We start from the raw sequence: 72,089 nt of genomic DNA on the forward strand, positions 1-72,089 counted from the left end.
TATCATACCATTCTGTTTTTAAATAATGTCTTCCTGTTAATTAATATGGTTCTATTATTCCACAAGGTGGAGCTATGCGGTGTGAAGTTGTGAGTGAACATCATTTTCCAGTAGAGAAGTATTTGTTTATGGAAGTCGGACAGTTTGATTGGTAGTTTAGTTATTTCAAAGTCACACCTTAACAAAAATTCTAATCCACCAACATTTTGGAAAATACATTTTGGTATGTGGAACCATATGGAATTTGGTTGTGTCAAATAAGCTTTAACCCAGTTCATCTTTAATACACCTATCATGGATTCAAAGTCAGCAGCTTTCAGCCCACCATGTTTATAGTCTTTAACCATCACAGATTTTTTAAGGTAGTGTGTCTTATTTTTCCATATGAAATTAAAAATGATTGAATTGACCTTTTTAATCATTTGGGGGGGACATAAAGAGATTGACAAGGATATATTAATTTTGATAAACCTTCTGCTTTTGTTAATAAGATCCTGCCAAGAATAGAGAGGTCTCTCATGAGCCAATGATTGAGAGATTTTTTCATACTCTCTATTTTCTCTTCAATGTTTAGTTGTTCCCTCTTATCTCTATCTTTAGACATTATTAATCCTAGGTATTTTAGTTCAGTTTTGACAGGTATGGAGTCTATATTTGTCTCAGCACATGGATGAAGACATAGTATTTCACATTTTTTCAAGTTTAGACATAAACCTGAAGCTTTGGAAAAAACTGATATTATATCTAGGGCTTTTCGAATTAAAGATTTATCTTTCAAAAAGATTACTGTGTCATCTGCAAATTGACTTATTCGATATTCGTAATTGAAAATGGTGATTCCTTTAATTTGAAGGTGATTTACGATTAGATATGCTAGCATTTGTGTACATAAAATAAATAGTTTTGGTGAGATAGGACAACCTTGTCTAATACCACGCGAAATCTTGATTTTTGGTGTCATTCCAGGGTTGAGGGAGATGTAACTATAAATATCATTGTAAAACATTTTTATGATTTTGCAGAACTCTTCTCCAAATCCGAATTTTTGAGCACCGTAAACATGAAATCATGTTCCACAGTGTCGAAAGCTTTGAAGAAATCTATGAATAAAACAAGACTATCTGATTGAATGAATGATTGGTAGTCAATCATATCTAGAATCAGTCGAATATGATTGTGAATATATCTTCCTTTTATAAAAGCTGATTGATACTCTTCGATAAGTTTTCCAATTACATGCTTTAAGCGATTTGCATAAACTAAAGCAAGAAGTTTATAATCGCTGCATAATAAGGTTATTGGTCTCCAGTTGTCCAGCATCAACAAATCTTTTTGAGGTTTTGGTAATAAGGTTATCAATCCTGTCTTCATAGTAGGGGACAAACATCCTTCCTTAATGCATTCTAAAAAAGCTTTACATAGTAACTTTTTGATATCTGTCCAAAAATGCTTTAGGAATTCAGATGTTAACCCATCTATTCCGGGGATTTACCGTTTTTCATTTTTTTTTTAATGCAGTTTCAATTTCTATTATAGTTAATTCTTCTTCAAGCATGTGTTTGTCTTCTACATCCAGTTTTTTAATGTTTTCCTCAATTTTTTCAAATAAAAATTCACAGTCTAATTTGTTAAATTTTGATTTATATATGTTACCATAAAAGAGACTAATTTCATCTTGGACTAATTTCTGATCTTCAATTGTTATACCATTTATCATAAGTTTACTTATTTTTTTTTTACTTTGTCTTTGTTTTTCAAGTCCGAAGAAATAAGTTGAACTTTTTTTCACCCTTTTCAATCCATCTAGCTCTTGATCGAACATAAGCTCCATTTGCCTTTGTTGTGTACATGTCATCTAATTGGGACTGCAATAACTTTAATTCAGTAATGTTGTCTAAGGATAAGTGTACATTACTTGTTAGTTGATTGATTTTGTCAATTAGATTCTTTTGCTTCTGTTTCCTTATACATGACAGTTTTTTACCTGTGTCAACTGCTATTTGTCTTGTTTTGAACTTAAACCATTCCCATTTACTGATATCACTCATGTCTAGCTTTTCAACCTCCGGGACAAGAGACTTCACCTGTTCACAAAATTCAGCATTTTGTAAGAAATCATTATTAAACTTCCAGATATTTGGAGAATTCAATTGTTGTTTGACGTTAATAAGTTTAGACTAATCATGCAATGGTCTGTAAGCGGAGAGGCTGATATTTTACAATCTGAAATATCACTACATAACTCACATGAAATCAGCCAGTAGTCTAATCTTGAACATTGACCGTTTCCTGCAGAGTTATACCATGTAAACTGAACTGATGTTGGATTTAATGCTCTCCAATAATCAATTAAATGCGTTGTTGTACATAAAGACAGTATAGTGTCGCTATATACATGTTGAGAGTTCCTATGAGGTAATCGGTCTAGCCATGAATCAGGGGCTATATTATGATCTCCTCCCAATATCACTTTATCTGAATCATATGTTGTTTTCCATTCCATTATAAGTTGGCTTAATTTTGCATACAACTTCACATTGATTGCTTGGTTGTTAAAGCCATACACGCATATCAAAATATAACGTTTGTCATTTGTTTCCACAACCACCATTAACCAGTGACCTTCAGTATCTTTTTTATGATCCATTATGTTACCTGGAAATCTATTAAACAGTATCATGACTCCTGCTGAGTGTGATGTTCCATGTGCAAAGAAGGCGTAATCCCCCATTGAATTTTCCAAAATTTTTCATTATCCATAACAGAATGAGTCTCCTGTAAAAAGATGCATTGCGATTTCTGATCCTTACAAAACAAAAAAATGGCTTTACGCTTAGTAATGTTATTTAATCCCCTAACATTCAATGATATAAAAGAAAGTATGGTTGTTCTAAATGCGCTAAACTGTTTTTTTTTTTTTTTTTTTTTTTTTTTTTTTTTTTTTTTTTTTTTTTTTTTTTTTTTTTTTTTTGCAGGAATGAACATGTTGTCCTGAGTAACATATCAAAAATATAGCAAAAAAAACCAATCAATTAAACTTTCACCTGGTAAGATTCATACTAACAGAATATGTTTAAATAAAATACCTGAGAGTTTGTTTCTGTAAACTTAAATACACCTTACCATGTTACTGACTTTTTGCTCTGAATAAGCAGAAAGTGCCTGAGCATTCGCTTACTACACAACAATTAGGGGTCAACTCTGCGTCCATCAATGAGAGCATATCCTTCTCTTAGGGAGGCCTTTTTTCCGTTTCTTCTGGCTTCTTGCACCTTAGGCCAAAGCTTAGCACGAGCCTCACGATCTTCTTTTGAGAAGTCCTCCTTGAACTGAATGTTCATCTCTCTGCACACTCTTGCCTCTCTTGATCTCCTCCATACTTCATCACGGACAGTTCGCAAGGCAAACTGGATGATTATAGGTCTGGGCATCCTGTTGGTAGCTGCATCGTTCTTCTTTCCCAAGCGGTGCACTGTGTCGACTGACTCACGGAGTTTCTCCACTGACACCGGGATCACTCTTGTAAGGATGCCGATCACAGTCTCTCTTGTATCCTCTTTGTCTTTTCAGGAAGGCCCATCAGTCTAAGATCCCACCTTCTCTTATATCTGGCTTGCTCCAAACAGATCTGCTTCAGTGATGCATTTTCTTTTTTCAACATTAACATTTCTTCCTTCACTTTGCTTATTTCTTCCTTATTTTCTCTCACTGCTTGTGTGTTAGCTTCCATTCGACTTTCAAAAGCTTTCAGTCTGTCATCTTGTTCATCAAATCTCTTTATCAAAGTTTGAATAGCATCTAAGATGGTTTCATTTGTTATCTCACCCGGCTGTTTTCCCACATCTTGATTCTTTGATTTCATTTTCTTGGGATTTGGACTAGGCAAAGGTGTGTGGTTATGAGACATTTTCCGATTTTCTTCCTCCATTTCCTCTATTTCTTCTTCCTCACATGCCTCACGTAGGGCCGTCAGGTTATAGTCGTGGTCTGTTAGTAGTTGAGCTTTAGCCGCTTTGCTAACGTTAGCCATCTCGTTTCACGTTGCAGAAAAGAAAAAGAAAAATCGAGTAAAGGTGGTCAGCTTCGAAAAAACAAAACTCTCTGGGGCTGAGATGTTGTTCGTGCAGTTCTTATGTGAAGTTGCTGGGGGTTTTTTCTGTCTGAGATTAAATGTTTAGGACGATTTCAAGACTTTAATAACGAGCCTGCAAAAAACGCTACCGCTCACTCCGCCATCATAACTCCTCCCTTCATCATTATTTCACCTGTCGGCTACAGGAACAGCCCGTTATGCTGATATTACAAACTGGTAATTCCTATCATATCACTTTAACTTACTGTCATAATCATAACGCAAATAATTCTAGTGTTTACAGCAACTTATGTTGTTATTCAGAATCAAAATCATAAACTAACGTTACAGAGAGATTTTTAAAAGACATTAATGTGTGAACATATACAGTGCAGTAAAACAATTAATGACATTAAGATATTAATCACAACTTTGTAATTTGATGCATTTAATCATCAGAGGAATTTAAATATTCTGAACATTTTAATCCAGAATATCTCAGTAAGTGTTTAAAAAAAAGCACAAACACGTATTCCATGATTAAACACTTTCCAAAAATAAATAAATACAATCGTTATCTAATATTAATGTCATTCACACATGTAAGTGACCAAATACCGTTAGTGGTGTGTATTTCCTGAGGCACGGGAGCGCGCAGCGCGCGTTCATGTGTGGAGGGGCATCAGCTCTGGCTGAGTGTGTGTGTGTGTGAGTGTGTGTGAGTGTGAGTGTGTGTTTGATCGGACTCATGTGTGTTGAACGGGCTCATCTAATGCTGCTGCTCGCCGCCTCAGGTCAGTGTGTTCATCATCATCATCATCATCTTAATTATGATCAACATTTACACACATTCAGAATACAGACGTCTGTAGTTTTAGGTTTCGTTGATCGTAAGGGGAGCGTTCTAGCGGCGTTAACTCTCTCTCTCTCTCTCTCTCTCTCTCTCTCTCTCTCTCTCTCGCTTTAATGTTTTGTCCGCGTCTATTGTTTCATGTTTGGATGACTGTTTCATATGTTTCCTGTTTTTGATTTATGGATGAATTCTCTTTCCTGTGTTCTTGAGGCGGGTTAATGATCCCAGCAGATCCTCCAGATATAATCCGCTTCTCTGCTGTGATTGTGACTGACACCTGTCAATCATCACGGGTTTACCTGTGCACGCGCGCGGTCATTCACTCACCTGCACAGGTGATTTCACTGCGTAGACGACAGTCATTTCAGATATCACAGACAGAAAAACTTGATTCAACAAGTTGTTCTTGTTTATCGGAGCTCTGAACATTTATCAAATATACAACATGAATGAAATGTTTTCCAGCTAACAACGACTTTCCAAAACGTTCTGAATGTTCTGTCAAAGTTATGAACAAATGTTCTTCCAGTAACATTCACAGAACGTTCACTCAGAGTTATCTGCTCTTTAATAACACTCTCAAAACATGAACATACAAAAGTTATTTCCACATAATTTATGGAATGTTTCTCTGAAATATTTTAGTTTTAGTTGAATCACTGAAGAAGTATTACCATGATGTTTACACAATTACTAATGTGTGTGTGTGTGTGTACTTGTTTTTGCTACATTGTGGGGACCAAATGTCCCCACAAGGATAGTAAAACCTGAAATTTTTGACATTGTGGGGACCGGCCTGCGGTCTACTAACTATTAAAAATAGTAAATGATGTTTATCTGAAAGTGTAACGATGCAAACATGTTTTCTGTGAGGGCTAGGTTTAGGGTTAGGGTTGGGTTAGGGGACAGACAATATCGTTTGGTCAGTATAAAAACTATAGAAGTCTATGGAAAGTCCCCACAATTCACAAAAACAAACGTGTGTGTGTGTGTGGGTTTGTGTGTGTTTAGAGATGTGTGCTCCATTGTTTTCTCCAGTGGTTTTGCTGCAGGAAGTTCGTGTGAACAGACCAAACTCCACCTTCTTCTGCTGTGTGATTCTACAGTCTTAATGACATCCGCTGTTTATCTCCAGGAATAATGCGCTCAAGCGAGTCATTTCTGCAGTTTAGTCGTAATAAATGCACTTTGGGACTCAGGATTAGTTTTCGAGCTTTCACCGCGTGTGTTTGTATAGTTGAACTCATAGATCATCAAAAGAAAATGTTTTTTTTCAAGAAAACACGTTTGTTTAACTGTATCAGTGAGGTTTTCTCAGAAACTCCCACTGTTTTTTTCATGGTATTTTCTATCTCCTAACCCAGGGGCCCAAACTTGGTCCCGGAGGGCCGGTGTCCTGCAGAGTTTAGCTCCAACTTGCCTCAACAACACGTCGACTGGGAAATTTCTAGTATGCCGATTAAGAGCTTGATTAGCAGGTTCAGGCGTGTCTAATTGAGTTTAACCCGACCTTTGACCCCTAAACCAACACTCACAGAAACCTGTGCAAACACTAGATTGAAATAGAAACATAATTTGGCTTATTTATACACCTTAACCATAAAGCCTAAATTGCCCCTCTTTAGTACAACAGCTGATTTAAACTGAATCTTTTTTAGTTTTATTTTCAAGGTGCTTTACTGGCATCACGTGCACTTAGTATTGTATTTAGTATGTAGTATTGCTGCAAAACAGTGTAAAGCAGAGAAAACAACTAATGCAACTGACAGAGAAATATCAAATGAATTGACGGGTGATTAAAGGTAATGATGTGAATGTGTGTCTGCAGGCTGGTGGTGTGTGTCCGGTATCCGTGTGTTCACGGCAGGGGATGTGAAGGCCGTTAACGGGACGGACGTGCGTCTCAAATGCACCTTTCAGAGCTCAAATGCGGTCCAAGTGTCGAGCGTCACGGTGTCCTGGAGCTTCAAACCGCTCGGTGGGGGACAGCAGGAGACGGTGAGACGTGCTCGGCTGCGCGCACAGGTGTGTTTTCCTGCGGCTCGTTCTGACCGTCTCTCTCTCTCTCTCTGATCAGGTGTTTTATTATCAGGAGAAGCCGTTTCCTCCTACAGAGGGCCGCTTCAGGAGGAAGGTGGATTGGGCCGGAGACATCAGCGGCCGCGACGCGTCTGTAGTGCTGCGCAAAGTGCCGTTTACTTTCAACGGGACGTTCAGCTGTCAGGTGAAGAACCCGCCGGATGTGCACGGTAACGTCGGTGAGGTGCGGCTGCAGGTCGTCAGCACAGGTGAGCGTCAGTGGTCCTTCTGTTTCAGAACGGCTTGACATTTTTAATGATTTGACGCTGGGAGGTGTTGATCTCTGTAAAAACCCATTAACTAGTGTCCGTATGCTTTACCTGATTTCAGATTAATTTTATAGGTTTAGACATTTTTATTGAAACTTTTAATTCACCATTCCACAAATCAAGGCCTACAAAGGTCTTAAATTATTGCAAAAAGTCTTAAACTCATAAAGCATCATGGGCGTAGTTTGTGTCACCCACTTTTAAGAAAACATAAATTCATCCCCCACACTTTTTCAGGCAAGTGTGTTCACAAAGAGGGACCTGTGTGAATAAATCAAAATTTAAATTCAAAGAAAAGAAAAGATATTCTGTGCATGACCTGACATTTTATTTGTATCCAAAATAAAGAAATGTGAACATTACAGAGCACTAAACACTCAGTGTACGTTTCATTCGTACTTGAAGCCAAAGGTCGCTTACATGAGAAAGTCCAAACCGGACTCATAGAAGTAGTAAATTATGATGGTCCAGGAAATCACTTTGTGGACATGTGAGTTTATGTATATATATAATATATGATGTATTGCTTTCTGAGTTTAAGTGAGTTTATGCTTAAAACAAGATCAAATACCTGTCAATGGGGAATGAAAACTTGTTTTTCTATAAATTAAGTTGATGTTTCTGATCCCACTGACAGATGTTTGTTCTTGTTTCAGTCATAAACTCACGTCATTTTGATCAGTTTCTCATAAAACAAGACTTCTTATTTTCTGTCATTTTGCTTCTCCAGTACATGTATCTTGTTTAATAATCTTTAGACATTTGCACTGGAAAACAAGACACAACATGATTGAGAGGTGCAGTCGTTCACATGATCTCCGTGTCCTTCCAGCCTCCCTGTCTGAGCTAGTGATTCTCTGTGTGGCCATTGGAGGCGCCGTTCTGCTGATTCTCCTGCTGGTGATGATCGTGGTGTCTGTGCGCCGCTGTCGCAGACGGAGGAACCCGCAACCAAACCACACCATCCTCCGACAGGAGCAGAAGGACCTGACGGGCTGGTGATGAGACTGACGGAGAACCTGGAACAACTGCGTTTGCAGTGGAGATCAAACACACACACACACACGTTTTATGGGGACATTCCATAGACATAATAGTTTTTATACTGTACAAACTGTATTTTCTATCGCCCTACACCGAAACCTAGCCCTCACAGGAGACTGTGGACACTTTTACTTTTTCAAAAAAACTCATTCTGCATGATTTATAAGCCTGTTTCCTCATGGGGACCTAAAAAATGTCCCCACAAGGATAGTAATAAAAATGTTGACCTTGTAGGGACATTTGGTCCCCATAATGTGATAAATACCAGGTACACACACACTCCAGCAAATCCAAAAAGACGGTCAGCAAACGCACCAGCAGCTACTAATCAAACAGGTTTCTGTGATTTTCAGACCTTTTTTGGAGTTGATGTGCCTTCGTCTGTCAGTCAGACTCATTAGTCCTGCTGTTGATCAAGCCGACTCGCTGAGTTTTAGGATGACGAATCCTCATCACGACTCCTGCACAGAAACCTGACCTTACATTCTCTTCAGAACATGGACAGATCTTGTAGTTTTGCGTGTGTAATGAAGACGTCTGAATGTTTCAGGAACGGTGTGTGTTTCTCTCTTCAGGCTCTACCTGGTAACCGGCAGACCTTGGTTGCTATGGTTATTAGGGTCTCTATTCGCCGTCCTGTAGCTCTCTTCACCTCATTTTACACTGCTATTGCACATGATGATGATGATGATGAAGAACAGATATGACTGAAGAAAGGCACTGCAGTCGTTAATCTGATGATTTTGCCCATTTTAAGATGATCAGCATCAGCCAATAAGTGTCGAATGATTAACAGTGATATTACCTTCATACATCAGCACTATAAACGACTGACAGGTTTGATTGACGTGTGAAAACACATTTACATCACATTTCATCTGAAAGAAACTATATGTATATTGCATTAAATATCAGTATATTTTCATGACAATTAAGCACATTCACATTCTAAACTATTTACTGTAATGCATCTTCCCTTTAAAACTAATTTCTTTCAAGAGTGATTTTTTAAACTTATTTTTAGTACATACAATTTATAAAAATATATCGATTGGTGAGATGTGTATTGAATTTTGTGAGCTGCAATAGTTCAGCACGGGACATTCAACACTTTCTGGTTCAGCATTACTAAAAATAAAACATGCAGCTTAGATATTCTTTTACTTTAACTGAAAACAGAAAACATTGTTCTGTTTAGGAAGATGAAATTTAACATGACCATGTGAATGTGAAAGCACACGAGGTTTTATTGTGTAACTTCATGTTATTTGCGATTCTTTTAAACCGCTACATTTACAGAGTGTGACTGAAATAAACTTAAAAATACACCGCAATTACAACATTTACCACGTTTCATTTCTCTGACTCAAATGTGAAGCGCTGCAGACTGATGTGGTTTGTTCAGTCTGTCAGTGCTGGAGTCACTGCAGCGCATCGGCGCCCTCTAGTGTTCAGAGCGCGCCTGCTGTCACGTGCTGCTGTCACATGATCGACCATAAATATGTACATATGTATCGACTCTTGTTTTTACAATGAACAGATGTTCATCTGATTTCAGTCTTCTTCATAAAACGCATTTCTCCCTAGCAGGAAACGATCTAAACCAACCTTCATCTCAGAATAAACAGAATCACAACAACTCATAACTCAGAATATGTGATACTTTCAGAAAACCTTTCTGAAATACTTTGATTTGAGTCATCTGAGATCAAACAGCTGCATTCAGTTGATTTAATGAACACTGATGGATTATCAATATAATCTGACAAACGCTGAGTTTATATCACATTTAACTGATTATAAAAAAGCGACACATTCTTTGCACACACGGCTTAAAGTGTTTAACAGTGAGTTTTGAGGGATTCATGACGCTTTCAGACAGTCATAGTGTTTCTTTTTAGTCATAGTGATTTTGGGCAGTATTTGAGGTCTGTGGCGTAACTTCCTGTCCCACCTGTTTCGCAGGTATCAAAGACTCAAAGATGGAGGACAAATACAAACCAGCGACATAAACGCGACTAATATTTGCTCAAATACCTGCTCATATTCACTCCTAATAAGTCGTATGTGATCTTATATGTTTTGTATTTGTCATGGATGTGAACAGAAGGTCGTTTAAAGGACTTTTATCGTGTGTTTACGTCGGTTTCGGTGAGTTCTGTGTGTCTTTATCCGGTCAGTTTGAAACGGAATAAACAGTGTGAACAATTTTGATAAAAGGTTGATTTTGAGGGGGTTTGTTGCTTGTGAAAGACTATAAACGAGTAAGTTAATGTCATTTGAGAGCCGCTGAGTTAGTTGTGCTTTCTGTTTGGGTGAAAAGACGCGAGCTGTCAATCATCTGCCGTGTGGAAATGTTCATGTAACACTGTAACAACATTCCGCCGAACTCCCGCCTTAACGGAATAACGAGCGGCATAAAACTGAACATTCACTTCATTTGACTGTTTTTACAACAGGGTTAAAGCCTCTGCTCTCTTTATGTTTAAGCAATTAATATTAAATGAAAAAATAGTTTGTGTGGACTTCACGTTTCAGTCAGATGAATCAGGAATATGCTTCCTTTCGTTTAGTTGCACTAGTTATTGATTCAATATGAATCGAAAGACTCTTACACACACGCATTCCAGCGGAGATGAGACACGAGCAGGTGTGTGACGTCACGGTGAGATCATCAGCGATCTGAAGCTCTGACACAAACTGAAGCTGTTTTATTGACTGGATGTTCGTTCATCAGTGTTTCTGCTTCTGCGCATTGTTCTTCCAGATGCATAAAGATTAGCTTTAGAAGCTCGTAATGCATTTGTTCTGTAAGAGTAGTAACTTTTTAGTGAATGACACAAAAATGTAGATTGGTCAAATTTGAATCCAAAAAGTATGACTAATTATTCCTTGACTAGTGGATGTGTTTATGCAGCTGACCCCTGTTACATAACTGAGTCTAGTCAGACTAGTGAACTGAGACTTAACTGTTCACTCATTAACACCTCTAGTGCTTGATATGCTATCAGAGTTGAATTTGCAGTGTATGATTTTTATGGTTCAGAGGAACTGAGCATCAGATATGACAGATATATCCGCTTCATCTGCTGCACCATTTACAACGTAACAATGTACACTAATGAGCAACACTGAGAAGCAGTGTTTTAACAAAACGCACACCTTACAACCGCACGTGCGCAATGAGCGTAATTAGTGTGCGAACACCGAGTGTGTGCAGTGTGTGACAGAGGTGTAAATGTAATTATTTACTGTACTTGAGTATCTTTTTGCATACTTTGTAGTTTTACTGAGTATCAAAGATATTAGAAAGTTTTACACACTCTACATTTTTGAATGAGTGTGTGTGTTCTTTACTCCACTACATTTTGCGTGGCACCTGGCTTTTTCTGCAGCAGTTTATTTCTGCCACAAAAGATGTGATACTGCGTACTACAGGCAGAAGTACTACATCTTTTTTGCCCTTACTCAACCAAACTAGTCAACAAGACTACTTTATGTGAATGTGAGGTCTTTAGCAGATAGTTGTGAATCGCAGGTGTTTTATATTTGAGATGAGGACGTGACCGCAGTCGGCAATGAGACCGAAACCAGCGCGTCCTGTGCGAGAAGGCTTTGACTTTTAATTTTGCTAATTTTTTTTATTTTAATTTTATTTATACTGAAGAGACCTTTTTAAAGGATATTGTTTGTTTTGTGTTTGTTTGTTTGTTTTTTGCAATTTTGTGGTGCTCAGTTTTATTTTGGGTTTAAAAAATTAACGTGGTTGCTCTCCTCACTTTCTTGTTTTTCTTACATGTTCTCTGTGCCTTGTCTCGGACTTTTATTTCACTTCCTGTCTCCTGTGGTGTTTGTAGTCTGTTTGTTCTTTGGTTCCCTTTGATTTGTCTCCCCAGATGTGTCTTGTTAAGCCTGTTACCCCTTCTGTGTATATATAGCCCTAGTGTTTCTTTAGTTCTTTCTGAGTTGTTGAGTGTCGTGGTTGTGTGTTTGCCATCGTGCTGTTCTTTATTCCCTGTGGTTTTTGGTTTATTGTTTTTTCTAGTTTTTCCATGAAACACCTGCACATCGATCCTCGCTTCTGTCGGTTTTTCCCCAGGATCTTCACAATGTTGCAGGTTTTTTTTCGATGGCGTGTAGAATAAGTAAAATACTTAAGTACTGTTGAAATCAGATCCTCTAAGGCTTGTACTCCAGTTGTTTTGGAGCTGGTGACTTGTGACGTGTAGTGCAGTAATTTTCACTGTAGGGTATCTGTACTTTTACTCAAGTATGGTTTTCAGATACTCTTTTATGCCTCTGGTGTGCAAACACCATGTGAGCTCAGTAAGTGTGTGTAAACAAGGGTGTGCGAAGTGAGTGTCCTAATATTGAGTGTTAAACCCATCGAACCCATCTTTACTGATGTCTCTGTGTGTGTCAGTGCTGTTGAGGAGCACGTGTTGTATCTCGGTAAAGGCTCCGGCAGACATCAGCGTGATCAAAGGAGCCACCGTCACCCTGTCCTGCTCCTTCACCTCCTCCAGTTCCATCACCAGCCTCATGTCTATTGACTGGACCTTCAGACCCGAGAGCGGCGGTCCTGCCAAACTGGTGAGTAGATCTTTAGCCTCGGAGTTCGTGATGAATCACTGGTCAGTTTGAGGGGTCAGGGGTCACTCGGGCCACAGGAAGTCACATGAGCGGGATGTGTGTTCTGTGGTGAGGCCGCAGCATCCGTCAGGAGTGAGTTGATGAAGCTGCGAATGATGCGGCAGACGGTGATGTGAATGAACACTCGTGCGGTGAAACGACTGATGTATTTCGGCAGTGTAACATCAGCTCAGCTGTTCTCAGGAGAGTTTGCTTTTTCCAATGGACTCCTCGTGTAAATGGAGCATTGTGTTGTAAACGCCACTTTACAGACGATCGAACGGAGGCGAATAGTTCTGTCAGAATCAGTTCATTCATATGATTTCATTCAGTGATCCTTTCACTGAGTTTATCTCATTTGTATTCCAGTGTTTAGTATTTAGTAGGTGTTTAGAGAGAAAATGCATCACCGTCTGTGATTTGCTGGTTCTGACACACATCAGTCCAGTGAATCGTCTGTCTCTCATCAGCACCGCATGTTCATTACAGTTTGTCTGCAGAATATGAAAGAAAAACTGATGTTTTTGAGTCCATGTTCTGTTTCTCTGCAGTTCTTTCACTACTCGTCTAAAGCGTACCTGCCGGAGGAGGATTATTTCAAGGGTCGTGTGAAGTGGGTCGGCAGCCCGTCGCGGGGCGACGCGTCGCTCCAGCTGCTGAACGCCTCGCTCACCGATAACGGCACGTACACGTGCGCCATACGCAACCCTCCTGATGTCCACGGAAACCCGGCCCAGACCGTCCTCACGGTCACACCGAAGAGTGAGCAGACACTCATGAGCTCATGAACACGTGCAGGTCGTGTTTCACCCCTGAATCTGCCTGTTTGGATTCAGACTTTTAGCATTGTGACACTATTTTAGAATTAAGCACATGTGAACTAAATTAAAACTAAACTGAATTAAGCTCTAACAATTTTCCTGTTTATAAAAGTGAAGCCGCTCTAACTTAATAGTTTCAAAGCTACGAAAATGAAACGTTATTCACCCTCAGGCCTTCCAAGATGTAGATGGGGTTCTTTATCAGATTTGTAGAAATGTGTCATTTCATCAGTGTCTCTCCAACAGATCCTCTGCAGTGAATGGGTGCCGTCAGAATGGGAGTCCAAACAGCTGATAAAAACATCACAATAATCCACAAGTAATCCACACCACTCCAGTCCATCAGTTCACATCTCAAAAAGACAAAAGATGAAACAAATCCATCATCAAGACGTGTTTAATTAAAATACATTGAGTCCATGATCCATAATAACGCTTCCTCCAGTGAAAAAGTGGTCTGGTCTGAATCAGGAGAGAAATCTGCACAGACCAAACACCGTTTACAAGCCAAAACAGCTCTGAACAAATATGTGGCTGGATTTTGATGTGAGAGACAACAGGAGATGGACTTTTTCACCGCATGAAGCGTTATTGTGGACTTTATTTTTCAAACAGCTTTTGGCTTCACAAGTGATGTAATATTAATCTATCTACAATAAAAAGTTTTTTTTTTTATTTGTAACGGGGTGAAGCATGACCTGCAGTCATTCCTCATGAGATTCAGAATAATCCTAGCGTTCCTGGTTCAGTTTTCACGTGTTGAGCGTGTGCCGTCTGTGTTTCCTTCAGGACTGTCGTTGACGTTCACGGATGTCGGCGTGTTGCTGGTGTTCGTTCTGGTCCCGTCGGGAATCGTCACGCTGCTGCTGCTGGGACGAATGCTGTGTCCGTGTTGGTCCGAGTCAGAGAAGAGCTCCGCCGCGGCCCATCACTCTCCCATCGAGGTGGTCGCTTGGTAAGAAACCGACGCTCCGGAAACTAGCGATTCAGAGCGTTGATTCATGTGAGTGATGATTGTGCGTCTGTTCACAGTGATGATGAGTACTTCTGCGCCCAGAAGCAGCAGAAACACACGCTGTGCTGCTGTTACTTTAAGGTAAACGTCCGTCTGTGGTGTGGGTGAGAGATTTAGATGATGAACATGTTGGTTTATAGTGTGTGTTGGGAGAATTTATTTGGGCTTAAAACTGAATTGAACTTTGCAACACTGATTCTGTTATTGAACTGACTTGATTCAACATTTAGCACGTTTGTTTTTTTAAAGCATGCTTTGCTGCAGCTCTTTGAGTGGTGGACGTTTTCAGTACAGCATCATGGGAGATTTAGTTTCTCACCATGAATTCTGCTATTAAACGATTATTTTAAAAATAAGTTATATTAATGCAAACAGATGGGTTCAGCAGATGTGTAGACAACTGATGAACAGCCTTGAACAGGTCTGTTTGTAAAGATCTGTGATTGTTAAAAAACAGTTTCTCTGTAGAGAAAAAGTTGTGTTCTGTAGAGCTGCGTTCCAGGCTCATACACGCATTATGATGTCCGTGGTTAACGCTGATTTAATGTGGTGCAGGTGTGCGCCAATCCATGTGGCACTGAGGAAGAGCTTTGTCTCAAACGTTTTGCACCTTTGCACATTTATTGCACTTTTTGCATGTATTTTTATGACCTCTGATCCAGCATTTAATAAGTTTTTTGAAGAGGTATAAGTCTGGTATACAACCGTTGTTTGCTTGCTCCATGTTTATTTGGATCTACACACCGGACCAACTTGGGTTTTATATTTTGGACATTTGGCGCTGCTCCTTTTCTATGACTCTGCATTACCATTGAAACTCAATTCATTTCATAATTGCTGAATTTTGCAATGTTACCACTGTTATTTTCCGCTTTATTTCTATGAAGCTGCTTTAAAACGATCTGTATGAAGCATTCTAGAAATAAATGTGACTGTGCTTTGTTTCAGGACATTGAATATGAGGATGACTACATACATGAGAAATCACATGAAAACACCTACGCTGAGTCACAGTGTTAGACGAACAGCTCCTGTGTGTGTGTGTGTGTGTGTGTGTGTGTGTTTTGCATGCATAAAGTTTGCTAAACCCCAGATGCAATTGTATTTGAGTGAGTAATTTTTTATATTTATGACAGAAAATGATGGACTGTTACTGTAATCTATGAATTAAATGACTATTAAAGCGGAGCGGCAACCAGATAGAAGACGATCTGATTGGACATCAGTGAATCTACAGACAGTCACAGACGGTCACATGATCACTCTCTGGAGAGATTCTGAGCCCTCTGATTGGCTGAGATCCTGCGTATGTCTGTGGTTGTTACTCTGAAGATCTTTGTAGAAATCCTGTATTTTTTTAGATAAATATGAAATGTAAATTTACCATTATGAACTTACGAACATTATCTTTGTGTCTGTCATGTAACTGTTATAGAGCAGCGTTAGCATCTGAAAGTCTGTCTCCATTAGCCTCCTCTGGCATTTTCTCCATTCCCGTCGGAGGCTTTATTACAGACGGTGACGCTGCTGATTTCAGCTGTTTAATTAACGAGAAAGCTTTCAGTTAATGCTGAAAAATGATCGACGTGTTCATTAATTTCCATGTGCTGTACAGCAGCTTGATTGTCTATAACGGCTCTGACCGCAGCTCGTTTAAGGTGTTTGTAACTCGCCAAACAGGGTTTAGCTGTTTTCACGCTTTCATGTTTAATGTTTAAGGTCATTCTTATTACTGTAGTATTAAAAAAAATGAACAAAACTAATAAATGGAATTTAAGTTAAACACACAGGTGTGATCTTAGTTTTTGTGTAGAGGGAAAGTGAGTCAGTTATCCTGACATGTTTTGCATCTGTTTTGAGATGCCTCTTATAGTCATCATGTTACTCACATCTTTTATTGGTGCTTTTTTTGCTTGTTTCATTCACATGACTTATGATGAAATATGAGGATGATCAAATGAATGCTGCTAATGGTTTTATTTGTATTGGCTGGTGTCCATTATGGATGTGATGGGTTCATTATTGGTTATGATTCTTCTTGAGCTGTTTTCCTGACTAACATTATGATCCTCCAGGATCTTCAGTGCATGTGAAACCATTTTGAGGAGGTTTTTTGATGCTTTGACAAACATCTTACAGCCCAGTGTGAGTCGCACCTCTCTGATCATCCACACGAGTGTGTGTGTGTGTGTGTGTTAGTCATCCGCTCTGGATGTCGCTCTGGCCTGTTGCCATGGAGACGGAGCATCAGCGGCGTCCGTGGGGTCCTGTGAACACACACACACACACACATTAGGAGGGAGAGATGGATGGAGTTTCACCGTCAGCTGGAGTCAGAGGATGCCGTTTCCGTGTGGTTGCCTTGGCAACAGTTGCCGGCCTGATCGGGGGTGGAGGTGCAGTTCGTTTAGGGTGTCTGATGCAGACTGAAGGTATCCGCTCTCACACACACACACACACACAAGATCCGAATCAGCAAAATGCAAATGCACCACACTCTCAGAGGAAAGAATCTTTCACGATCCGTCGCACTGATTATAGAGACACTGTTACACCTGTAGCACAAATACCATCAAACACCCGAATCACCCGACAGTGCAGAGATCTTCAGGAAGATCATCATCACGTGTCAAAGAGAGGATGTTTGGAATCTGCACATGCTGCTCATGAATATTCATGAGGACACACTATTGTGTGGTTTACGTTTAACACTTTCCGGATGTTCATTTCACAATCACTTTTCTTTGTGAAGTCATTCGAGCTGCTGCCTGTATAATCAGCTCTGCGTAAATGTCATTTCTCACTGTTATAAAAATCATTTGTTTTCGCTGTGGTTTATTAGCAAAGGCATTTTTTGTGATTTGTGACTGATACGTGAGCTTTTCCTCTCCTAAACGAATCCGTGCTCTTCTCTCATGTAGGAACCACAGGAAACTGAGGAGATTCGTCCCGTTCGGATGTGGATTGAAGCTCCTGTGTCTCGCATCTGAAAGGAACAAATCTCTTCAGTTTGATTCTGCTGCCGTTGGTAAGAGATTGAAACCCTAAATCTCGGTCTGTGCTCTTCCCTGATGTCCAGACAGGTTTCCAGGTCGTTCTTCAGCAGTGGGTCTCAAACAGGGAACGAGTGTTGGACCGTGAAGTGGATGTTGAGTAGTTTGTCTGTGAATCATGGCGTAGAGCGACTGGCCGCTCGTTCTAAACGTCTCGTTATCTTTGTAGAGGAGGAGAATGATGTGAAAGAGAAGATAGGAGGCAGTATTCTAATCTGAGCTCATGTTCAGCTCTTCTCTCGTATAGGAAAGTGCAAGAGCTTCAGCTCACATCTGAACAAACAAGCACAACCTGTCCATTTTCATGAGTCTGGTGAAGTGTCCTCCTGATCAGCCTCAGCATGCAGCATGCAACCTGCTCCTCTCATGCTGTCTCCGAGCAGGAATCGAACTGGCGTTTCCAGCATGGGAAGCGGACTAATGATCATTTGATAGTCTTGGGTTCATTATGGTTTGGACTTTTGTGGTCAGTGTTTCTGACTTCCTACTGAAAGTTGTTTCTGTTCCACTGTGAGATCCATCAGTAATGATGAAGGTCTGTTAACACAGTGTTTTATTTGTCCTGTTTATTGCTGTAATATAATATTAATGTGCATATCATCATCAAGTAGATATGTTGACTTTATGGCTTCTGTTTAATTGATGAACTTGTTTGTCTTCAACAATATATCACTGTCTTGCTCCATCGTGAAGTCTGTCAGGTTAAAGTCAGCAAGAAACAAGTTATGATGCCCTTGTCTTCCATATTTTGATGGATATCTAAGCCAAACGGCTTCTTGAATGATAAAAAGGGCGGGGCTCGATTTTGTCCGATGGGAATTTATTGGATTGAAAAAAAAAAATGTCCATTTTCATTCACGGTGACTTGAAGACATGTTCATTTGTGTAGAACTTTCACAATCCACGACGAATCAAAGCAGATTTTCAGAAGATTGTGCTTTAATGACTGCTCAGTAGCTGTTTACATCGCCCTCACGTCGTTCCAAACCTGTATGACATCCTCTCTTCTGTGGAACACAAATGATATTACGAAGGACGCTGGGAACCAAACAACACTGGACCCCACTGACTATCAGTGTTTGGACAAAAAACACTAAGACTTTTCTCAGAATATCTGCTTTTGTGTTCCACAGTACAGGAAAGTCAAACAAGTTTAAATCTGTGATCGTGCCGTCAACAATCTGTATCCAAGAGGACCTTAAATTCAGGATGCTGACCTGTGACCTCTGACCTCTATCAGTTTGTGGAACAGATCCTTAAATGATCGTAACGTCTCCTAAGATGCACGTGGAGATCTCACGCAGAATTATAGCAGTGGTAACGGCATTCGAAGACGCGAATCAGACGACGTCGTCCGTGCAGCCGCGTCCAACCGTCCACATGAACGTTCCTGATTGATTTGTGCCATTGATTTCTCTGCTAATGAGAGTTTCTCTCTTCTATAATAGATGAATTTACAACACTGTTTAATACCGTGAAGCTGCTTTGAAAGCGTTTGGTATGAAGCGCTATATAAATATACGTGTGTGTTTCAGAGATGTTGTTGTGAGGGAAAGCGCAGTCGCCCAATGAATAAGTGTTTGAACATGTGGGCGGTTTGACCTTCACAGACACAGAAGAACGAGAAGAAGATGTTTTAACGTCGTGAGAATAGCGTGCGGCTCCGATGGAGGTGTTCTGCGTGGGTCAGAAAGAGTCCCGGAGGAATCGGCCGGTCAAAAATGAGCGACGGCCAGAGAGAAAGAGCCCCGAGAGGAGCGGATCCACACCCCGGGCGATCACATGGGCATCGATTCAGAGCCGTTACCATGTGAACGGCACTCTGAAAGTACTAGGCAACCTGATGTGGCCCGTTCCTGCATTACAATGGCACACACAAAGCTCGGTTAACCCTTGAGCAGCAGCAGCAGGACCACCGCCCAGATCCACAGCGGGCCGGTCCAGAGCCGGACCCTCAGCGGACAGATTGCCTCTATTCAATCATTCATACCGAGTGTGATCAGGGCGGGGCCGCGCGCGCGCGCGTTTGTGAGTGTATGTGTGTGTGCGCGTGTGTGCGCGCGGGGGGTGGGCGCAACGGGTTCATCTGCGCGTGTGCGCGCGTGTGAGAGTGAGGGAGGGGGTTTATAGGGTGGGATTATTCTCATTGTTGGCAGTGGCAGCGCAGACAGACAGACAGTGTGACTGAGGCTCAACTGTGATGAGTTTAAGCATCAGAATCATCAGCTGTTGATACAGCCGGTGTGTGAGAGAGAGACCGAGAGAGAGAGAGAGAGAGAGAGAGAGAGAGAGAGAGAGAAGAGAAAAGGAAGAAACAGAGCGAGACGCTGAAAGGATACGACTATGCTGTGCTGTATCAGAAGAACTAAGCCGGTAAATATCTGGATTTTTCACACTTTTGCTACTGTAACCTGTCATGGTGGAGGCTTTCGCTGTGTTTGATCCGACTTGAGAATCTGACACGCCTTGGCGATGTGGTTAGAAGCAGCAGCAGCGATGAGACTGTACCTGTCAGTCAGGTGTGTTTGAGTCGGATGCTGTTTTATAGGAGTGCGGTAGTGAAACTGGAGTGTGTGTGTGTGTGTGTGTGTGTGAGGAGTTTCAGGGTGTGGTGTGTGTGTGTGGGTGAGCGATGAGGCTCTCTGAGGAGATCAACACACTTATATTAATGTCTCACAGGAATTATAATGATTTCTCAGGAGATGACAGTTGGATGTAATGAAGCTTTGATTGCGCACAGGGCGGGTCTCCGGTGAACGCCTCCGGTGTATAACGGCTTTGCCGTCTTGTAAAGTAACGAATGGCGCTGTGAACGGGAGGTTAAAAGCAGGTTCAAACAAATGAGCCGCGCCCCGAGCCGCTTTTGAGGAATCGGCGCGTTAAACATCTTCAGCGTCTTCACTCACGTTGACCGCAGGTGAAGACGCGCGTTCCGCGTCTCTTTTGTTCTTACGCCCCACTGAGCGCGACGCGACGCGAGTAGAACGCGGGCGTTACGTTCAGCGGAGCGTCTGATCCGAGACAGAGAAGTGACACAGACGGAGGGAGAAAGACAGACAGCGGGATGGAGCTGTAGACACGAGGAAGATGAAGGGTGTGGTCCTGTCTCGCTGCGACCTCCTGCAGAAACACAGGCGCGCTCACATCTCTTCCATTCTTTATTTTCATATTGTGACAGTGAATCAGGTGCAGATCTGACGTGAGCGCGTTTTAATGGAGCCTGAATATTCATGAGTGTGCGTCAGTGCAGGTGAATTATAATCGCGACCTAAAGATTTTCAGGCGTGTCTCGTGTGTGTGTGTGTGTGTGTGTGTAAATGTGAGTGTGTGTCGTGGGTTTAGTGTGTGTGTGTGTGTGTGTGTGTGTGTGTCGTGGGGGCGGGTGGATTTAAGGTGTGGCTCCTTCCACAAATGCTGCAAGACTCTGTGCTGATATATCCTACATGAAATTTCTTCGTACTATTATTTATAGAGAGAACATGCTATTCAGTTACGTTTTATGCATTTAACATAAACGTTTCCTCATAACCAGAAGAGCTCAGATCCTCATCTGTGGTCTGATCTGAAATATTCCCTTTTTTGACTCCAGATTCTGTATGTGAACGTCTCACTCGTCTCCATACGAGAGACCAGTTGATCTGAAAACCACTCATTTCTGTGTGATTCAGTCATTGTGGTGGTTTTAGGTGCTGACGGTCACTTCAGAGCCTCCAGGCTTTTGTTTTAGCGTGACCTTTGAACCCCGCAACCAGAACCCCTTCGTGCTCCCGGCCGCCGCGGAGCTCAGATTAAACGATGTGTGACGGTCCGCCGTTCGGTCGAGGCCTCGTAAACGTGAGTTACGATCAGGCCTCGATTGAGTCCTTTGGAAAATGTCAGTCTTGCCAATCTTCTCAGCTGGACACGCCCTCTTTCCCTGACAGAAGAGATTGGTCACGGCGCCCAGCACTTAAACGGCACGAGCAACTACAACACTGCCATCAGTTCAGTTTTAAATGATTTGTGGGTTGATGTTAGGGTTAGTGTTGTGAAGCAGCACATACAATGATGGCAGAAATATAATTTATTAAGGGTGGAACGTGTTCACTCTTTCGTAAAAAATGGAATCACATCAAACACTTCTTTTCCCTTTTTATTGGCTTTTATTTTTATAGTAGACTGCAGTCTATTGTTAGTTCTGTTCTGGCGTTTATTGAGCCGTTAATGAGCTTCACCTCAGAGATCAGCTGATGATGTCATGATATGGTGTGAATGTGACTCACGAGAATGACTCACACTGAGTGACATCACACACACACACACACACACACACACACGTGCACACAATCATCACTGGGCGTTCAGTGTTTGTACCTGAGCAACAGGTCCAGAGTGAGTGTGAATGTGTGTGTGTGTGAGCAACACCTGTTGACCGTCGCAGCGCCATCAACAGGTGCAGAATGAAGCTGCGCTCACACTCACTGCACCTTCAGCTCTGTCACACACATGACTGTAACCGCACTGGACATTCATTGAGTAAAGTACACGTCAAACGCGTAGATGAAGATGAACGATGGCGCCGGGAGCCTCATCATCTGGACGGCTCAAATATCGGTGGGTCTGACAGCTGGAGATGCGTTTATTGATGGTTATTGATTTGAGTACAGTCGCATCCACAGGTTATGAGGTTAAATATCAGAACAGATGCCGTGTAAACCGCCGCTCAGACGGCCGAACCGCAATGGAATAAATATGCAAAAATGACATCATTTTCTGCAGTCCATTTGCAGATTGCGTGTATAAATGAAAAAGTGTTTCCAAATGAAATTGCCTTCATCTTGCTTTATGTCATTAATTTGGCTTCGGTTCACTAGATTTTAGTTTCGCATTTATGATTTTGAACTTTATATTTTCATCTGTTTTGAGCTACTTTTGAGTTGTTGTATGATTGTGTTTGTCATGCATTATGTCACTTTTACACATTTTTTTCATTTTATGCTTGCTTTTTTCATTAGACACATTTCAATAGTAAATTAAAAGGCCCTCGGTGGACAAAAGCCTCCCTGGACACTGATGGACAAGGTAAATATTGAGTCTTTCTCCCTGATTCTCCAGTCAGACGTCACTCTTTCTTATCCTGACAGGTGCTTTGCTTTTAGCTTTGCCGTGCTACGCTGATATTTATCACTGATAGGAGGAAGTCGAAGCGAAGTTGAATATTTGACGTCGGTCCAGAGCACGCGCGTGATCCTGAGAGACGTAACCTCGGCCTGAACTCCAGCGCTAATGGCCCTAATCACGTCTGGATGCGTCTCAGCAGGAAACGTGGAGTTTGCGCACGAAGTCCCGCAAGACACGGACCGGCGTGTGTGTCCGTCTGAGACGTGTCAAATCGTGTGATAAATGTGTGTCCAGATCCATCTGGATAATTATGGCCATGTGAAAAATGAAAATTCACCTCCTACGGATCAGGTTCTTTAGCAACTAATTAAAGACCGAGGTGGAGTGTTTTCCCACTTGTGCTCTGGTTAGTGAAGATGAGACGCTCGGATCTGTGGCTCGGCGCTGAGACGCTTGTAATCGTGGGATTGCGGCAGCCGAGCGTCCTTCTGAGCTCTAGATCCAGATTCATTAACAGCGTCTATTAAAATCACTCTCAGTCTGAAAATGCTCTAATGCTCATTCAATTAAAGCATCGTAATCGTACGTCCAGATGCCTGATGGGAAGTTACTTTTCTTCGGCCGCTCTCTGGGGGTTTGTAGCATCAGACGCATCTTCCTCCAGCGCTGAAACGCAGCACAGATATAACAGTATCTCGCTCTCCTCTGCATCTCACTCAAGCTCTTTTCCTAATCTGTCTTTCTGATAAACGTGGCGCCGTATGCTGTGAATATGTAAATAATCGCTTATGCATTTCTGTTGTTATTCACTTTGGATAAATCATGTGTAAAATGCTGAAGTTGCTCTGGATCCGTGTGTCCAGTCGGTCGCTCAGTCTGTGTTGTTTCTGCATACTCAATCTTAGCTGGAATGGTCAGTTTCTGGCGTGGAATAAAGAAAATAACAAAAGGTGCTTGCAACTTTTAATCTTACAAAGTGAATATTGCAATTCTGAGTTTATATGAGCACTTCTGAAATTATTCTCAGAATTGTGAGGTTAGAAAGCTGCAATGTCCTTGTTTTATTTTTTAGTTCTGTATCAGAAACAAGCATCCATAATAATCTCTGTTTCAGCTTCGTTCACCCAAAAATGAAAATTCTGTTGTCGTTTACTCACCTTCAAGTTGCTGGTCCCCATTGAGTTCCATAGTATGGAGAACTTGCTTTTGGAAGTCTGTGTGGACCAGAAATTGTTTGGTTGCTAATATTTGTCAAAATATCTTCTTTTGTGTTCAGCAGAAGAAAGAAACTCATAAAGGTTTGGAAGAACTTGAGGGAAATCTTCATTTTTGGGTGAACTATCCTGATGGAGCAACAGTTTGTTAGTAGTAATCTCGTTAGTGGAATTACCTGAATAATGAACAAGACATCGTTTGACGGGTGAGTGTGTCTGAGTTACTGACGGTCTTGTGTTTCTGGTCTCAGGTTGAGAAGAACGAAGAGGCCGATCAGGAGATCAAGCAGGATGGAACCAAACCGGAGGAAAACGCCCACAAGGCCGCCACCAAGATCCAGGCCAGCTTCCGTGGACACATCACCCGGAAAAAGATGAAGGACGGCGAGAAAGACGAGGAGAACGACGCCGTTCCCGACGAGTCCGCCGAGACCGAGGAGGAGGAGGAGAAGAAGGAGCGAGTCTCTCCGTCCGAGGAGAAACCGGCCGAGGTTTCCACGGAAACGGCAGAGGAGAGCAAACCGGCCGAGCAGCCCAACTCGCCCGCTGCGGAAGCCCCGCCCACCGCAGCCGCCGACTCCGCCCCCTCAGACACGCCCGCTAAAGAGGAAGCGCAGGAGCAGCAGCAGGAAGCGGAGAAGCCGAAAGAGGCCGAGAACCCCGCCGACGACGTAAACGCGCAGAAGGAGGAGGAGAAGAAGGAGAAGGAGGAGGAAGCCAAACAAGCCGACGTGCCTGACGCTGCTACCGCCGCCGAGAGCCAGGAAACAGACCAAATAGACAAAAAAGGTGCGTCAGAAAAGCAGAGTTTGCGCTCTGAAATCATCAGTGTGCGTGTGAGAGAGTAAAACACAACATCTGATATCAGACACAGGGTCGGTTCACCAGTTTCAGTTTTTCCAGTTTTAACTACAAGCTATTACAAACATTTGAGTAGATCGGACCAAACAGTATCTGAAACACGAACATGATGGCGGAACACTAAAAAAAAAAAAAAAAAAAAAGTAAGGTCCTTTAATTGCCATCTGTGAAAAACCTTTGACATCCATGAAAACTTTCCATTGCACTGAAGATTCTTTATAGTGGAGAAGAAATTCTTTAGATGATCTTCACACTGAGGGAAAAAATGAACTGATCACTCAAGGTTGTTTCTTCTATGGCATCACTGGGAAAAGTCCCTTTTGAAACATTTATTTATGGGTGTAACGTTATAGAAGAACCATTTTTGGTTCCTCGAGGAACCTTTCAGTCAGCAGTTTTCTTTTAAAACGTCTAAAGAACCATCTTCACTATAAAGAACCTTTGTGTAATGGAAAGTTTCAATGGATGAACCATCAATGCCATTAAAGAACTATTCAGCATTTCTTAAAAATACATTTTTTCTTAGTGGAACAATATTTTAATAAACGAACAAAGGTTCTTTTATATTGTAAAAGCTTCTTTACAGTATAAAAGTTTCTTGCTTTATAAAATATAAAAGAACCTTTGAAATTTCAATTGCACACCGTCATACTGATGAGAAATGTTATTTTTTTAATACATCATTGTATGAAATTTATAAGGACATGTAATGTCCACGATTGCTCAAAATATTGCTCTAAATGTTTGAAAGCTACATATTAATTTCTAACAAAACAGCATCAAAATACTGCTCTGAAAAGTTTTCAGTCAAAATAAACTTATTTTACTCTTTTCAGGTGTATTTTTGTGATCAATTTTTGTGTGTGTTGCAATGGTTGGTCAGTAGGTGTACATATTCATGTTCATCAACAAAATTCAGTCCAGAAGTGTGTGGGATTTGGGCTATAGGCTTAATATATTTTACAAAAAGCTTTTTGGCAGTAAAGTAACTGTAAAATAATTTTATTTTATTTGATTAAAATAACAGTATTTTTGACACCTCATGGTGCTCATACGTACCCATGTCAAAATGACCCGAACGCAGAATGTGCGCAAACCAAACGTTTTTCAGACACCAGATATAATTTTTTTTTTTTTTTTTTTTTTTACTAGCAGGACACTATAGTTCATTTATGTAAGTGAGGATAGCAAAATAAATTAAACTGTGACTTATCTAGACTACCAGTAAAACTGAGACCAAAAATTATTCAGGCACTTTGACCTGACCATGTTTTTTCTTTAATTGCAACCTTTTTACACCACAGACTGAACAAAATTAACTCTAAATCAAACACTTGGTAATTGGTCAACAAAGTATTGAATTTTTGGTTGATCGTAATCTATTACATATATTTGGGTCAAAGTGATCTGACATTATCAAGATGAATTTGTTCTGACACAGTGAACTCTTACCGTTTTCTAAACTATAGCGAATAAGCTGTGATAATGTGTTGAAGGTGTCTGAATAAATTTTGGTTTGACCATATAAATGTACAAAGTGGCAGAGAATGCAAGCGAGAGTTTGTGAATCCATTTGCAGCGGAGAGCTGCGGTTTGACTGAAAGCTCTCGGCTGAGCGGCGGCGTTTCTGGCACGTTCACGAGACACGAAAGCGTTTCAGTAATGGACCGAGAGCAGCATTAACTCGCGGTTCATCTGCGGTTTGTAAGTGTGTCAGGAAGTGAACGTGTTTCTTGTGGTCTTTGCAGAGGCCGTGGAAGACTCCAAACCAGCAGAGGAGGCCGTTTCGGACGCCGGCACAGAGGAGAACGTTTAACGGACGACCAGTGAAATGTAAAATCATAAGTAATCGACAGACTGCTCTTGACGACGAAGACGGTCTGTTTTTATGTTTGTCCTCTCTTTTCTGGTGTGGCAATGATTTTCTGACGTTTGGAGGGAGTTTTCCAGTGCAGATCGATCGCAGACGGACACAAACCTCCATCCGTCCGGCTCTTTTGCGCTCGCGATCCGGCTCTTCTGCGTCCGGAGCTCATCGCATGAGAATTCTTCCTCCAGAGAAGAGAACCTTCTCACACGCACCCGACTAATACATGTGGCTTCTTTTCATGTCCTTGGTGTTGTTATGAGCGTTTAATTGGAGATATTGCTGCACTGATGTTAAAAATTCAGAAAATCCAACAAAAAGAAAAAGCGCCAGCCTTTCTGTTCAAGTGAGTTTGAATCTAAGGCGTAAAATCGTGGAAAATGGTTTCATGTCTGTTTTCGAAATAAAGAAATGTGCCAATTACGTTTGCCGCACGTGTCGTTCTTTCGGCCTGATCTCCTTTATTTCTACAACACATATGGATAGTTTTAATAACAGAATGCAAACTTCCTCAAATTTGAGACAAATTCAGATTCGCTTTAAAAAACGGCAGTAGTGTTCTTATTCAGAGCGCCTCAGTTTAGTGCTGATTCAGTTCAGTTCAATATCAATTATGAAACCAATTCATTTCCGCTGGAGAAATGATGTAACATCAGATTCTGTATGAGATCATCAATATTAATCATCCCCTGTGAGACAATAGTTCAGCTGTGAATTCATCAGTCTGATGCTGCAGTGAATTAACGTGACGTGACGTCGGGTTCACATTTTATCTCATCATTGCAGTCGTTGACACCGAAATGTTCATGAAGTATCTTGTTGTCAGCGAATATGAAGACCTGCGAGATTGTAGGCAATTCTGTGTGAAAATAAAACAATAAAGCCAGATCTCTATTACTTTATTATATGCAGTGTACCATAATCTCTGTAAACAGAGATAACATTATATAAACTGTACAGAATTCACCATCAGCATCACAACACAGCTATCAACATCTGTTTTATAATACATAATCTATTAAAGGATTGGCAGTTCTCACAGTAACGCCATTTTTCTCAATAACTGATCATAAATCATTAACCTACAAATTCATATTTCACCCCTGGTATAGGGTAAACGGTTTAAAACCATATTAACTGTAATTTTATGGTTATTGTTTAGAGGTGATTTTATTCAAATCAAAAACTTCTGTTAAAGGGGTCATCGGATGCTAAGTTTACTTTTTCATGTTGTTTGAACATTAATGTCAAGTCAAGTCAAGTCACCTTTATTTATATACCGCCTTTAACAATACAGAATTGTGACAAGGCGGCTGTACAGTATTAAATAGGAAACAGTACATCAACAATGCCAAAGGCAACATTAAACACTCACATTATAGGTAAAGGTAGTTAATCAAAAACAATAAAATAAAATGCAATATTGTGTTAAGAGAAAGTGTCCCCAACTAAGCAAGCCAGAGGCGACAGCGGCAAGGAACCAAAACTCCATCGGTGACAAATGGAGAAAAAAACCTTGGGAGAAACCAGGCTCAGTCGGGGGGCCAGTTCTCCTCTGGCCAAAGTTCCCGTGGTCCTGTGCCGACAGCCGTCTAGGTGATGTGGTCTTTAATGTGGATCCGTCTCTGGGGCTCATCTAGTCGATGTGGACTCCGCTGACATTCAGGGCTGTAGAGGTCGTCTCTAGGTGCTGATCCACCGTCTGGGCTGGGTTCGGACTGGATCCGGGCGACTGCAGTGACCATCTGATCTGGATACGGACTGGATCTGGTGGTTAATGTGACCTCGGAATAAGAGAGAAACAGTGTGTGAAATGTGTGTTGTCAGTGTATGTACAAATCTACCCTATAATGATAAAAATCCATGCAGTGGTTTTTAATTAATCTGTAAAAATAATATCCCCTTTTTCAAATCGAGCCGTTCTCAGATGCCTGTCGTTGTGGCGTCACATGACAGAGGACACGCCCACAATAGTTGATTGACATGAGCGTCTTACCTCAGATCAGCTGTAACAGTCCAGTAACTTTCCATGTTCTGATGCCGGAGCAGGGATGTAAGTTAGACGAGAATATCTCAGATTGAGCGATTGAGGTGTTGTGTTGCTGGATGTAATAATGAACATAGTGGTCGTCATTTACTCCCAACATCTGATCCGCTGAAGATGCAGTGGATTATGTTTGTTTGTGAAGGGAATGTGCCTCCCGATCTACATATATCCGTCTATGTTCGCGTGAATCATTCGGGATCCAGCTTCACTTACAGCAGAAGTGAGTATAAAGGTTTTTTTTTGCGTTAGCAAGTTACACCAAGTTTAGCGGCTAAAGTAAACAGGCTCGTCACTCCACAGAGAGAAGAGAGGGGCGGGGCGAGCAGAGCTCATTAACGTTTAAAGCAGCCTCGACCAGAACAGGATGATTTTGGCAGAGCTGATTTTGGCAAGGTAAAAAAGGTGTTATTTACACTACCATTGAGAAATTTTAACCAAAGCATGTTATAGACTTCTCATTACAACCCTAAAGAATCATATCAACTTGTGGAAAATGGGCATCCGATGACCCCTTTAATCATTTTTTTTTTTTCAAAAAGTTTTTAATTTGTATGTATGGGATGTCTATGAACATAAAAAAATCACTGGATCCTTGGGTAAATAGTTAGTTGTGAATCCAAATAGTATTTTAGGTGTTTGTATGCCTTTATGTGCAGTTATGTATGAGTATGAACAGGGGTCACCAAACTTGTTCCTGGAGGGCCGGTGACCTGCAGAGTTTAGCTCCAACTTTCCTCAACACACCTATCTGGAAGTTTCAAGTATACCTAGTAAGACCTTGATTAGCTGGTTCAGGTGTGTTTGATTAAGGTTGGAGCCAAACTCTGCTGGCCACCGGCCCTCCAGGACCGGATCGGAGTATGAGTGTACGTAGACTTGGAAAGATTAAGTTTTTTTTTTTTAAATTATTATTATTACTAAATGAAATGACTTCTGAGATGTCTGAAGGTTTTCATGCCATCTCTGAAAAGTGACGTTTACACTGACCTTTGGTTTCCAACAGAGTTAAAAAAACAACAACAGCCATTTAAAGGGAGATCTAACAATCTTTATATTCCTTTATTTGCATGTTACATGATTAACGGAGTTCATAAGCCTCATTTTCTCACCAAAAAGTACAATCTCTTTTTTTTTTTCTTAAACCCACTCTCAAATACAACAAATGACTTTATTTCCATTTTAAACACTTCATGAGTTCTTTACAGAGCAGAAGGGTTTAAAAAATGACTGCGGTAATTTTAGAGTAAATAAACACAGTTAGAAAATGTTCATTGCTTTTCATGAAGATGTCAGTCGAACGACCCGGAAAATCTCTTACTGGAGACTCCTGCGTCCCGTAGCAAAAGAGGATCGACAAAAACACCGTCCAGTTTTCTTGTCATGTTACAGGAGTAAAAACACACACACACACACACACACACACACTAAACATGGTGAAATTAAAGTCAGCTGATCCTCACTGAGTGTAAGTGTTAAACGCGCGCTGCAGTGAAGCTGTACAGAGGCGTTCAGATAGAAAACACACCGTCCTGATCCGGACTTCAGGACGCTTGACTTTGGATCGGATCAAACCCAAACACTGGCGTTCAGGGCACGAGCGAGAGACTACAGGAGACGCACGACTAGCCCTTAAAATCCAGACGCCGAGCCCGCGATCACTGACGCACGAGCCACGCGCGGGTTCGTCCAATCAAGGCATCAGAGCTCACACGCTAAAAGCTTATTGGCTGAGAGAGCTGTCAATCAAAGGGCTGAAGAGCTCACTGCTGTAAGCCCAGGAGGGATTCATAATACTTCATAAAACGTCTTTAATAATGTAATGAATGCGTACACACAACCTGCTCTCGGAGAACTTGGAAATAAATAAATCTGGGACGGACGCGTCACGAATTCGACGACAAAGCAAACTACCGTGTGTGTGTGTGGACTCGGTGTGTTTGTAAATCATCTCTAAAATGGCTTGTTTTATATCGTTTTCTAGAATCGTTTGGCAGTCAGTGAATTCAGCTCATTTCTGTACAACTACTATTATAATAACTAACGAACAGAAATGATCAGTCTCTATAAATAAGAAGAGTAGTGCAGCCGCTTCAAAGGTAAATCTAGTTTTAGAACGCGATATTTAAATATTTGTATTAAAAATCTTTACGTTTAGTATCTAATTTCAGTTCGTTACAGGAAGCATCAAAGCGCCACCGCAGATAATGAACTACATACGAAGAAACCTGAACTGAAGATTCGTTTCGTTTCCACGTTGAGGACATTCGATTCAAAAGAATATTTACAGACGAACGACGCGACGGGATGAGCGGCGAATCGAAGCGAAGCATTCATTGGTGTCGTACAATTCAGAGTTCATACGATTTCACAGACACGCAGAAGACGAGGTTCGGGACATGAAGGTCACGTGTGTTTTTGGGCGAATCTCACACACACGGTAAAAATCATTCCACGGAATTCTACAGGTTTCCCACCAGAACAATCGTTTTTCACGAGAGAGAGAGAGAGAGAGTTCTCTGATGACTCGGGTTTTCACAGGAGATCACACCCGCAGATCCGCTTGATGTGGGAGGGGTTTAGTGCGTGTGGGCGGAGCTACGGGTGTGGGGGCGGGGTGTGTTCTGCCTCTGTGAAAAGATTCTCCGACCGATCGTCGCAAACGCCGACGGACGCGAGCGTCTCAAACGTCCCGTGATTGTTCTGATCTCAGAGAATCTTCGCGAACGACGCACCACCAGCAGAAAATACTGTGTTTCAGTCCCTTCTGCTAGTCATCGGTTCTGAACGACCCTACGTGATTGATTCTAGCGCTCTTTCATTAGTTTACATTAGGCAGATTTCGGAACAGGCTGCGGAGCATTATGGGAAAACACAATGAAATGAACCATTTCTCTAGGTGATTTCGCTCCGGGTTTCTGCGGCAAATCACATACATGCACTCGAACTGTCAGACAGACGAACGGACGGACGGACGGACAGACAGACAGACAGACAGACAGGCGTCACTGGAAGTCAGTGCTTGAAACCGGTTAAATGACAATATTCTTGTCTTAAAAAGAGCACCTTCTTTCTTTTCTCCATGTCATATTTTTTTCCTGATAATAAGACGGTCGTCCTGCCGGGGCGTAACGGTGAGCGTGGATGGACGGATGGAAACAGTCTGAGACGATCAGATGATCAGCGTTCAGAGCTGAACATTAACACTTCAGAAGAGCCGAGAGAACGGACAGGAGGAGGAGCCAGAATGATTGACACGCGCAGCCCGAGGCGTTGATGTCCCGCCCCGTGCCAGGTTCTGAGAGACAGAGACGGAGAGAAGGGAACCGGTTAGCTGTACTCGTTGGTAAACTGCGACATCTGCTGGTCAACATGCTCAGCTGCATCAGTGTGTGTGTGAGTGTGAGACTCACTGTAGAGGAACACGCTGGCGTTGTGGATTCCCAGTCTGTTGGTAGCCACACACGTGTAGTTTCCATAATCGTCCTCCGTGACGTTTGCCACCACCAGCAGCGTACGCGAGCCGCTGATCTGAATGTTGACGCTCTGAGAGCTGGACAGTCTGACAAACACAAACACAACACTGACAGATCATTATTACTGTAAGGGGTGAGTAAATGGTTTGTAAATTGTTGTTCTGGAAGTGGACTTCTCCTTTAAATATGATGGTTTCATTCTAACCATCTCTAAGATGAAAACCCAACATAATATATGATATTTACCATCTGAATCTAACAATGTCGTGTCAACAAATGAAAAAGTCAGCTGTCTATTAATTATCACGTTAATTATTGTGCCTTTTAGCCCCGACAGCAGGGGTGCTTTTTCCCCAAATACCATACTTTTACACAATCTTTTGTTATTTAAAAACTGTTAAACAAAACTGAAAATCATTAAGAAGACCTTTGTCTCAAGATATATTCAAAAATTTTAGTGATTCTCATTTGCTACTTTAAGGAGAAGTCCACTTCCAAAACAAAGGTTCACATATAATGTGCTCACCCCCTTGTCATCCAAGATGTTCATGTCTTTCTTTCTTCAGTCGTAAAGAAATTATGTTTTTTTGAGGAAAATATTTCAGCATTTTTCTCCATATAATGGACTGATATGGTGCCCCGATTTTGAACTTCCAAAATACAGTTTAAATGTGGCTTCAGACGATCACAAATGCGGTTGTAAACGATCTTATCTACCGAAACGATCAGTTATTTTCATAATAAAGTCTTTCTCTCCCTGAACTCTGTGTATTCTGGCTCAAGACAGTTAGTGTATGTCAAAAAACTCCAATCGTATTTTCTCCCTCAACTTCAAACATCATCCTCCATCACTGCAGAAGAACAGACACAGTGTTTACAAAGAAAACATGCAAAGATCAAACACCCTTAACAAAAAAGGTAAAACAGTGATGTAGGACGATTCTGAAGTTGAGGGAGAACATGAGATGGGAGTTTTTCCACATACACTAACTGACATGAACCGGAACAAAAACAGTCCAGACAGAGTAAGACAAGACGAGCGTTTGACATTAAAAAGTATATAAATTGTATTATTTTAATGAACCGATAACCGATCGTTTCGCTAGATAAGACCCCTCTTCCTCGGCTGGGATCGTTTACAACTGCATTTGTGATCGTTTGAAGCTGCATCTAAACTGTATTTTGGAAGTTCAAAATCGGGGCACCATATCAGTCCATTATATGGAGAAAAATCCTGAAATGTTTTCCTCAAAAACCATAATTTCTTAACGACTGAAGAAAGAAAGACATGAACATCTTGGATGACAAGGGGGTGAGCACATTATATGTGAACATTTGTTTTGGAAGTGGACTTCTCCTTTAAATCTACAACATTTTTAAAAACATCAAATTGACTTTGCTCCGCTGCCCGCGATCGCATCAAAGATCAGGCAAATTTGCACATGTATCCTGAAAAGCGGATGTTTTGGAAAGTGCTATGCCATGTGTTTTTGCCATCTAGTGGTTTAGAGGAAAATAGTATCAAAGCTGCCTTTAGCCCCATTGTACCCTATATACAACGTTGTACCCTATATATATATATATAATTTTTTCTGGCCAAAATGTTCATAGCCTACATTTAAACTTTATTCATTATTTAAAGTCAAACGTGTTGCATGTCCACACACGTTACATGTTCTTGAACTGAAATACATGGAGAGCAAAATATATATTTGTGAAATATATTTGAAAAATATTAGAAAACATTTTTTGTCATATGGGCTTGATGATTACTGTACTGTGAGAAAATGATATTGAGAACAGAGATCAGAGAAACGTTAGGAGAAATGAGAGGAATGTTCCACAAACTAAACAGAACATTCTATTTGTATCGCATGTTATCTGCTTTATCCTGCACGTTCTGGGAATAACTGTGTTCTCTGAGCGACTGACCGGCGCTCGTCTCTGTACCACTCAAACTCAGGCTGAGGAACTGCAGAAGCTTCACAGTGCAGGACTCCAGCCTGACCCACCGGCGTCTCGGAGCTCCGCACCTCCTTAATGTACGGCGGGTCTGTGGAAACACACACGGTCTGATGTCACACACAGTCTGATCTCACACACACAGGATGAGAGACACAGTCTGACGTCAAACATCTACTCACAGTTCACCACCACGTTGACGTATTTGACATCAGGAGTGGAGACGTCATTGCTCGCTTTACACTCGTAACGTCCGGCCTGAGAGCGAACGATCCCAGAGATCTCCAGATACTCGCCCACGTCCAGAGCCTCGGCTGACAAACACACACACACACGCCCATCATCATCATTATCCAGCAGAGGGCGCACGTGAGACACAGGCATCACATCACTAACTTCAGCACTAACATCATATATAGTGAAATATCATAATATTCCAGCAACATCCACAAACCAGATCTGATTGAACAGAATCACACCAATAAAACACAAAAAACTGCTGAGATTGAGCTGAAGATACAGAACATGAGCAACAGATTCAGAACATCAGACCATCAGGAGCTTCAGTGATCAGATCATGTTCATCATTAATTTAATCATCACAAACACACACAAACACATTTCCAAACTCTCTCTCTCTCATACACACACACACACACACACACACTCTGATTTGGTCAGCTTTTCATCAGGAAGTTGAAAAGCGTTTCAGAACACAAGTGAGTGGAGGGGAGCTCATCTGCATATTCATGTTTTATTTATGAGCATCATTTACCACAGTGAGGCACAATGCATTTATTTAGTGAATACTAATTTATGTAAAACCATGAAATTGGCAAAGTTCAGCAAAACTGAAAGATCACAGACACACAATAAACACACATAATGTTCACACACACACACACACACACCCCCCCTCCTGATTCTCATGCGCATTTATTCATGTCAACACACTTCCGTTGTAGTTTATTCCTCACACACACACACACACGTCTGTGTTCTTTAATGCATCTATTAATACTTGTTCTTCCTTACATGGTGTTAATGATCAGCTAATGAGCAGGATGAACATACATGAGATGATGAGGTCTGACGTCTGACACACAGGAAATCATCAAAACGTACACATACAGTAACACGCATGTGCCGTGAGCGGGTGAGTGAGTGTGTGAACAGCAGACATGAGCAGTTTGTGTTCGTGTTCATCGCTAACATGAATTCTTCAGTGTAAATGTGTGAGATCTGAGCTGTAAATCGTGCTGCTGGGGCCAATAAACTTCTGCTGAGTCTCGGACTATCCGAGAGAATAAACGTGGGCTGGACGTGTTTTCAAGGTTTTCAGTGTTTAAGAAACACAACTGAAGCGATTCGATCACAGTCACGTGATGCATGACGTCTCTGACTGAGACACTCAGCGCTGGTTTAATGTTACAGCAAACACTGATAACACTTGATTAATGTTCCAGCTGTTAAAAGGTTCTGTCTCCGACCTTTAGTGACCTTCTGTGGAAAAGAGGATCTCCAACCATTACAGCATCGATCAACACATACACACACACACACACAGAGGGTCAATACTTTAAACAGCATTCAGCTCTTTTCAGTAAATGTGGCTCCCAGCACGTCGATGAGAAAGATCTTCAGGACAACAGATACACTGTGAACATGAAACTGCTGATTAACACACACACTCACACTCACACTTCTCTCGCTGACACTCTTTCGACTTCCTGTCTGACAGAAAGAGCACATGCTGACAGAATCCAGGTCAGAGCGTTTGAAGGTTCTTCCTGTGAGTCTGAAGGACATGCGGACACCGAACCCACGATCACTTCACACCGACAGGACAGGAGGATGCTGGGGTGTTCTGGGTGTTGTGATGCGGTTGCTAGGTAGTTCTAGGGTGGTTGCTAGGGTGTTGCGCATGATGTGATGTGGTTGCAACAACACACATGACCTGAAGCACACGTAGTTTAATAAGAGATTTGCTGGCAGCTGATTGGCTGCTTCTCACCTGACGGGTTGAGCAGTCTCCAGGTGATGGAGGGATCTGGCCTCCCATTGGCCAAACACGTCAATGTCACGTTACTGCCCTCGTTCACAGTGATGTCTTCCGAAACTTTATAGATGATGGGAGGAACTGAGAGAAAAAAACAGAGCAGAATGCTGAGGAATGCTGGGAGATTTGTGTTCCTGCATACACACACACACACACACACACATCAGAATGTCGCTCAAAAACATCCGTTTGACCTTGTAACACACACACACACTCATGATAAACTCTGTTGCGTTTAATGCGAAATGTTGCAGAGCAGCAATGAAACCAAACGCGTGTGGAAATATCACACACACATCATCTGTTATGAGCCGCAGACACACTCATCCATTATTCCAACACACGTCTGATCAATGCGCACACAATCCCACATATTCATCAAAACCATACGCCATTTAATGAAGCGCTCTGTCATTTTCTTGATTTACTCCGAGATCCAGACGAACACCAACTCAGAGCTGCAGCTTCAGCAACACAAACCTGCAATAAATCAGCGGCGAGAGACAGAGATTCATCTGCAGCACATCTGCCTCCTGCAGCGCTCAAACGCATTCATCTGTGTCTGTCATCACTCGTTCAGCCGCCGTCATTCCGATCTCTGATCAGACCCCGCCCCTCACACCTGAAACCCCACCCCAGTCTCCTCCCCCGACAAACTCATCCACACCACAGCGTTCATCACATATTCATCTGTCGCTTCATTCTAATCTCTGAATAAAATCCTGTGTAATCCCAGGCCACGCCCCTTCCGCATTAAACCGCACCCCAGTCTCCTCCCCCTACACCCCAGTGTTCATCACATCTTCATCTGTGAACATTCGCTCAGCTGCGCCACGCTGATCTCTAATCACAGACCCCGCCCCTTCGGACACTAATCCCGCCCCAGTCTCCTCCCCCACACACTCAATACAACGATGACACTGAGGGAGGAGTTCAATAAAAGACTTCTGTAAATCAGGTTCAAAGACGCCTGCAAAATGAATGCTGACCGCAGTTTGCACAGAGCAGCGAAGGAGATTATTACACACGTCAAGAAGCCAGCTGAGGTCATTTACATACAGAACTTTTAAAGGCACAGTGGTAAATAACAGGAAGAGAGGGTGGAAATGATCAAAATTCATGGCAACCCAGACTAACATTATATAATATGACTGCTGGGAAAAACTAAAATGCTAAAAATATGTTGAACAGGAGGCCAGTGTGAGATCTCGGAGCTCCTCGTGAAGAGATCAAGAGCTCAGGCGTCCGTCTCTGTCTGTCTGTAGGTTTGTAAATGGACGGACGTGTTGTCAGTGTCTGATAAATGATGTTCACTAGGTGGCAGATTGACTCTGTTTCTCGCAGCAGTGCTTCCGCACTCCACTCTCTCGCTCCGTCTCTCTCTGCTTTCTCCTTAACCAATCACTGTTGCCTTTATAAAACTCTCTCTCTCTCTTTTTTCAAACACACTCTCTCTTTCCTCAGAGCGTCTCTGTCTTTCTCTCTAACATGCATGAAATTGGAATTGTAGTTGCAGCAGGACTGACAAGAAAATCTCATACAGAAATACATGTTTCTCCAGCCCGACAAGAGTAGACTCATAAACCACACACACACACGCACACACAGAGCGTCATTTCAGGGTTTTTGGCCCATAATTGCTGACCCGAGTCGCTCTCACACCTGAAAACACCTTCAACAGCTGCTCATTATGCTGTAGTTTATGAGGTTTATATTAGTTCATAAAAGCCTCATGAGTGAAAATCATCATGACCTTCACACAGAAACATCTGTCAGACCCTCCACCAAAAACACTTCACTAACACTGACACTACTCATATTACTGACATTACTAATACTGGTCAAATTACTCATGTTACTGAGCACTAGAAATTATGAATATTACTGACATTATGATGGACATTACACATATTCTAAATGACTAATGACATAACTGACATTTCTCATATGGATTATATTGACATTTCTTGATTTCCTTGACCTTTATGAGAAAAAAAACAAAAAAACATTCACAACTCAAAACTAATTTACAAGCCATTACTGAAACTAACCTACAAAAACAACTAAAGAAATCTTTCTGATTATGGCGTCCTATTGAGTAAATCTATTCAGCCACGGTGTAGTTTAGGTAATTACAACAGAAATCATTTACATAAATCCTTACAGGTACAGCAAAACATTTTTAATAATAAGTGTACCTCAGGGAAAAATGAATAATTAGAAAATGTCTATGTGACTTGAGCCTTTATAATTCTGAATTAGTGCAGAGTAAAGCTGCCCTGACCTTAAACAGAGCTAACAGACTGTGGAGCGTCCGTATCTGCGCTTATATAACACACTGAATTAGGGCCGGTACGTGATCATAGCGCTCATGAGTTATACTTCATTTAAAATAGTAAGCCAGAGGTGCCTGAAAAAACCATCTGATCTCAAAAACCAGCCGAAAGCTCAAGATCTGCACAATATTCCTCCAGAGACGAAACAGGCCAAAGAAGAATTTTAAGCTGGTAAATATCTCAGACTGCTAAAAATATTTCCATGACCCAGTATGAACACAGAAGAAAAAAGCTGCTCTCATTAGAAAACAGTCGCCTACTGTAATTGAACAGCCAGTGATTTAAAGCACAGGGTCAGAGGTCACAGGTCAGGTGAAGGGGTGTTAACACATATTGACCAGGGTTAATGTTCCTAACAATCACAATACACTAAACACACAGAAGAGCTAGTCCTAGTATAACTGTGCTCACATACACACACACTCTCTCTCTCTCACACACACACACACACACACACACACAGACTGAAGTCTCGGATCACAGGGAAGGAAATGAGGATAATTACATGTTACTGTTGTTGTTGTGCTGCAGCCGGTAATGACTGCAAGAGTCACTCTAACACATTACAAACACACACACACACACACACACACTCTCTAAAGGACTGCAGTCGCTCGCGCTCACGTGACAACATTCACCAACAATATAGAACCAACAAAGCAACGCTAGTCAAACGAATGAAAACTAGCCCGGAGATCCACTAATGCTTCACATATTAAAATCAGTTCATAACAACACTACCCATAATCCCGAAGAGAGATCCACCAATCAGAGAAAGCGCTGTTACCATGGAAACAGAAATGAGTGACGTCCAGTCATCCAGTGACGTATGAAAGACGCCTCAATCCTCAACGAGTTTAAGTTGTTGCGTTCACTCACAGATGAGGAATATTTGTTCTGCAAACACACACTGGTGAACGTCTTGAACCAAACAATGATATTCACATTCTGCCGTTATTCCCTCATCAGTACCAGCGCATCTCAGAGCAGAAGAACCTCAAACAGACAGACAGACAGACATCGTTATAATGAAGATACAGTGAGTTTATACTGAGCCACCGCTGCTGCTCGCGCTCCTTCATCAATATTTCACTTCAGCTCATTTTATATGAACATCATCACACCGCATTCACAATCAAAACCAGCTCGGAGCGCTTCAGACCCTCTCCGGTCTGCGGCCGAACAGAGCGAACGCTTCCTTTCTGTCTGAACTGCACACCAGAACAATAAACCTCCGGAGTTTGATCGATTCTGAAGATGAACGACATTTGCCTGTAATTTATTTTGTCAGGAGGCGTCTTTTATTTTGCGCTGCGCAGCAGAGCTGCTCGTATTAATCTTGAGGGAAACTTGCACAGCCAAGTGGATCTTCTCTAATTGTATAAAGATTTATGATTTTGCAAAAACAAAACTGCACCATACAACGCAAAAGACTAATGAACATGTTCCTGCATAGAAAACAAGAAGGGGCGTTTTTCTCCTCCCGTGAGGCGTCGGGCATAAATCTCGCCTGCGCTTTGCCAAAAACGCTTCAGAGCGAACGAACGCGGGCGACAGCAGAGCGGAAAACCTTCGCGTGTGACGGCAGAAGAAGCCGTAAGCGGCCTGTTCATCACTGCGGCGCCAACTCACGATGTGAAGACCAGCGCTGCATCATCATCATCGTCATCGTCTCCCAAACCGATGTGCTTCATTAGCACTGCAGTGTGAAAGCGTGAGATCGTCACACCTGAACACTTTCAGGCAGAACCACAGTGCAGAGCGTTGAGCGCGAGCGTGTCTGGAGTTCCAGTATCTCACGCGTGTGTAACGCAGCAGGTCGTCCCGCCGTCTCGCACATTTATGTTCGGTTTCCTAAATGTTCAGCAGAAACACGTTTAAATGATTCGTCTGACAGCAGGTGAGAGTGTTTCTGTCCAAACACGTTCTCATCAGCAGAGACAGAGGAGCGCGCGCGAAACGAACGCTGGGTAATTAAGGAGAGGCAAACAAACGGCCGACACTGTAACACGTCTGGATTAAATAACACGCGCTCAGTTACGGATCCTCCATCGCTGCGTCCGACCTCACGCTAATTAGCGGTCCGGTGTGGGAGACGACGAGAGACGAGAGCGCGCGACGCTCCACAGACACGCTGAGCTGACGACAGACACGTGACTCTCACTGGACCGAGAAACACCTGAAATCAGCGCCGTTACACTCGCGCTAAATCAACACGCACGCCATCTAGTGTTCAGACGCTAATCAGCAGCATATAAGATCATGAGTTAATAAAACCTATCTGCGTCACAGAGAGATCATTAGTATCATAATTCTATCAGCTGCACTTCTAGAGCTGTTTTTGGATTATCATAGTTAAACTGTTCATTATTTAGTATACATTTTTAAAAAAAATATCAGGTCAGAGCTGATAGCCTTGTGGGCAGGGTGCCGACCAGAGGTCAAATTAACCAAAAATTGTCCGTCATTGACGGAATTTTTTTTTATCAGTGCTATTTAATTTTGACAGATTACACTGAAGGTGACCTATTGTAACTTGTAACTGTAATTTCCACTCCTGTCCAGTTGGTGGCAACAGCGCTCCAGTGTGGCAGCAGAGCACCAGATCCAGAACAAAAACGAAACCGTAACGAATGTTTTGTTATGCGTTTGATCACGCACAGGCGAGTAGCCTAGCCACTTTAGCTACAGCGATCTAGCACGCCACATTAAAGAACAGCGATCGACCGATATTGATTTTTTTTATAATTGACTGAGTGAAGCAAGTCCATACTTCACTTTGGTTTTACCTCCTTTCAGTCATCTTAAAAAGTGTTGAAAATTAGCAGTCTTTCAGGTTAAATTTGAAATCTGAGATTTTGTTTCATATCAAACGTGCACTACTGTTCATTCATCAGCTGAAAACAGTATAGATCAAAAGATCTTTTGGATTTATGAATTGATATGGTTTCATAAAAATAAGATTATATTAAAATCGCTGTCACTGCGGGTGTGTTACACAGTCTCATCTGTTCTCTTCAAAATAAATGCATAAGCCTATATCGTCCTACAGGTTCATAATTAAAAAGAAAGAAAAATGAACAAAAATAAAAGCAATTAAATGTTATAATAATTAAAATATGAAAATTAAAATGACGGGTAATAATAGATTATGACGGAATTTTTACAACCCTGTCCGACAAAATGAAGGACAATGTTAAAGTCTAACGCAACCTCTGGTGCCGAAATACAGCGCCGCTGCGCAACAGGCGTCCCGAGTTCGCTTCTGACCGGAATGTTATCCGATCAGCGTGTCCTGGTCCAGAGGTAGTCGAGGACACATTGTGATCGAATCTCAGTGTAATGTAAACAATCCAGCCATCGTGTCTGCATTCACAGGTCGACGTGACACGAAACGCCCTCTTTCCCAAACTGTCAGAAGACAGAGGCCGTGGAGCACTAGTGAGACTCGTACAGTTATTTTCATTTGAAAAATTTCCTTGACTGAAAATGGTTTTCAAAAGAAAACCCACCACTTCGAGTCGACTTTGCACCAGGCCATCCTCCGCAGAATTATTGAAATATTGCGTGGGAAACAGATACGATTGGCTCTCCAGAGAAGTCAGTTGACGTCGCCAAGTGTAAACGTGCCGTGTCCTGATTGATCGATTGATCCGATCCGCTTGAGCAGATCCCGGTGATGGCATGTTAATGTCAACTGCTTCTCTTGATTTATGAAGCATAATTGCCTGCAATATTTTCCACGTTTATCCTGAAGCTGTTTCATTTTTATTTGGCATTTGTGTTATCTCGCTTTGGCTACAAGCCTCCTCAAGCTTGCGGTTGCCAGATAGCAAAAGTTTATATCCCCCAATCACATCTTTTCTCTTCAATCGATATATTCTCTGCACAGTGGTTTACCCTAAACTTCCAAACCTGGCAACTATTTGCACACGCGCTCTGTATTACTGAAGAAACGCCGACAAACGTGTAAGCTTGAGTTTAGCCGTCTCTGTTGAGATATTCTGCTCAAATAACAGCGTCTTACAGCCGGTCCGTTCTCTTTCGTGCGGTCGTTCGCGCAGTTTGCTGTGACGAAATTTGAAATTTGCAAGAGGTGCGCTTATGTGAAAGTGCACTGATTCTGACAAAATGTAAAAAAAAATCGAAAAATGACAATAATTGTGATTCATGTAGTGCAGGGGTCACCAAACCTGATCCTGGAGGGGCGGTGTCCCGCAGAGTTTGGCTCCAACTTGTCTCAACACACCTGCCTGGAAGTTTCCAGTGTACCTATTAAGACCATGATTAGCTGGTTCAGGTGTGTTCGATTAGGGTCGGAGCCTAACTCTGCAGGACACCGGCCCTCCAGGAGCGAGTGTGGTGACGCCTGATGTAGCGAATGTAAACAGTTGTGAAAACACTGCACGTGTCATATACTGGATCCGTGCATTCGGCCTTAAAGTGACAGCAGCCTAATAAACCTGCTGCCGTCTGTGTTTTTCGTGTCAGTCAAACAAGAAAACACAGAATAAATCTCTCGCTGCTCTCGACTGAATAATATAGTAAAGATTATGCAGTGTTTTATCTTTACATTTGATTATTCAATTTCTCACTTGAATGCTGCGGTTAAACAGACCTACTGTAGCTGAAAAATGAAAGCCGGTTATTTCATCTGTATCGCTCTCATATTGCTTTTGCTCTGATGTTTGCATTTGTTTCTTCTTAATTCATTAACAAGGATAAAATAATGAATAAAATAAAGTGAAATAATATATTATCACCCACCTGTGCTTTGACTGAATAGTCTGTCATTCATTTTTTTCCTTCTATGTTTTGTTCCCTTGTAGAGCTGGATGTTTTAAATAGTGAAATTATTGGCTGTGCTGCTCAGTAACTCTTAGAAAGCGATGTGAAAAAGAGTCGTGATGAGATGATTCTGCCTGAAAAAAAACGTGGTAGGATATTTTTGCCAGTTCGCCCACCCGTACGACCAGCTAATCACCACGCGCCCGATCTCTCGCCGACGGAGCGAGTGGGAGGTTTCCGCGGGAGGATTAACAGATGATGAGCTGTCATTGGTCTGACAGCCTGTCAGTCGTGCGGCGCTCACCTTGAACGATGAGATAGACCTGTGACGTCTTGGACTGCTGTTTGGTCTGGATGGAGCAGGTGTACGGCCCCTCGTCGAACACGTCCACCTTCTGTATCCTCAGACTGTACTCCAGCTGACCCTGAGTCACCAGCTCCACCCGCGGGTCCAGGGACCACTTGTCCTCGCCCGCGAAGATGATGTTCGAGCGGTTCAACCAGGCCACCTTAGACACCTTATCGTCCACATAACACCTGACAGAGAGACAGACGGCTTCAGGTTATTATCACACAGATGACAGACAGCTCCGGATACACTCACGTCATCCCTAAACTAGATTTGAGCCCGTCGTATGTGTTATGAGTGACGAGCAACCTTCAGGCGTCACTAGACTGCAGGAAAAAAAAAACTATTTGCTAATAAATTCATACAAATACATACAAAGAAACGCCAAATAACGCACAGGTGATGAAAGCACAATAATCCACAAGTGATCCACACCACTCCAGTCCATCAGTTCACATCTTGAGAAGACAAAAGATGAAACAAATCCATCATCAAGACGTTTTTAACTCAAATACAAGTCCATAATCCATAATAACGCTTCCTGACGGCACCCATTCACTGCAGAGGATCCACTGGTGAGACACATTTCTGCAAATCTGATGAAATCTGACAGCGCATGTTCATTTTTGGCAGAATTACTCCTTTAAATGTGAATTTTTTAAGTAGAAAGACTGAAATAGTACTTTCCTTTTAGATGTAGATGTTTTATTTACAGCTCTGAAAATCATTTTTTACAGTGTGTATTCACTGAAATCTTCAGAAACAGATGAGAATGGGTTTTAACGGTGAGGTTTTCGTTCATATTCCAGCGTGGATTGTAATCGTCCTCGCTCGCGGACGCCAAGCTCTACGGATGCGTTCGTTCGCGTTCACGAGAACATAATCGAAGAGAGACAGGCTGACAGAGTGTGAGCTGCACACGCAGGACTTCCTGTCCATGATGGGCCGGTTCTGGCTGATCTCCACTCGCTCACACTGAGTTTCCTCCAATTAAACCGCTGAGAGACTCTGTTAACCAGCAGCTGTCAGACAACTACACCTGTCTGTCTCTCTCCGTCTGTCTGTCTCTTCGGCAGGGACTGTCTGTAGCACAACAGCGCTGCTGTCTGTCCACCCGTCTGACGAGCAGCTCAGCGTGTGTGTGTGCTGGACAGTCGCTGTGGGCTCGCCTGAGGGAGCCGGTGTGTCAGACACTAATGAGACAGACAGGAGATTTGCTGAGGCAGTGAGAGACGGACGGACGGACAGAAAGAGCTGCAGCATGAGTTTAATCAGCTCACACACGCGCAGGCGCAGGCGTGTTCAGACGCGCGTCGTTCAGGATGTTCTGCTGCTCTCTCAGGTCTCGTGTGTCTCGGCAGACTCACACTCACAGATGAAGCTGTTTCTCTTTTAAAGGAGACTCAAGTGAGACCAGACCAGCTGCTCATGAGGCCTGCAGAGACGGCCGTCATTCCCGCTGAACTACCGACGAACAAAACCTTTATTAAGACATTAAGAGACGTGAATGACTGATTCTTGTGTGCGGTCGCTCTCGTCATCATGTTGAACAGTAAACACTAGTGGTTAGTTGATCTTGAACAGGTTAAATGTGTTTGCAGCAGAGCAGTTTATATACGTTCTATAATCGGTTTGCCAACATTATTGTTCTTTCTGAATATTCTCTCAACATTTATGCTTTTTTTTATTTTTTGCTTACGCGAAAGGCACATTCCATTGGATCAATCCGCAGACAGATTGGGAACGTTACTTTTGATTGTTGCTTTTGTTCTCTGAATGTTCTGATACAAAGATTCAGATGGACATCAGATGAGTGTTCAACTAAGAGGAGATTGTTCAGTAACACTTTACTTGAAGGGGCGTGCATAAGACTGACATAGCACCTTCGTAATCATGACATGACATGTCATGAATATGAGGGAGGTTTTATGCATGTTTATGACACATGTCATTAAGTGTCATTCGCTCAGTTATGTCATTTTAAATTCAAAGATGACATTGTTTGAGATGCCTTTGTCATGACAACTTGACATTAATAAGACAATTTTGTACTATATGACAGCTATATATGTTGGAAATATGTGATCCTGGACCACAAAACAAGTCTTAAGTAGCACAGGTATATTTTTAACAACAGCCAACAATACATTGTATGGGTCAAAATGATTGATTTTTCTTTTATGCCAAAATTCATTAGGATATTAAGTAAAGGTCATGTTCCATGAAAATATTTAGGAAATTTCCTACCGTTAATACATCCAAAAATTATTTTTGATTAGTCATATGCATTGCTAAGAACTTCATTTGGACAAATTTAAAGGCGATTTTCTCAAAATGTAGATTTTTTTGCACTATTATGGTGGTGTCTTGGTTAGACTTTTCCATGATGCAATTAACTGTTTTTGCAATGATATGGACCAAACTCTGCATGACTTAACCCACCATTGTACTGTTTTCATTTTAATTTTGGGGTGAATCGCTCCCCAAATGCAATAAAATACTATTTTATTTATTTATTTATTTATTATTATTACTATTATTATTATTGGATGATTGAATTTATTTCTCTAACACCAGTTAATCTTTTTTTTTTACAACATTTGAAATGGTCTATTATCTGACCTTCTGTTGGAGGAAACTAAAAAAACAAAACAAAAAAACACACATTATGAAATGAAAAATATTCATAATGCTGTTATAAAATAATTTGACAGAGTATTAACACTTAACGACATTTTAACGACAAATTCAACTTGTACCACTGTAGTTGAGGTCAAGAAAAATATTAATGACACTGTTATAAAATTATTTGACAGAGTATTAGCACTTAATGACATTTTAATGATCAATTAAATTTGTACAACTGAAAAAAAAAGTCGTCAGAAAAATATTAATAACACAATTATAATTGGTCCCATGACCACATGACAGTTTAATGTAATGTTAACCCATAAAGCTAAGTAGTTTATTAGGTTTCATAATAAATCTGCTATGTCATGTTTATGACAAATGTATGACAGGTTATGTTGTCTTGGTAGTGTCAAGTTATCATGACAAAGACACTGACAGGTTATGATGTATTGGTTTATGTCAAGTTGTCATGATAAAGGCATCTCAAACTATGTCATCTTTACATTAAAAATGACATAACTGAGCAAATGACACTTAATGACATCTCATAAACATGCATAAAACCTCCTTCATATTCATGACATGTGTCATGTCACAATTATAAAGGTGTCATGTCAGTCTTATGCACGCCCCTTCAAGTAAAGTGTTACCGATTGTTCTATCAGCGCTGGACATTAACATGTTTGTGCGAATGCTTTGACAAAGTTATTAAAGAGCTGTGCCTGTATTCATGAAAATTTTTAGTGCAAAGAGTTGCTACTAGTGACAAAATTATAAGAAAATTCTTAGAAAAATGGGAATTTCTCCTTCATAATAAAGAGAAAATCCTAGTAAAGGTAAAAGTTATTCACAAAACATCTTAAAGCTCTTAAGGTCAAAAAGTGTTAAGAGCAGAAAGAAGGACTTTTAAGAGGCTTAAGAGTTTCTTTAGCAGAGGAGAAAATGGCTGAAAGACAAAGACGGAGAAGAAATGTGTCGCAGACAATGAATGACAGTGAGTTAATAAGACGCTAGATTAGTTCATGCAGGGATCATGTTTGTGACCTTATTAGAGAAACACAGAACATCTCTGACACAAGGCATATGTACATACATACAAACACATATATATGCAATTATTTCCCCAATTTTCAGGAACGCTGACACTCAGAAGGAGAATTGACGCCTTTGACCGGTGGTGCTCGAGACGTATGCTACAAATGCCTCGGACATCAAAAGTTACAAGCAAGACAGAGCGTGATCTACTGACATCACTGGTGCGTAAATTACTGAGCAGCAGCTCTCACACTTCTGAGATAATTCCTCGGAAACATCTTGTGCTCGGCATAGTCAGCGGGACAAGAAGAGGATACTAAAAAACATGAGGGCTGGATGTAATTAAGGTGGATACAAACATGCCTATGAAAGTATTGAAAGAAGCAGTCAAAGATCGTGAAGCACAGAACATCACGATCCATAGACTGAATGAAAGTCGCCTGACTGAACGGTTCAATCCTATGAACCATTTTTTTCTTCTCAAATGACCAATCACAGTCTTCAAAAGAATGCGTCATACCCAGCAAGGTTTTGTCTTTTCCTCGCTCAGATTGCTCCTGAATCACTCTTCACATTCGTAGACATTTTTCAGATAAATTAGGAGCTTTTTCTTAGAAGCTTTTAGAATATGGGCCTGGACAACTTTTTGTTCATGTTAAGAATGTTTCTTCATTCACTTTGAGAGAACGTTGGCTGAAACGGAATGTTTTGCATCATAATATCCTGATCTGATCATAATAACACTGTCTTACATGATATGTTATAATCCCAAATACAGTTCTATAAAATATCACTTGTTTGAGTCATCGCTCAGTGAAGTTTAACGGAGACTGTTATGGAAATGGAAATGCTGGTGTGAATATAACAGTCTATTCTCAGAGGAAAGCGGCTCTGAAGCGCACCTGACAGATCGAGCGACATGAAACCGCTCACGAGCGTCTCTGAAGCTCTTCACAAAGTTCCCGTCCTGCTGACAGCTCGAGTTTCCCGCATCAGATCCTCTGTGACCCGCAGATCTTCGCCACTAATCCATAATGGAGTCTGCTGTGGATTATTTCCATTATCGATTAGTTTTGCATCCACAGCGTAATGCGTAAGAATTATCATGATATTTTTAATAAAGCCTGACCGTGCGTCCTCATTCATCAGCATCACGTTTACACGGGATATAAAGAAACAAACATAAATATGCATGAAATATCACAGCATCAGTGTGAGTCTCTATTATAATGTGTGTATTGTATTGGATTTACAGTTCAGTTCAGTGGTGAGTCTCTGACATCATGCATCATGAAAGTGTTTGATCACACGCTTCACAGTTCAATATTTTAAGAGTCCGCAAAATACGATTTGAGAGAGAAATCTCACAAGTTATTAATATAATTTATTCAGTCATCTGTTCAAACTATAATTTGGAAGAGGCTCGAAATGCTGCAGTTCTTCAGCAACAAGAAACAACTGCTTTATACTGAAATCACAGAGGGTTCAAGTTTAACAATCACAAAACGATGAAATCTGATCATTCAGCAGCGACCGATTCAACTCAAACCCCAATAAAATCAGCAGTGTTTAGTGAAGACGAAGGATGATGAAGGCTGGATTATGAAGAGCATCTGTTCAGCAGTGTTGAAGATGTTGATGAGTAAAAACACTCTTTCAGAGGTGCGATTCATATTAAACAGCATCGTAAGCGTTACTGACTGCATCTGCGAGATCCGCGCTGCCGTTACTACACAAACCACGCCGTCATCGGCCCAACCTCACGCCTCAGTGTCCCGACGAACAGATGAGTGTGTTTGTGTCCACAGTGTCAAACCAAACACGATCCACTCCACCGCGTCTCTGTTTCATGTGAAATGGTTTTCCAGCAGAACAGAGCGATGACGATGTTGAATTCTGTTGCTTTGTTCCTGTTCTTTGTGTTTTTGCTGATGTCGAACTGCAAGAAGGTTTGATTTTCTTCTTTTTTCTCCTGGTCTCTGGACCACCTACACTGCTTTTGTCAAGATGGTTTTCAATGCTCTTTGCTGGATTATTAGAAAATCAATCAAAACAGCATATGCTGCAGAACTGACACATAAAACACAACTTCAGTGAGATTCTGAGGACACTGAGGAGCTGCCGAACATTTATGAGAGCTACAACACACACACACACACACACCAGCTGCTCTGAAACCTTCACACATATTCAGGTTTTCACTGAGGAATGGATTATTAATCTAATTATTCATGATAAAGCAGTTTTTTGGGTGGATGGTTTGACACAGATTCAGCACTCGGAGCCGAAGCCGACAGTGACCCGCAGTTTCTCCTGTAATTATTTTCTGCAGATCCTTCACTAAACACCCGGTAGGATTTCTTCAATAACCCTGAACTCGGAGCTCGTCTGAAGCGTGCGCTGATGCCGATGTCACAGAGCTCCGCTTCATTCTGTCTCGTTTCTCTCTGAAGTTTGAGCACTTCTGCAGACACTAAATTATTAACACAGATATAGACGGACGGACGGATGGACGGATGAGAACTCAAGAGACAAACTGCAGCGCTGACAGACCTGAACCACAACCTGCTGCTAACCACCGTTATTCCTACCGAAAACTGAAACACAGAAACTATCACTAATCATCGCTGGTAACTAAAATAGAGTTGAAATGAATGAATGTATACAGTGCTGCTTGAAAGTTTGTGAACCCTTTAGAATTTTCTACATGTTTGCGTAAATTTAACACAAAACATCATCAGATTTCTGAAAATCATCAGAAGTCCTGAAAGAGAACCCAATCAAACAAATGAGATCAGAAAATTATACTTTGTCATTTATTTACTGAGAAACACAATCCAGTGTTAAATATTTGTGACTTTATCTTTGCTGTCAGTATCTGTTGTGATCCCTAAGCAATAACTGCAGGTAACATGTTTTGTAACCGTTGATCATTCCCGCACTGCAGCTTGTAGGAATTTTAACCCACTCTTCGGCACGGAAACACTTGAACCCTGTGATTTTGGTGGGTTTTCTCCTCTGAACTGCTGCTTCAGGTCCTCCCACAACATTTCAATTGGATTAAGGTCCAGACTTTGACTCGGCCGTTCCAAATCATTAACCTTGTTCTTCTTTAACCATTTCTTTGGTATAATGACTTATAATGCATGACCCACTTTCTTCTAAGATTTTAGTTCATGGACAGATGTCCTGACATTTTCCTTTAGAATTTGCTGGTATAATATAGAATTCATTGTAGGCCATTCTGACCAAGATGCAGCAAAACAGGCCCAAACCGTGATGCTACCACCACCATGTTTCAAAGATGGAATAAGGTTCTTATGCTGGAATGAAGGGTTTTTCTTTTTCCAAACATAACACTTCTCATTTAAACCCAAAAAGCTTCATTTTGGTGTCGTCCGTCCACAAAACATTTCTCCAATAGCAAAACATTTCTCTTTAGCAAACTGCAGACCGACAGCAGTGTATTTTTGTTGTTGTTGTGGCTTTCTCCTTGCAACTCTGCCATTCATACCATGGTTGTTCATTGTTCTCCTGATGATGGACTCGTGAACATTAATATTAACCAATGTGAGAAAGGCCTTTATGTGCTTAAAAGTTACCCTGAGGTCCTTCGCAACCTTGCAGACTATTACAAGTCTTGCTTTGGAGTGATCTTTGTTGGTCGACCTACAGGGAGGGTAATAGTGGTCTTGAATTTCCTCCATTTGTAAAGAATTTGTCTGACTGTGGATTTGTGAAGTCCAAACTCTTTAGAGATGGTTTTGTAACCTTTTCTAGCCAGATGAGCAACAACTGTTTTTCTGATGTCCTCAGAGATCTACTTTGTTCAGGCCATAATTCACTTCCACAAACATGATGACACTTTGATAGATTCCTGTTCTTTAATTATTAAAAACAGGGCGTACACTGGCACCTGATAGTCATCGTATTGACTGATAACACGTCTGAACAAATGACTCTAATTTCACCTTAAAATGAACTGCTAATCCTAGAGATTCACATACTTTCGCAACTCACAAACACTGGACCATTTTTCTCAATAAATAAATGACAAACTATATATTTTCATCTCATTTGTCTGTTTGGGTTCTCTTTGTCAACTTTCAGGAGTTGTGTGAAAATCTGATTAATGGTCAATATTTATGCAGAAATACAGAAAATTCTAACGGGTGCACAAACTTTTAGGCAGCACTGTAAATATAAAATGAAACAAAAATTTCAATGGTTGCCTTGCAATTCTATTGTACAGAAAATTCTTTATAGAGGAAAAAGCTCCTTTACATGACTAAAATGGTAGTGGTTTTATGAAACTCTAGGGGTTGTTAACGTAACTGATGACTTTCACAGCCTTATACCGCTTGGTTTACGTCCGCAGCCAATGAGTTTGCACCTTCACCTTTAAATGGCTGGTTTACTTGAGCCTTTGAAACCCTCCACCTTCCCCAGCTCCACCTGTATAGATCTGCTACGGGTTATTTTGTACGCGATTGTGTCTTGAATACTCACAGCAGCGTCTCGCCATATGCTTTGGCAGTAGCAAGTTCCTGTATTTGCTTGCAGCAGCAGCAGAAATAATCTACAACTACAGCAATAACCAACAGCAGCAGCGCAGCAGATCTATTCTGCCAAGACCAGTACATTAACATTGTCATATCCATTACCACGATAACATCTGCTGAGAGTTGTCATGGAAGAAATGTTCTTTACACTAAGACTAAAAATGGTTCTTTTAGGAAGTGAACACTGAAAGGTTATTTGGGGAGGCAAAATAGTGATTTCATGACATCGATGGGAAAAGGACATTTTGGAAGCTTTATTTTGAGGAGTGCTGGCACCTAAATGAAACAAATAAATAAATACTAATTAAAGTCACAAAAACTTCAACTAAAATGAAAATACAAAAATAAAAGACTATTAAAATGATTACCAAGTACTATAATAGTATATAAAATGCACAAAAGAGAAGCCGCCACAGATGCACATTGATGGAGGAACCTGAAGCACATCTACAGACCAGAAGATCACTGAGAACAAACATCCTCAAAACAGCAGCGCGTCTCACAGATAAACACCACTGGTTGTGCGAAGGTGATCTGATGTTTAAACTCATTTACATCGTTAACTTGAAGCATCCAACGACCAGCAGCATGAATCCGTTTCCTCTGAGGCTCAACACTGAGAGTAAAGGCGGTGGGAGTCGCTGAGCTCAAACGCCCTACAGACACAGAGAGAAGGTCGAAGATATCGATTACCCATCAGGCATTTGTGCGGTTCGTCCGGAGGCCCAGCGCCGCCTCCCGCGCTCTCGAGGAACCCGATTCCAGGGCTCCGCCAGAGAATCCTGCTCCTCTTTTGTTTTGCGCAGCGATTACGGCTCGACTGACGGACGAGCGTCTGAGCGTTAAATCCGGTTTGTCCGTGTCGGAGTGTGCGCGTTTGTGCCGCTGTCAGCTGCGGTGAGGGATGCCTTTCATTTCGTCCGAGGTCTCTGCACATCACTTTTCCCTGCGCCCACGAAATGCGCCGCCGCAGGTGAAATGACTTAATGTGCGGCGCTCAGATGGCGTGTGGGAGCGGCGGCGGCTGCTATAGTGGAGGTGTTATCGCCCGAATGAATGACAGACGCCCCGGAGATCTGACGCACACGCCGCGCTGGCGTTAGCATCAGCTCATGTCCGTAGATGAACGTTTCTGCTGGCCGCGAGAGGAGATGATGGAAGAAACACCACCAGACTGTGTGTGATTTCTCAAATCATTTCCTCTGCGTCTCCAGAGAATCAGTGTGTGTTCTGGGTTTTTCTCGCTTCAGGATGAGAATCGCAGCAGCTGATCTGAATATCATCACGCCTCCGATTGGGCCGCAGATGATCACATGACACATATTCACACCAGCGGCACGACTGTGAGTGTCACACTGCTTTACACAACAGTGATAGAAACACAAGTGTGTGTGTGACTGTACTGGTGAGGGCCAAATGCTCTTACTAATGCAGTGAAATATTGTGACAACTGCCTTAAAAATATGCATAAATCAACAAATCAAGTTTCCAAAAGGGCACAGATGCCATGAAATGAACAACTAAAAAGCGTATTTAAATTTATTGTTTTGCAAAGGTTGCCCTAGGGGTCAAAGGTCAGACCATGAGACAACTGCATTAACCTCAGAGAAAAACAATGTAAGTCTATGAGATGATGTGTGTGTTGTTCTGCTGATGAGGTGAAGTTTCTCAGTATCACCCGAATGAGGTTTGTGTTCATTCTGTGACGTACATGAACACACACACACACGCACGCACACACACATGCACGAGCGCTCAGTTCATCTGATCACTGTAATTAAACACAAGCCGCTGTCGGATCAGAGCAGGAAGCTCATGAGTCTCGTTGACGACAGACAAACGGTCAGATCAGTGAAGAGCCTCATTTAGCGTCGTTGATCCAGTACGGAGAGACGCAGAGGCTCTAATAACCGGCGGCACCGAACGCTGCTGCTGCACTGCATTATTCTGCACTGAATGCTCAAATCATGTTGTTGCCATGGAAACACGGCGTTCGGCGCCGATCCATACAGACGGCCGACAATGAGGCATTTTCTGGTGAACAATACGAGTGTGTAAACGCTCAATCACGTCCCAGAGCCGCTCCTGGAAGTTTCCCGTCGGCACACGATCTCTGACAACCCGGCGTAGAGCCTCAGGAAGCGTCCGGAGCGGAACGGCGCGAACGCGCTCGCGTCGGGCCAGATGTTGTACCGCGGCGAGCGTGAAGCGCGCCGATCCCTCGGAGGCCAGATGGATGTGCCGCGCGTCTCCGCGCCGTGAAGTGGAGCCTATTTCACAGGCCGCTGGCTGCGGCGAGGCTAATGGCGGAGCTTAGCGCTTTACTTTCCTCAATTATGTACTTGAGAAACGCCGGGTTCTGACTGACAATCGCGCCGGAGCAGAACACGGCGGAGCGGCACGGTTAATTGCGGAGAGATTACAGAGAGATAAGAGAAGATATACAGCTCGGCACGGGATCAGGGGTTACGATCGGAGACGCGGGCGGATCTCGCCGACAGCTGGTGGACATATTCGCCGGATAAAAGCGGGTTAGTGAAGATAATGAACGACTCGCTTAAATACGGCTGGAATCTCAAGGCTGTGCGGTTTGACTCGTGAAGCTCTTCAGATTCTAACCACAGTCTCTGAATGAATTAACATTTAGATTCATCAGCTCACGTCGGCGAGGAACGCGGCGCTAACGAGCTCGTGCGGCCAGAAATCTCGGGCGTTTGCTATACGGAGCGCTTTGTGAAAAATACGGGCCGTGAGATTGAACTGTCACTGGAAATATGCTGGTAGACGTCGCTCATAACGGATGCCATCTCCGCTTCATCTGCAGCCGTCGCTCCTGTCAAACTCACACTCGCTTCATGCTTTATTCATATCCACACGCACACGCGCAACATCCACACCGGAGAAATCAGTCCACGCAGACGATCGCATCCGCGTTTAGACACGATTAAAGGAATGAGAGACGATCTCTGGCAGGTTCACACTCGTGTCAGACTCACAGTGACGGTATCCAGTGTAACTCAGGGGTCTCCAAACACACCTGTCAGGACGTTTCTACTATGCCTAGTAAGAGCCTGATTAGCTGCTTTAATGGGGGTTGGAGCTCAGCTCTACAGGAGCAGGATGGGACACCCCTGATCTACAGTATCAAAAACACCCGCTAACAAATTTGATCTCGAAACACTGTGGAACAGTAATCTTCAATGTTTCTAAATCATTAAATGTCCAGTTTTCTTCTTGTGATTAGAACGGTTAGGTCAACATTCTCCTAACCTTTTTCTACTCACAATATCATGTTAAAGTAATAGTTCATCAAAAATGAAAATTCTGTCACCATTTACTCACCATCATGTCATTCCAAACCAAAACGAGTTTCTTCTGTTGAGCACAAAAGAAGATATTCTGAAGAATGTGAGGAATCAAACAGTTGATGGTAGACTCTTTTATTCCAAACTATGTGAGTCAACAGGGACCAGAAACTAAAATATCTTTGTTTTTTGCTCAACAGAAGAAACACGTACAGGTTTGGATTGACATGAGGCGATAAATGATGACAATTTTTTTTGTAAACTATCCCATCAATGTTAAAGGGGTCATCAGATGCCCATTTTCCACAAGTTGGTATGATTCTTTAGGGTCTTAATGCAGGGCTCAACGCTAAGGATTTTTCTACCCGGTCGGGCCAGTGGCCCTACCACAAAAAAATTAAACAGTTGCTGTGATCATGTTATCTTTTATTTGAATAAATAAGGCTTTATGACACCAAAATTTTACATACCAAATAAAATTGTACAATTCTCGATTCCAATTTCGATACCACACTTAACCCTATTAGCCTAACTAAAGTCCAAACATTATTTGTTTGTTCAAAAAATGTAATTATTATTAATATTTTATTAAAAATGACAAGATGCTTTAGGGAAAAACAGCAGACAGACTAAATAACGCAAACTCAGTGTTTGTCAGCAGGTGGCGCTTATGAATTAACAGTGTTCTTACGTTTCTATGGTTACCACTGTAAACAAAGCAGGTCTGTGCTTATGAACGCAACTTTAAATACATCATACATGAGCAAATGAAAAGAAAACGCCATGTAAACAGTCAGTTCCCCTCACAGACACACTCTCATAAACCACAGTTTTAATATTTAGGATAATATTTCGCGCATTATACACTGTGATCTTGCTCTGCCTGCTACAGTATTTTTTTCTCTTTGCGTTTGTTTTAGGGTCTAGGTTTAGGGTTTAGGTTTTCTCTTTAGGGTCTCTGGCCTCTGTTAAGGGATGCCTAAAGAGTTCGTCATATTTCTACACATGACATTTGGAAAGAAGATTGCACGCAGTCCCTGTGCAAGCCCAGAACAAGAGATCGGTTTAAATATGTCCGGTCGATCGGTGCATCTGTCTCCACTGTATAAATTATGTATTGATCATTGTTAAAGTTACAAAGCTAATACTTTTGTAGGCTATTTGTCCGTCAGAGACGCGTCTCTCTGTGATCGCTTAAAATTTTAAATTGTCAAGGTTAAAAAACACGTGCACATGATAAACTTTCGTGATGACGCGGCAGTGGCCCGATCGGACCAGTGACATATTCGTCAACCGTCCTGAGCGTCTTTCACGCTGGCCCCGGGCCATCGGACACTGTAATGGGAACTCTATAACATACTTTGCTTAACATTTCTCAGTGGTAGTGTAAAAAAAACACCCTTTTTACCTTGTCAAAATCAGCCCTGTTCAGAGCAAGCCGTTCTGTTGCATGTTCCCTTAAATGCTAATGAGCTCTGTTCACCCCGCCCCTGTCTACTGTGGGGTGACAAGTCGTAATGTTTATTTTAGCTGCATTTAGCCACAAAACTTGCTAACTAGCACATTATCAAGAAAGGCGAATTTGCAAAGATGCATAAAAACCCTTCTGCTGTAGGTGAAGCTGCATCACATAGACGCATTTCTGTGGATCGCCGAGCGCATTTCCTTCAAAAAAACGTTAGTAACGTTAATTCTCTGCGTCTTCAGCGGCTCAGATGCCGGGAGTCAATGATGACTGCTATGATCATTATTACATCCAACAACAGAACACCTCAATCGTTCAATCGGAGACATTCTTGTCCTGTACCGGAGTAACGGCGGTCGGACCGTCACAGCTCAGTCAGGGCGGGTCTAAGGTAAGACGCTCATGTCAATCGGCTTTGGTTTGTGTGACGTCACACCGACAAGAAGTTGAGAATGGCCTGGTTTGAAAAAGAGGATTTTACTTATAAAGGTTACAAAAATGCCACTGGGTGGATTTTTATCACAATAGGGTTGTGTTCACACACTGCCAACACACATTTATGTTCAAGCAACATGAAAAAATGAGTTTTGCATCTGATGAACATTCAGCAAATATCAACATTCATAAGGATGTTTCAAGAATGTTGTTCTCAGAATGTTATGAGAACATTTGTCAAGTGAAATCATCACAAATGTTCCCTGTTAGCTGGAAACACAGACGCAGAGAAAACTCATGAATGTGAGTTATTTACTTCATACCTGTCAGTAAACAGATCAATTCATATTTGTGAATCAAACCGTTTTATTACAGACAGGTGAAAATAAAGCGGCTGGAGAAACTACAAGAACATGCAGTCGCTGCAGGAGAAACGATCGACAGTGATCATGGTGATTATTGTGTGTAAATACTGTTATTTCACATGTGATTGGTCATGTGATGGATGCGTGTTTCCGCTGGAGGTTTTTCGGCTCAGAGTTTGAGCTGAAGGAACGTTCCCGACTGCAGTGCACAGATGAAGGTGAACCTCCACACAGATCCTGAAGCGTGTGTGTGTGTTTTAACTGCTGCCTCCTCAGAAGAGCGTGACAGAGAAAAAGTCTCTGAGTGGAAATAATTGGCAGCAACTTTTATGCGGCTTCATTTGCAAATTCTGAATTAATGAATTCCATCTGTCCTCCATCTTAAGTAGTTTACACAACACGCTTCACACGTGCGTTAAAAGCTCCAGCGAGCGGCTCCGGAGGCCTCAGAGAAGCGCCGCGGCTCCAGATGCCTGACGTTAATTAGGGGAAACGCTGAACTGGATGAAGTGAACGTTCACCCGTCTGCCTCTTTAATCAAACGTAATGTGCCGCCACTCACACCTCACAATAACTCACACGTTCATACGAATATCACAGACAGTCTTTTATTGACTCCTCATGTGATGCTCCTAATTAACAGAAACACCAGAAGAATCTCTGGCTTCACATGAGCCTGCTCGTCTTCGGAACGACATGAAAGAGATACGCTTTCTTTCCTCCATCTCGACACACACACACACAGCGTTTTGTGTGCAGCGAACAGCAGGTACGTAAGAATCGCTGCTAAAACAGAAATAGACGCTGCAGCTGCCAATAGACCGAACGAATCTTTCATCTGTGCTGAAACACTTTTAGAGCTTCACACGGATGCTGAAACACGCGGCACACGTCACATCACATGATCGTCCACCTCCACATGCCAGCGGCACTACAGTACAAACGGCATAAATGATCTGTTTACAGACGTTTCCATCAACCTCAAACACAATGCAATGCATGATTCAACATACAAGCGACTGTGAATATGGAAAACACCTTCATATGAACACCGGCCGTATGTCCACAGACGAGTCGCTTCATCACACGAGTGCCGTCAGCAACAGTCCTGACTGAAATTTTAATGCGTGTCAGCTTATTATACACAAAAGTTAGGATTCAGCTTCATCAGCTCAATAACTTGCCCTGGTAATACAGTTAACGTGTGCTACGAGTCTGTTAATATCATATAACACTAAATGCGATATATACTGCACATCTGCTGAAACAGACCAGAACTGTCCTTTAATAAACACCAGAGCTGAAGGACGAATGATGTTCAAAGCCAGTTCTGACGCTCAAACACGGACAACATGAACCAATGAGTCAGTTCCTCTGGTCAGTCAAAGCACTGCTGAATGAATCAATGTGATTCAGATTCTTTTGAAAGAACTGTATAAATGTGTTTCTGATAATATCTGCTGTAATGATCCAAATTATTACTCCTTAATATTTTCCAGTGTTTTTTACTATTGTCAATGAGCATCTGAATTACTGATTGGTTTACGGCAAACGTACACTGTGTCCAAACCAGGAGCGCATGGGCGGAGTCTGTCTGTAAGTGCTGCACGTAATCAAATGAATACAAATTAAACTATCTTGACGTGATTAAAAATACATACTTTTGATCATGGATATATCTGAGGTAAATGATCCATTTTTGCTTGCAGCAAGTTACATGCACTAATATTTGGGCTCAAAGCTTTTTAAGATCACACAGAGCACACGATCAGAACCCGACGGCCATCAGACACACAGTTTGTATGTGTATTGCATGTTCAGCATAAAAATAGAACCTTTTTTAAAAAACAAAATCACTGTTGTTAATTAGAATCCTTTTATTAACCTGCACACACCGTCATCACATCTGTGATCTTAAAATTACATTAACACACGTGATCACAACACACACACTTTGTTTTTGTGAATTGTGGGGACTTTCCATAGACTTTATACTGAGTTTTTATACTGACAAAACGATATTGTCTGTCCCCTAACCCAACCCTAACCCTAAACCTAGCCCTCACAGAAAACATTTTAATCTTTTTTTGACATGGCCGGTCCCCACCATGTCAAAAATTTCAGGTTTTACTATCCTTGTGGGGACATTTGGTCCCCACAATGTAGCAAGAACAAGCGCACACACACACACACACACACACTCACGGTTCTCTTGAGGCCAGGTGGCAGCTCACTTCATACCTGTGATCTTGACAAATAGGATTACTTCAGGTTTTCCTCTACAGGCAGAAACACACACACACACACACACTCAAATCCTGGCAGTGCCGCTGCTGGCGGTCGGCTATACAAACCTTTATTCTGTTCTGGTTAAGCCTGCCTTATCGAAATGAACAGTTACTACAGTTACACACTATTTCCATTTGCACCAGAGCTCACACACACACACACACACAATCATAAACCCACAGGTGTAGGTGTGTGTGTGTGTGTGTGTAATTATTCTGAAGGGTTTATTAATATCATCAGTCTCTAGACGGACACAACGATTCTCTCTCTGTGTGGGAAATTTCACACCGCAATAAAACGAGACACAAGAGCTGCTGACACACACACACACACACACACACACTGTTAGCAGCATCAGCAGTGCAGTGATGACAGTATTAATGATAACAGAGGCACTGGTGTTAGCGTTTATGGTGATCTGTGTTATGAGGGTGAGGCTGGTCAGTAGATCTTCATTATGTTCAGCTCTCATTGATGTACAAACTGTGTTTCACTGAGACTCACGCTGGAAAATAAAAACACACAATAACAGAGAAAGACATTTACAGAGCAACAGTGAATATGAGACAGCAGATGTGCTCATTTACACATCTGTAATGACAGCTGACTGTTCTCTGAGTGTATGAACATCACTGACAGTTTTAGGATTGGCACCGACGGTGATTAGTGGAAATTAGCCGTATTATCATTAATGATGATGACGGTGCTGTTAGTGATGCTGGTCTGAGGTTTTGCTCTGGTTCTAGTGAAAGAAAACCAGATCTGCAGCTGAATATAATCCTCATATAATCACATGTTGATGATGATGATGATGATGATGATGATGATGATTAGAGATGCAGTGAAATTTCGGCCGCATTATTTCTCTCATGACACTATGCTCTGATAATAATAGCTTTGTAGGACTATAATTTAAAAAATATATATATATGATTCTGTCGCATAGAAATAAATAAAAATTACTTATTGATTTTTAATATTAATATATTTTCTCTCCAATTTTATTGTTTTAGTTTTATTAAAAGTGGATATTTTATTATTCAGATTATTGAGTTAAATTAAAAAGTCTTACAAAATTATTTTATATTAATTACCAAAGCATTGATGAACCCAATGGTAATGTTTTTTAGATACATAAAACATTTAAATGATTTTATGGGAATAAAGAAGAAGAACAAGAATGTAAAGAAATAAATTTGAACTGCTTGCAAATAGTATTTTTCTTTTAAGAAATGCACCCATTTCCTTCTTATTCTTATGATGAAAACTCAAATCAAAAATATTTGTCTGGTCACATTCAGTTATGAAATACATGAATTACACAAATGACTCAATCTATATTTTCAATTCAAAATGGCACAATTTGACAAAAACCTTGCACCTCATCACACACTTTTTCACTGTTAAATCGGAAGCGTTGCGCTGGAATTCGTGTTCTGCTTGTGTAGTAAAGCCCCGCCTACTTCAAACTGATTGGTTAATGTAATCATTTTGATATTGACGAGTGCTAATAGACAGCTGAGACAGACCAAAAATGTACTGTTTAATGCTTTTTGTCATATAATGTCAAATAATTATGGTGACAATCTGGCCGTTCCTGATCACTGGGTCGCAACCGTCCTCGAGCGAGGTCGCGCTCGCACTGACCGGCATTCGTTACAACTCGCCGCTCACGTGATCGTTACGGGTGTTTCCGCTCGTGTGTTTCAACGCTCATCGTCTTGACGGGGACCCGAGCGAGTGTTTCTCATGCCGAGGTCAAGGGGCCCGCAGGCGCATCTAACGCGCTCACAGCAGATGAATGAGTGAGAAGGTTAGGCATCGACCGGCGAGGTTAATGAGTGGATGCGGACGCCTCACCTGACATTTAATCAAACGGCGTGAACTGTTTACACACTCGGGCTCCGAACGCAGGCCTGACGACTCACGCGTGACACCGCATGCAGAAACGGCAAACAGAGATTTGTCGATCCCCGCCGCCAATTACCAGGAAAGAAATTCACTCCCGCTTCTTGTTTCGGTAACTTTACTCCTCTTCAAGAGTAATAGCAGGTGAACCTCACAGATGCAGTTTTCAGGTTTACAGCTGCAGTTCTGGGGCTAATAAAGGTCCGCTGGGGCGTCTGAAAGATGCTTAACACACCTGTAAAGAGACGGCGGGAGCCGCCGCGGCCGCTGGAAGGGTCCGGAACGGTAAATTGGTTCCAGAGGGAGAATTCTCCATTATAGAGATGACAAAGACGTCTCTACTGGCACCGTTATGAAGTCGCCGCTTTTCTCTTTCTCACCAAGCGCCGCAGCTCCCAGACGAACGAAAGGTTTCAGCAGGACGCGCCGCCGTGGTCCCGCACAGCTGGAACGCGCCGTCGTTGTCGTACACGGCTTTATTTTGGATATGTACCACGAACCAGACAACATAAAGAATGGTGAAAAAATGGTGGTTCATTTCCGAACCTGCGTGGCTTGCTTTCTTTCTTCTGCTGAACACAAAAGAAGAGCTGTTGTGTTTTGTCAATAAAAGTCAACGAGCTGAAATGTTGTTTGACTTCCAGTGTTCTTCGAAACATCTTCTATTGTGTTTCACAGAGAAAAGAAAGAGTGTCCGTACATGATGGCTGAACTAACCCTTTAACGACAGACAGAAACACAGCGGATTATTAACCATTAATGATTACTAACTGATTCATCGTAGTGACTCCAGTCTTTTAAATCTGTTCTTCAGAAAGATTTGTTTAAAGATTTTCACTAATTCTTTCAGAGACTATTTCTTTAGATCATAACATATTTACACCAGTAGGTGGCAGTGAACTGACTTGAGTGCGATTATGCTTCATGAAAATGTGTTTTCTTCAGGAAATCATAAATCAGATGCGTTTTCCTTCTCTGTGTGGAGGGCTTAGAATAGACAAAGAGACAATAACAGACTAATGATAATGCGTTTCAATGACAATCTTGTGTCACTGCATTACTCGATGTCATCGGTCACATTTACACAGTTATAATTACATTTACAGTTACATTTACACGGACGGCGCTCGTTCGGTCGTTCACACTCAGATTAGTGAAACGCTGCACTCATTCAGCGTAAACCGAACAAACGTTCACTCCCGGATCTACGAATCGGTTCGTGCGCGGGGCGCGTGAGCGTCTGCCGTGAGGTCACGTGACATCGGCGTCCCGCTGGCGGAGGATCGAACGCTTCGGTCTGATATTAATCTGGACGACACAAACAGCTCTGAGTGAATCAGAGAAACAGCCTCTCGTCTCTGGAGGGATGAGAGATAAACAGCTAAACTAACCACTCGTCTGATATCAGATGCTGTGAGACAGATGATTAGAGCAGCCTCGAGAGAGAGACAGACAGAGATTAGAGGAGATGGATGACGGGATTCAAGAGAGAACCCAAAAAAACCCACACTGCAAATAATAGAAAAGAAAGGCGAGAGCGAGAGCAGACCGAAACAGGAGGAAGACTGAGTTAGTGAGGATGAAGAACAGACGCGCTCGCGCACACTCTCTCTTCAATAAAACATAAGCCTCAGACAATCAATAGAGCCGCTGGCCGCCTCAGACGCTGCTGCTGCTGCTACATAAAAGAGAACAGCACGACCTCTCCAGCTCTGCAGCGCTCGCTTCCTGCTGCACTTCCAGCCGTCTCACCGCACAACCCTGTCTGTCTCACCACACAACATGTCTCACCACACAACCCTGTCTGTCTCACCGCACAACGTGTGTCTCACCGCACAACCCGTCTGTCTCACCGGACAACCCTGTCCGTCTCACCGCACAACCCTGTCCGTCTCACCGCACAACCCGTCTGTCTCACCGCACAACGTGTCTCACCACACAACCCGTCTGTCTCACCGCACAACGTGTCTCACCGCACAACCCTGTCCGTCTCACCGCACAACGTGTGTCTCACCGCACAACCCGTCTGTCTCACTGCACAACCCTGTCTGTCTTACCGCACAACCCGTCTGTCTCACCGGACAACCCTGTCCGTCTCACCGCACAACCCTGTCCGTCTCACCGCACAACCCGTCTGTCTCACCGCACAACGTGTCTCACCACACAACCCGTCTGTCTCACCGCACAACGTGTCTCACCGCACAACCCTGTCCGTCTCACCGCACAACGTGTCTCACCGCACAACCCTGTCCGTCTCACCGCACAACGTGTGTCTCACCGCACAACCCGTCTGTCTCACCACACAACCCTGTCTGTCTTACCGCACAACCCGTCTGTCTCACCGCACAACATGTGTCTCACCACACAACCCTGTCCGTCTCACCGCACAACCCGTCTGTCTCACCACACAACCCTGTCCGTCTCACCGCACAACCCGTCTGTCTCACCGCACAACCCGTCTGTCTCACTGCACAACATGTCTCACCGCACAACATGTGTGTCTCACCGCTCAACCCGTCTGTCTCACCGCACATGTCTCACCGCACAACCCGTCTGTCTCACCGCACAACCCGTCTGTCTCACCACACAACATGTCTCACCACACAACCCTGTCTGTCTCACCGCACAACGTGTGTCTCACCGCACAACCCGTCTGTCTCACCACACAACCCTGTCTGTCTTACCGCACAACCCGTCTGTCTCACCGCACAACATGTGTCTCACCACACAACCCTGTCCGTCTCACCGCACAACCCTGTCCGTCTCACCGCACAACCCTGTCTGTCTCACCGCACAACCCGTCTGTCTCACCGCACAACATGTGTCTCACCACACAACCCTGTCCGTCTCACCGCACAACCCTGTCCGTCTCACCGCACAACCCTGTCTGTCTCACCGCACAACCCGTCTGTCTCACCGCACAACGTGTCTCACCGCACAACCCGTCTGTCTCACCGCACAACGTGTCTCACCGCACAACCCGTCTGTCTCACTGCACAACATGTGTCTCACCACACAACCCTGTCCGTCTCACCGCACAACCCGTCTGTCTCACCACACAACCCTGTCCGTCTCACCGCACAACCCTGTCCGTCTCACCGCACAACCCTGTCCGTCTCACCGCACAACCCTGTCTGTCTCACCGCACAACCCGTCTGTCTCACCGCACAACGTGTCTCACCGCACAACCCGTCTGTCTCACCGCACAACGTGTCTCACCGCACAACCCGTCTGTCTCACTGCACAACATGTGTCTCACCACACAACCCTGTCCGTCTCACCGCACAACCCGTCTGTCTCACCACACAACCCTGTCCGTCTCACTGCACAACCCTGTCTGTCTCACCGCACAACGTGTCTCACCGCACAACCCGTCTGTCTCACCGCGTGTCCCACCGCACAACCCGTCTGTCTCACTGCTACACACTCAACATCTAAACATCTCATGCTCATACTGAGTTCATGGATGCGAGTGTATTTCCTATGGATCATGTAATGGTCACGTTTTGTCGAGTCTCTTGAGCACAAACAGTCAGCAGATGATCTGATTTGAAGATGTTTGAACATTTACCAGTTTTACTAGAAGATTCTCATTAAGAATGAATTTTTATTTATTTTTAATTGCAGTGCAGACGTGGTATTAACACACACACTTATATATTATAGACTTTCATTGACTTCTATTGTTTTATGCTGAACTAATAATTTTTTATTCTCTACTCGCAGTCCTTTCAGGATTTCTACATTGCAGATGCACGGCATGATACTTCAGCTTATTACAATACACAGATAACTTGTTAGATGGTTGAGCTGATGATGTTTCCTCTAAACTCTCCCACAAACCTTTTAGCACTTGTACATTTTAATTATTTATCATGTTCATGAATCGGTTTCCTAGTTGAGACTGTCTGCTGATGAAGAATTCAGATTTGATGTCATTATGAGCACACTTAGTTACACAATGAGAGTAAAACCTCAAACACACACATTTACTTATCACTTTTTTCATATCGCTTTTTTTTTCCATACAGCTAGTTATACAGTAAATACCCATACAATAACTCTAACAGAAAAATTAATTTTAAACACTTGATTTACCTTATGTTTATACTGCAAAAATGAGGATGTCCTCAAATGGAGGTTTTGCTGGATTTTGTCAGGTTTAGCTCATTTCCTGGGTACAAATTTGTCTGGTTAAGTAGGTACACACACACACACACACACACACACACACACACAGGCCCATCAATGAAGGAATCAATAGTTGTGATGCTCTACAGCGGATCTATTCAAGGACAAACCAGGAGATGAAAGTGTTTCATTATTCTGATACTTAACTCACATATGGCTTCTATCAGCATGCTTGACCCTTTAAATAGTACAGCAAAAACCGCTAAAGCACAACAACTAACACCCAAAGAGACTGATGTGACCCTCACATGTGAACGGATCATTAATCGGTGCTCGACGTGTTCACCGATGAGCTGGAATCATTAGCACTGCTGTATTTATCTGTGAAACCGCACCGAAATCATTCGTTTGTGTTAATTAACATTATATAAGTTAGTTTGTCTTTCAAGCATTTGTGAAAGCGTCCGAAGCCCGGCTTTTTGCACAGCAAAAGAGGAACTCCCGTTCACAAATAATACTGATGAAAAAGAACAAGTTAAATGTTAACCACTTTTGTTAACAATAATAAAATAATGTATGTTTCTGGTAGAATGTCCCATAAATTTAAACATGAACTTTTCTTTTATTTCTTCATTAATACATCAAGTAAAAAAAATCCTTTTTAGTGTAGTTTTACACTTAAACTAATGAACTGTGAACAGCGGATAACTTTGCTGAGGTAAATGTCACATTTAGTGACGTACTGTTCGCAATCTGTTTTAGTGGCATCTTTCTGCATTTGAAACACTGATTGAGTGATTACATTAGATGATACATGTTGGTAAGCCGTACTATATCTATCAACATACCTTATATTGTTCATTTATCATGTGTATTTTGCGCTCTAACTTTTTTTAAACTGGGAAAGACTGGCGCTGCTTAAACTGAGGTGCAATAACGATATGTCACGTCACATTTAAAAGCGTCAATACGCCATCCGTTGTTTTCATGATAGAACGTACAGGAATTGAAAGCTGAGACGTTGTTTCCCATCAGAAGTAAGAAAGCACAAAGCTCTTTGTGATTATTGGATGCGAGGCGCGCTACAAAAACCGATGGTTAACCGAAGTGAAATAAATTGCTTTTATCGGCCGATACCCATTGTTGGCCCATACATTGATGCATCTCTAATCAGAAATATTTCTTGAGCAGCAAATCTTTCCAAAGGATCATGTGACACTGAAGACTGGAGTAATGATGCTGAAAATTCAGCTTTGATCACAGCAATCAATTACAGTTTAGAAACTGCTATTTTACACTGCAATAACCTTTCAATATTCACTGCATTTTTGATACAGAAGAGACTTCTTTCGATAACATGAAAAAATCATTAGAAAAAACTGTATTGTGTGCAATCTTGAGACAAAACAAGGGCACTGACAGTGATTTTCTTTCAGTTGAACCAGCTCAGACTTACATTTTAGTTTGGGACTAGACTTAAGCCTTGTCTGTGAAACTGGGGGTACAATTACCTGAACATATCTGTAGTTATTATCTCGACATTAATTGGATATTTTTGTCTGTGCCTTGGGTATTTCTATATATATTCTAGATATTTTATACACATTTTATTTTAGACTTTTTTTTTTCTTGTATTTCTCTGCACTGGAAGCTTCTATCACCAAGATGAATCCATCATGTCAGTGAACACACTTGGCAATAAAAGCTCAGTCTGATTCTGACAAATGCTCTCAGGACTCAAACAAACACTGACCTAAACAAATACTGACCAGCTGAAATAAACATGAGTGATCAGGAAACAAATGCTCATCATGTCACTCATTATCAGCAGAGATTCAAACTCTCATAGAGAGTCAATTATCCGCCGAGAGGAAATGAACACGAATCACTGACACAGAGACGAGGAGCAGCGGCGGAGCGTGTGTGTGTGTGTGTGTTTATTGCGTGTGTTGTGGTGCAGCGCAGCTCGCGGCGGTTTGACAGACAGAGCTGCTGTTATTGATGCCACAGATAAGATCGCTGTCTCTGGGGAGCAATAAGCAATAAAGTTATTTCTAATTGAAATTTCACAGAGGAACACGACACTCCCCGCGGGCTCCTCCACGCACACACACACACACGCGAGGAGATCCTGATCGATCGCTGGAGTCGCATCACATGAGATGCACAAACACGTCTCTGTGTCCGTGTCGTCTTGCGCATACTGAGCGCGTTTGGCAGCGCTGACCGGGCTAAACTCTTCAATCCTGCAGTGATCGGCCCCTCCGCGGCCATTCACGAGTCCAGACGCCGCGCTCGACGCTCCGGCGCACATCGGACCGGAAACAGCCGGAGAAACGCTCACGACCGCATCTCTCGTCGTTAACCGGCTAAAAATACTCCAGCAGCAACGTGAACACGGAAGTGCGAAGATGCTCCGACAGACGCCACGGCCTCCTTGAAACAACACGACCGATCTCGGGTCAGAGGTCGCACCGCGAAGAGGACAGAGGTCAGCTGCTTTCGTTACAGGTCGTCTCCTCGAGACTCCTTGGACATCGCGGATCGATACCGAGCGATCGATCTTGCTGAGCTCGAGACGCTGAGAATAAGACACAGATTTACTCAGAGCTGCTTTACATTCAAACACCAAACGCAACTAATGAGGCTTTATTTACCACTGATTTAAATGCCTTTCACACCACAAATGATCCGCTATAAACATAATGACACAGAAGAACCCTAACGCTGGAATCACTTTCATAGCGATGACTATTCTCTGACGAAGCTCTTTACTATGACTCTGCGCTGTCCTGTAAGCAGAACAAACAATGAAATGGCAAAAACAGCATTATAAAACTCAAACTAGCAGTGAGGATGTCATGTAGTGATGTACAAAGACTCTACATGAACATCAAACCCGTTTGACAGTCTGACACGTGTAGCGGCGCCAGCGGTGGATGAGGTACACAAATCAAGTACTTGAGTAAAAGTACAGATACGTATAATAAAATATTATATTTTTTCATTAAGTAAAAAACTTACTTAATGGTAGATTTATTTAGCAATTTTATATAGGCTACTCAAATAAATTTTATATTAGCACATTTTTTTTTTTATAATCCTACTGCTCAAAATACCTGGGATTTTCCCAAAATAACCACTATAGAGTAAAAATACCTTTTAGTTGTTGATAAGGACTACGTTGACGAGAGTGATGTCGTAATGTTCAGTGTGAAGTTTACACTGATGAGAAAACAGATCTGACCATCTCATTTTCACCAATAAGAAAGTGTGTTTTATAGCTTGTTGTTTTGCAAAACGTCACAGTTATATATGACATGAGAATAAGGCCTGAAGTTAGCAAGAACATTTTAAGGAAAATATATATTTTCATAATGATTTTTTCCTCTCAAACCTTGTGAAACAACAGCCCTGACCAAATGACCCCAGACGGCATCACTTCCCACTTTGATAATTACTGCAGTTACCATGTTCTGATCATCACATCCTTTCTTTTTCCCTCAGATGTAATCTATCTAGGTGGTTGAATAAAAATATTTGGACTTTATATCTAAAAATTACCTCAACTTAGCACCAGCAAGCTTGTTAGCTAGACAGTTAGCATCGGCTAAGAATATTTACTTATTTTCAGTATAGTTATAAATAAACATTCATATCTGTCTACTCTAGCTGATCCAAACAGTATAAAAATGTATACTGTTGATAAACAATATAAAAACAGACGTCACATGGGGCTAAAGGCGTAGTATTTTAATAAAACTGCTAAGGTTACAGCAGCGGAGAATATGAACGTACATCAGTCATTTTATTTAATCTGTGTTATTTTAATTTTTCGTTTTTTTGACCTAAAACAGTGGGCTTAAACAGATCATTCTTCACAGCAGATTTCATTCACAAAAAATGGACAGTTTTGACCTAAATATGATTTTCAGTTACAATAATTAGTCCTAAAATTTGACATTAATAACTTCTCAGCATCAGTCGTGCGCGCTCACAAGATCTCCCCCTTTTTCTTGTGAATTGAGTTGACTGGAGATTCGCTCTAAACGGATCATTTGAACGATGTTTTATGAAATGTAGTGAAGTAAAAGTGAAAGTTAAAAGTCAAAATAAAACTACTCCAGTAAAGATAAGATAATTGAAAAATCTACTTAAGTACAGTAGCACTACTTCGTTACTGTCCACCATTGAGCGGCGCTACTATGAGCGCTGGATGTGCTGTACGACAAAAGCAGACGCCGCCGTCTCAACAAACGTCTCTGTATCTACACGTCAGGGGTCAAAGGACAGACTGTAGATGGTGTGAGATCTCGTGAGTCCATCTAAAGCTGCAGTGTCATTAAAGCTACCAGCGGCTCCAAACACAAACAAAAAAACAACCTCTCGTTCCCGAGCGGCTTCTAAAGCTCCGTCTGACATCGGTCAATCGCCGGTTTAGAGAAAACAAACTCAAAAGGGCCGAAATAGCATGAACCGCAATGAAGTGTCGGTCGGCAGCTCAGCACGCTGACCGGCGGGTCAGAACACGACGGCGCTCGCAGCTTCATCTGAGTGGAAATGAAAGTCCGGCCGTGACGGTCGCAGGACGACACCTGACAGAAGAACACCTTCGGTTCAGCATCATCACATCAGACGAGTCGAACTCTCGTCTGTCTCTCGTCGGGCCGCTGATGTTTTCGCAGTGTTTCCGTAGCGTCGTCTTCACGCTCGAGCTGCTCTAGTGATGCACATCTTCAATAAGAGAAGCCTGCGATTATAATGCAGATGCTGCAGTTTCTCGTGTGTCGTGTGGCTTTGAATCCTTAAAACAGCATTAATTAAATGTGGCCTGATAGATTGTGGAGTCATGATGAATTTATTACTGCTGCGTATTCCCACAAATGCCTGAGCAATCCTGACGGAGTTAAACTACACTTATAAGCACATCAATCACAGCAGAGAATGGAAACGTGCGCACACGCTCAGTAAACAGTGTTTGCGTCGTGATTAAAGCTGCACGTGTTTACAAACGTCACTGTGTGAAATACAGCAAACTGACGTCCTGATCATAAACACTTTTGAGTCCCAATGCAAAGATTCATGTTGAGATAATTGAACAAATTCAGATTTCTTCCAGATTACTGCCACACTGTTTAAGACAAACCTTTTTACCTAATTATATATATTAACATAAGTGTGCACCGAAACAGCCAGACACAAGAACAGTTTTTTCCCCCACCCGAACAACACATAACACACCTCAGTGCTGGACGTCTGTAAACAACTCAACACTCCTTCTTCGGTATATAGCACATATGCACATTCACAGTTCTGTCTATGGACATGTTTCCTTTTTCTGTACATTTTTATTGCTACTGTTTTTAAAAAAAATAATTTATTGTATATTCACTTTAATATTAGTGTTTTATTACATACAGCACTACCGAATTCTGCTACTAATTTATAGTGTTCTTTGTCTGTTTGATTACGTCATTAATTGATCTTTACCACACATCTCTGCCATATGTACATCAAGCATATATTGTAAAAATGTCAATTTGGTGTAAAGCTGCTTTGCAACGATATGTATCGTGAAAAGCGCTATACAAATAAATTTGAATTGAATTGAATTGAATTATTACATTAACTTAATGTCTGCACTGCGTTTGTACTTTCTGCACTGGAAGCTCCTAACAACAAGACAAAATCCTTGTGTGTTTGAACACACTTTGAAATAAAGCTCTTTCTGATTCAGATTCTGATAGTGGACTGAATCTGAATTGAGACAGGACACAGAATTGCAAGCAAAATTTGATGTAGAAAAAAAGACTCGAACTGAAATACAAAGAAACTGACAAAACAAACAATCTTTGAATGTTGGGTTGATCAATTGAATGACAGAACAATAGAATGAACGATAGAATGATAGAGCGATACAATAACAGACTGAACAACAGAACGACAGACAGACTGACTTTGTCCAACCCTAAATCGAAGCAATGCTTTTTTTTTTTTGTCGTTTTTCGTTAAATCCCGTCCGTTCGAATGGACACGGCTCTTCATCTCCTCTGTGTCATCAGGTTTATG

General features: G+C 42.0%; 4 protein-coding genes across 6 annotated transcripts; 3 read left to right on the forward strand and 1 right to left on the reverse strand.

Moving 5' to 3' along the window:
* The first annotated feature begins 4,755 nt into the window (after window positions 1-4,755).
* Window positions 4,756-9,651, forward strand: LOC127177419 (myelin protein zero-like protein 2). Its single transcript, XM_051129694.1, has 4 exons — window positions 4,756-4,866; window positions 6,754-6,923; window positions 7,003-7,213; window positions 8,106-9,651. Exons 1-4 carry the CDS (start codon window positions 4,821-4,823, stop codon window positions 8,273-8,275), a joined length of 597 nt encoding a protein of 198 aa, XP_050985651.1. The 5' UTR covers window positions 4,756-4,820; the 3' UTR covers window positions 8,276-9,651.
* Window positions 9,652-10,105: 454 nt separating this feature from the next.
* On the forward strand, window positions 10,106-16,268 carry mpzl3 (myelin protein zero-like 3). Of its 2 annotated transcripts, none has more exons than XM_051129690.1 (6): window positions 10,106-10,164; window positions 12,741-12,910; window positions 13,501-13,711; window positions 14,560-14,725; window positions 14,803-14,866; window positions 15,734-16,268. In XM_051129690.1, coding segments are annotated over exons 1-6 (684 nt in total). In that variant the 5' UTR covers window positions 10,106-10,163; the 3' UTR covers window positions 15,806-16,268. The 2 variants fall into 2 exon arrangements, with proteins under 2 accessions (XP_050985647.1, XP_050985646.1); XM_051129689.1 differs by lacking the exon at window positions 10,106-10,164 and adding an exon at window positions 10,171-10,468.
* Window positions 16,269-19,968: 3,700 nt separating this feature from the next.
* Window positions 19,969-27,303, forward strand: gap43 (growth associated protein 43). Of its 2 annotated transcripts, none has more exons than XM_051129692.1 (3): window positions 19,969-20,211; window positions 24,404-24,941; window positions 26,762-27,303. In XM_051129692.1, the coding sequence occupies exons 1-3, from the start codon at window positions 20,182-20,184 to the stop codon at window positions 26,827-26,829; spliced, it is 636 nt and encodes a 211-aa protein (XP_050985649.1). In that variant the 5' UTR covers window positions 19,969-20,181; the 3' UTR covers window positions 26,830-27,303. The 2 variants fall into 2 exon arrangements, with proteins under 2 accessions (XP_050985649.1, XP_050985650.1); XM_051129693.1 differs by lacking the exon at window positions 19,969-20,211 and adding an exon at window positions 22,662-22,899.
* Window positions 27,304-29,953: 2,650 nt separating this feature from the next.
* lsamp (limbic system associated membrane protein) lies at window positions 29,954-54,634 on the reverse strand. The gene is made up of 9 exons (XM_051128797.1): window positions 54,568-54,634; window positions 54,171-54,422; window positions 52,626-52,778; window positions 43,850-44,101; window positions 36,377-36,502; window positions 34,545-34,676; window positions 34,333-34,453; window positions 32,338-32,486; window positions 29,954-32,222 (listed from the first exon to the last, which is right to left on the reverse strand). The coding sequence occupies exons 1-9, from the start codon at window positions 54,632-54,634 to the stop codon at window positions 32,125-32,127; spliced, it is 1,350 nt and encodes a 449-aa protein (XP_050984754.1). The 3' UTR covers window positions 29,954-32,124.
* Window positions 54,635-72,089: the final 17,455 nt, after the last annotated feature.

This window comes from Labeo rohita, chromosome 15 (genome assembly GCF_022985175.1).
Source record: "Labeo rohita strain BAU-BD-2019 chromosome 15, IGBB_LRoh.1.0, whole genome shotgun sequence".
Taxonomy (NCBI): domain Eukaryota; kingdom Metazoa; phylum Chordata; class Actinopteri; order Cypriniformes; family Cyprinidae; genus Labeo; species Labeo rohita.

Excerpts from the sequence above, each read along its gene's own strand:
- gap43 (XM_051129692.1), top strand. The coding sequence starts at position 20,182 with ATGCTGTGCTGTATCAGAAGAACTAAGCCG. Across the intron at positions 20,212-24,403 it reads GTATCAGAAGAACTAAGCCG|GTTGAGAAGAACGAAGAGGC; the intron begins GTAAATATCTGG and ends TTCTGGTCTCAG. Across the intron at positions 24,942-26,761 it reads AGACCAAATAGACAAAAAAG|AGGCCGTGGAAGACTCCAAA; the intron begins GTGCGTCAGAAA and ends TGGTCTTTGCAG.
- LOC127177419 (XM_051129694.1), top strand. The coding sequence starts at position 4,821 with ATGTGTGTTGAACGGGCTCATCTAATGCTGCTGCTCGCCGCCTCAG. Across the intron at positions 4,867-6,753 it reads GCTGCTGCTCGCCGCCTCAG|GCTGGTGGTGTGTGTCCGGT; the intron begins GTCAGTGTGTTC and ends GTGTGTCTGCAG. Across the intron at positions 6,924-7,002 it reads GTGGGGGACAGCAGGAGACG|GTGTTTTATTATCAGGAGAA; the intron begins GTGAGACGTGCT and ends CTCTCTGATCAG.
- mpzl3 (XM_051129689.1), top strand. The coding sequence starts at position 10,411 with ATGGATGTGAACAGAAGGTCGTTTAAAGGACTTTTATCGTGTGTTTAC. Across the intron at positions 10,469-12,740 it reads GTGTGTTTACGTCGGTTTCG|TGCTGTTGAGGAGCACGTGT; the intron begins GTGAGTTCTGTG and ends TGTGTGTGTCAG. Across the intron at positions 12,911-13,500 it reads GCGGCGGTCCTGCCAAACTG|TTCTTTCACTACTCGTCTAA; the intron begins GTGAGTAGATCT and ends GTTTCTCTGCAG.
- lsamp (XM_051128797.1), bottom strand. The coding sequence starts at position 54,634 with ATGTCCACCAGCTGTCGGCGAGATCCGCCCGCGTCTCCGATCGTAACC. Across the intron at positions 54,423-54,567 it reads CCCTGATCCCGTGCCGAGCT|CCTCGCCGCAGCCAGCGGCC; the intron begins GTATATCTTCTC and ends CTCCGCCATTAG. Across the intron at positions 44,102-52,625 it reads ACAACCAGTGGTGTTTATCT|CCGTCTGTCTCTCTGTCAGG; the intron begins GTGAGACGCGCT and ends AATAACCTGAAG.